Raw genomic sequence first — 62,461 nt, forward strand, 5'->3', positions numbered from 1 at the left:
ACTCACCAATTTGTAGTCAGCATAATTTATTGTAAATCCTTAAATATTGGTCGACGTTTCAACCCTCTAGGGGCCTTTGTCAAGACATCATAATCATCATCATAGGCACAGCAAACATCCATTGTGTTTGATTGATTGGCTTGTGGGCCAATCAAAACACGGGGGCGGGCTTCGCGGGTGTCTGGGGGGGCGGAGCTATGCTCCGTGTCCCGGCACGTTTTGCTATTCCATCGATGGAGGGAAACCATCTGGTTCTCTCCAGCAATGGCAAAAGTATTCGACATTGGCCATGAAACATCGATGATTTCGAATTGATAGTCGATGGCCATCCCTACTGCAGTGCCGCTGTTGGGTCCTCTCTCTCCACCGGAGGGTACGCTAGTGCGGGCGCCGCAGCATTGCCGCACTCAGACGCCCCTCTGGGTTTGTCAGCTGCCGCTGGCTGAGGAGAGGAGGACAGGTCTCTGTCGCCGCCACCCAGGCTCACCAGTCTCCACGGTGGGGGGGGTAAGGTGTGCCCTGTCTCCGCTCTCCCCGCACCTCTCTCTCGTCCGTCTGCTGCGTCTCTCCTCTGCTCTCACGTGCACCGTCCTCGCTTCTCCCGGTTCTCTTCTTCTCTTCCACGCGGCCGACCACGCTCTGTGCCGACCAGAAATTTTTAAACAAACTCTTTTTTATTTTATGTCTTACTTATTAATGTTAAATTATAATAATTATTTACATTATGTTTTTAAATGGACACAAGTTTTTCCTTCAGTACAAGCGGATGGAGATAGACACATTAAGGACTATAGACTGCAATGTACAGTAAGTTGCATCCACTGACTCTTCTGGTTGGTACATAACAGCAGGGAATGTGTACTCACAGAATAGTAATATAACATTGACCCAGTAAACAGATGAGATCTGACAGCCCAGCGATGGTGAGCCAGTGTATCGTAAGGTATCAAAAAACGTTTTGTACTTTAATTGTCCTTTAAACTCTCCAGTCGTCTTTTGTGCAGACTTACTGACAGCAGCAGCAAGCCAATTTCTCCGCCTGTGATGATCTTCTAAGAGGACGAGACAGACAACTCTTTGCTCATCAGTTCCCCACGGTGCTGTAACTAACCCTGTCCACTTAGTATTTTGTTACCTGTATGAGCGCCGAACCTTCCAGCAAGAACATCACAATGAATAAGACCGCACGGAACTTAGGAGACAGAATGAAAACTTCACAATGCATGAGTGCAGTTAATGCGTAAATGTCAGGCTGGGCTACCTAAGACAGGCATGGATTGCTAGGTTGACAGCCAAAAGGTCAATCACATGTCGACACATGAAAAAGGATGACATGCATTTAGTCAACATGGTCAAAAGGTCGACGTCGGGAAAGCTCGACATGGGGTTTTCATGTTTTCTTTGGTGTCTATGTTGACATTCACCATGTTTTGTGCACCATGTTATATTCTCCCTCTATGCCCACTGGGATGGTAAATTAAGAAAACTTTTTTTAACAAAAATCACGGAACACTTATGTCAACTTTTTTCCAATGTCAACAGTAGATCATGTTGACCTAATGCATATAAACATTCTTTGTGTGTCGACTGAATGACTGTCGAACTAATGACCACATACCCCTAAGACAGGGGATATTCTCATATCACCAATTGCCATTCCTGACTGACTCACCGACAGTTGGTGTGGCTCCCCTATTTGAATTTTGAACTGTGCGGAAGCCCCGCCCTTGCAGCCACCACTGGCAAGCATATATTTATGTAGGAAGTTATAACTTAATTAAGCAAGTTAAAATTAGTTTTGTTTCCTTTCCTATCTAAAGTACTAGCTATAGGTAAATATAAAATACTGTAAATTGTAGATATTCATTCTATTTGGTTTCAGTTGCACAGTTCCAGATTGTTGTAACATGGTAAATATGGCTACAGATAGACCGAGGTGGTGGGTTTGCATGGTCCATGCTCCAAATAGTTAATGAAATGCTCTTAGCAAAGTATTTCCCCTATATCACTTACTCTTCCTTTTGTTATAGGATTTTGCAACCTTTACGGTTAATGAGATCCAAAACAAATGCTATTTTTCTCTCATCCGAGTGAAGAAAGCTACTTGTCTCACATAATCTACCATAAAAGAGAGAGATGACCTTAAGTAAATGTCATTCATTAAGAACCGGTCTCCAGGACCAGCCCAAGCCATCCATCCCTACTACATGCAAACAGAAGGTGACCAGCCACTGCCCTGCATCATCGCAGACCTACTGTCTCCTGCTGACATAAAGCATCAAATCAATCAATCAATCCATCCATCCTTCAATCAATCAATCAATCAATCAATCAGTGCATTACAACAGGTTCTCAAACTCGGTCCTCAGGACCCCACACAGTGCATGTTTTGCAGGTCTCCTCACAGAATCACAAGTGATATAATTAGTGCCACCTCTGGATCTTTTAAAATGTGTCAATGAGTAATGAGTGCACCTGTGCACCTGCCAGGTGACCTGGAAAACATGAACTTCGTGGGGTTCCGAGGACCAAGTTTAAGAACCCCTGCACTACAAAATAGGGGTATTGATGCTTTCACCAAAGACAAGAGTAATAATACTGCTGTGACAAAATAACATAATACTCAAACATGGGATTATGGGTGCGGTATGCAGCTCCGATAGTTGGGATTCCGATGGTTTATATCCTGACATCGGAATCCTGACCACTGATACTCTGACAGGGGGGCGAGTGCAGAGAAACCCCTTGAGGGATCGCTGCGCTCGCCACAGGTCCTATTCTCCCTATATGGGGTCGTGGACCACCACAAGGGAGAATGGTCCCTGTCAGTTACAGTTGGGATTCCGATGTCGGTGTACTGACAGTGGGAATCCCGACTGTCGGGACCTCATCCAGAACCCTGGGATACATGCTACTGTAACTAACTACAATATCATAAAACATAATAATAATAATTGTAATTGCCATTTATGAATATTAATGAAAGAGTTTTTAATACTCTGTGTTCTGGGGGTGAATGTGTTCCTGCTGATGACTTACTGATGGCTCCTGGATATTAGATTGTTTGATTGTAGATTGTTACATCTGGTACGAATGATGTACTTTTATTTTATTTTATATGTAAATATATATTGTTATTAAGCAATTGGAGAATGGCACACCTCAGCCCCCTACTTGGTCCGAACATGCCTGTGTTGTCGCTACTGCATTGTCATCCCCCGGTGCTACTTAGGCTGCACGCATGTGTAGATTCCATATAATTCTATAGGCCCATAGTGGGGTGTTCTATAGAAGGGATACGGTCATTAAATCGACAGGCATTGGGTAGACACCATTAGGTCGACATGCAGAAAGGTCGAAATGAGTCTAGGTTGACATAAGCATTAGGTTGACACAAGCATTAGGTCAACATGGGCAAGGTTGCCAGTCAAAAGGTCGCCATGGGGTATTTCACTGTTTTTCGAGCCGACATGTGCCGACAGGCGGTATTACATGCCCATCCATCCACTAGGATGTGGTGGGAGAATAAAATAGTGTGGCGAGCATAGCGAGGCACCGTGCCCGAAGCATGGCGAGTGCATCGGTGCTACGTTTCAGTGTCCATGTCGACTGTGTCGACATTCGGGACAAAAGCAGTGAAAAACCCTATGTCGACATTTTGACTGTCGACCTTGCCCATGTCGACCTTATGTCATGTCTACCGAGACCCATGTCGACCTTTTTGCATGTCGACCCAATGCATGACGACCTAATGCTCGGAGACTTAATGACCATGCCCCTAGAGAAGAATGGGGGGGGGGGGCAGTTGGGAGTCCTCTCCTGTCACCCAGTGAATAGATCCTGCGCGCACAGCGTCTATTCCCGCAAGCAGAGGTGCTGGGGGCTGGCCAGCAGCTTACAGAGCTGCTAGCCATGACCCCACAGCTTTGGAAAACAGGGCGTGGACTCACAAAATGATGCGATCTATAGGCCATGCCCCCCTGTTGCAGGGCCACGCCCCCTCATTTCGACAGCGCGCCTTAGGCACGCAAGGATGTCCCTCTTTGGCTTCAGCAAAAGTTGGTAGGTATGCATACATATTCTGCAGCGTTATAGAGAATATTTAAACATTTACATTAGTCCTTGCCCCAGTGGAGCTTACAATCTATATTCCCTACCACATGTACACACACATACAAGTGAGTGGAGTACACAGTTAAGGCTATTTCTGCATGCTGTTTTTCTGGACTCATTACCCTTTATCATTTACCTTACTAATTAAAAATTTCCACTATATATATATATAAAAAAAAAACAATTACTACACAATAAAATAGAACATGGTAAACCAATATGACTGTATTATCATCTGTAGTAAAGGTGCTGTAATGTTACATTTCCACCAGGGGGAGGTGCTATGTTCACAATAATAACACATCTCTCAGACATCGTTCATAATTATTTATAGCAAGATTCCTAACTAAAGGTGAACTCTGGAAAAGTTTGACACAGAAGAAAACAGTGTTTGCATTTTATCTACTATACTTACAATACAAAGTATTATATAAATCTTCATTTTCTACTCAGATGTATCTTATATTTTCAGTTCTTTTAGTGCAAATATATTTAGGTGTGGCTGGTAATACTCAATATTCATTCTAATTTCCCACCACACCAGTGCAGATAGACCACTGTTTTCCCTCACAGCAATTAGACTGCACCTCAGATATACTGTACAGTACCCAGTGGCGTAACTATAGCTCCGCAGCCCCCGCGGTGGCGGGGGGGGGCGCAGAGAAATTGGGGGCGCCGCCGGGGGGGGGGGGCTGCGGGGCTATAGTTACCCGCGGTCTGCGTCTCGTCCGGCTCTCTGTCGGGACCTTCCTAACGTCACGGTCCCGGCCGGCTCCTGCTGCAATGAAAACTGACAATTAGAAAATGGCTGCCCCCATACTGCAGACAGTTTTCTGTCTGCAGTATGGGGGCAGCCATTTTCTAAGAGTCCGTTTTCATTGTAGCAGCAGGAGCCGGCCGGGACCGTGACGTCAGGAAGGTCCCGACAGAGAGCCGGGCGAGACGCAGACCGCGGGTAAGAAGGGGGGGCAGGTTAGATGTGTGTGTGTGTGTGGGGGGGGGGGCGCCGAATAAACATGCAGCAGGGGGGGGGGGGGGGCGCTAAATAGTTAGTTACGCTCCTGACAGTACCATCCCAACATCAGTTATACCATCCTAACTTCCCAACATGGTGGGCTGGCGGAAACGTTGTCAAACACTGAGGTGTGTTCTCTGATCAGATGTCTGCGTCTAAATGGAACATCAGCAGCCAAAATTCATTGCCAACTTGTCAAGGTACTTCTCACCACTACTTACTAGTTGAGCGCTGAATAGCGTATATAATCTCTTTAAAATTTTATTTTATTTTAAAAACACCCACATGGATAGTAATTTAAGATGTAATTTTCTGGTATCAGTGTACACACCTAAAGATAGAGATGATCTTCGCTGTGGCCGAAGATTTGGATTTGTCGCCGGGATTTGAATTTGGCTTTGTCAACCAGCTGTGAACGGCTTTGGATTTGGATTTTTTTCAAAAATGGTAAGTTCATTCAATTTAGGCCAAGGTCTTCAGCAAGTTGGCTGGTTATTAACAAACGGTATCAGTATGGTGTATTGGGGTGCGGTACACACAAACAATAAAGAAGAATTTTTTTTTTTTAAGGCGCAGCTTGTATAACGCTGCGTGTAGGCAGAACAATCACACACATAACTTCTGACAGTATACTATGGGTGCAGTACACACAAACAATGAATTAAGAAGAGAAAAATTGATTTGTATTTTTTTACTTTAATATCTTAATTTGTTTTTATTGCGCAGCTTCTATAATGCTGCGTGGACGCAGAACAATCACACACGGAACTTCTGACAGTATACTATGGGTGCAGTAAACACAAAAAATGAGTAAAGAAGAGAAAAATTGAGAGTCTTTAAGGACCCCCTTTCACACTGACCAATTTCCTGGGTTGTTGTGCGATCATGTGCAATAACCCGGGAAATATTTGACAGTGTGAAAGGGGTATAAGAGGTGGTTACCGAGAGTTGACATTAGCGACTGCTGTGCACAGGAAGCAGTCATAGCGGTGGCAGCAAATCACTGCCCTCGCAAATTCCCTTATGGTTTTCTGGATGCAATAAATAAAACATTTAATTTATGATGCAGTGCAGTAGGAGATAAGAACTTCAAACACGACTCTCCCCAGGATCAGGGAGAGTAGGCAACTCTGCATGATAATCATGATGGTGTTGACAGAGAGAATTTATTTGCAAAGAGATTGAAAATGGCTCTGATGTCTTATAACCCTCGGTCAGTCTGCGCGGGTTACTCAAAAGGTCGATGATGGACAAGCATTGGATCTGATACGCATCCGGTGGGAGTCTCAATACAAATGCTGACATCTGACAGATTTTGATACATCTCCGAATCAAGTCCTGTGTTTGGTAGAATAAAATTGACCTAATTTAGCGTATCAAAATTACTATGGTTTTGTAAAACATTTTTAATTGTTGCTTCGATTGTTTTTGAAAAACAGCAACTAAGTTATTTCAGATTTGAAACGTGGCAGAGAAGAATGACTGAGCCGGCGGCAGACGGCAGTTAGTGAAAATGCAGCCAGATAGTTATTTAAATAGAACCATCGCCAATCACACAGACAAGCTTAATTCTAATGTAATGTGTGTAATAGCCTGGGCTTTGCCTATATGTGATAATGAATTTCTCTCCCATTAACTTGTTTCATTTGTTTCTACTTAGAAATATCCTTTGGTTAACTCACTTCAATGTGATTTTCTCTCACACAAAAAAAAGGTGAACCGAGATCTATTCCTCCTGCTTTACCCAATGAAATTTTAATCATGCCTGATCCAGCAGACTAATGCATTAATGAATGTCATATGCAGAGTGAATTATTCCTGTGCTGTGACAGCAGGGAGGTGGAGAGTGAGGCATCTTTGTCTAGGAGGAGAATCTATGCAAGTTCTGAGCATCTGCCACTAGATTCTCTTACCAGAATCTTATACAAAATGATTGATATAGTCCGAATTCTAATAGCAATTGGGATGACAATATTATAGATTTTACTTATTGTTTAATGGTTCAGTGTAAGAGACAACTTTTCGCAATAAGTGTTGGTGCTCACATTGTCTATTGTCCCTAATGAATGAAAATGCCATGTGTAGACAAGGCGGCTGTAGCACTGCTACTGTGGAGTATGGGTAAAAAACGGACATGGCCCTGGAACGTCGGACCGGACATCAAACCCTGCATTCCAGAGCTTGTAGTCAGTGGTCCTGGGGGTGTCCTGTCTGGGGCGGGGGCTGCCTGTGACAGTTGGCACCAGGGAGAGGAGTAGGGAGAGAATAAAGCCTTCCTGTATGGTCTGTAGCAAAAACCAGAACAGTCTGGACCACACGGGGAGGATGTAATTTCCACTTCCCCGTTTCCCTGGTGACAGCTGTCACAGGCATCCCCCCCAACAAGACACCCCCGGACCAGACACCCCCCAGACCGGACACTACAAGCTCTGGAATGCAGAGTTTGATGTCCTGTCAGGCTTTCCAGGGTCTTTTCTAGGTCCAGTTTTTACTTATACCCCTTTCACACCAGAAAATGCAGGGACCCACCCGGGAATATGGCCCAGGGATCATGCCGGGCCATTCCCGGGTTGGCCCCTTTCACACCAGAAAAGTCCCTGCATTTTCTGGTGTGTGAAGGGGGTGGGAAGGAGGTGGGGAGGAGGCCATCAGGAGGCGTGCTGGCGGTGGGCAGGCGGCTTGAGGGCGGGGGATGGCGTCAAGCACTCACCCCTGTTGCTGGTCCTCGGTATAGGCCGGGGATCCACACAGACAGCGGGCGCAGATGACAGGTCAGACCGCGTCAGTGAGGGCGCCAGAGAGCTGCGTAATTTTCATCCGCCGTCTTTCTTGTCATTTGCGCCTGCCACATGTGTGGATCCCCGGCCTGACAGCACACCAAGGACTGGCAACCCAGGTAAGTACTGGCAACGCAGCGTAGCGAGCCCGCAAGGGGCTTAGTTGCGCTCACCATGCTGTCTGAGTCCGGCCAGTCGGGATCCCGACGTCAGGATAATGACTGTCGGGATCCAGACTGATGGACCCCTATACCACACCTTCGCGGTTTATGCTGGATGGGATAGAACACCTACAATGCACAATGGTGGCTGCGGCACATATACTATAGAGAGTCAATGCCTTGGCATCAGCAGCAGAATGCTCTGGCTCATCAGTGAATATCGCCATGGAGCTGGTGCTATGTATAGAACTTTGGGGGTTATTCAGGTTGATTCGCAAGGCTGCGAATTCGCAGCCTTGCGAGTCCACCAAACCCCGCCCGGCGAACGCACGCCCCCCCCGCCGCCCCAGCAAAGTGCGGCTTCGCCCGCACAGCAGCGAATGGATGTTTTGCATAAACATCCATTCGCTTTGCTGGGGTGTCCGCCCACATCATTCGATGGTCGGTGACCATCGGATGATGTTTAGCGTGCACGCTTATATAAGTGACTTTTGAGTTACTTACATTTGCGTGCACGCTGGCGTGATATGGGCGGGCAGCTGACATCTGGTGATGTCAGCTACCCGGCCCACACACCCGCGTCATTGCCTCATTACCATGAGAACAACCAGCGTTCTCATGGAAACGCCCATGGAACGCTGGGCATTCCCATATGGTAATGGGGCAGCCCGGCGCTCCCCGCCCATCTCCGCCCCCCCCTCGCTGCCATGGGTGCGTGCATCCGGCGACCCGAAAGGTCGCCGTGGGTGCACGCACCATGCGCCTGCACATGCGCAGAAACACGCCTGTGCATGCGCAGACGCACAACATCGGTACTGCGTGCGAATGCACGCAGTACTGATGAAATCTGAATAAGGCCCTTTATATGATGATTACATGAGAGCTGTCTTATTTCTGCCTAAATTTGTCAAAATTGCTACCTATCAGGCCAATATGAGCCTAGTGGAATATTCAAATGGTGTGGCCCTTAATGATATACATGACAATTAGTAATAATAAAAAAATACAATTTATTAAACACAATAAATGATATACCGTAAATAAAATAAATGACGAAACAACCTCCCAGGGTTTTAAGAAAAATATATAATACATATATAATGCAAATATACAAATATAATGCACAATACCATTTTAATGGGATGTTATAGAAATACTAGCAGTGTATAATGGTTCTCATATCATTATTGTGAGGATTGAGTGCAGAGAGATGATTAGCAGGTAAGTTTTTGAATGTAAAAGTGAACGCTTAAATGCTAGTCTGGTGTATCATAGTCAGTACCGAAGTATGGCCACGAATTTGCAAGTGTGCTAATATTACCTATTGGCTCCCGGTCCAAACTGTCGGTGGTTTGCGACTCCCCTGCTAGTGAAAGCTCGCACGGCTAGCGGGGTGCTACTGACCTCAGTATGTCACTCAATGCTTCAGGAGGGTCAAGCCAATTGCTGCTGTACGCTCTCTGTATCTTAATGTCAGGGCTTTAATGTCTGCAGAGGATCCCGCTGCTGGTGTTGCTTTCCAGTCCAGCTATGCAAGTTGTACTGCTGATGGACAGCCTTCGTGCAGGTGTGCCAGGGCACAAAAGGGTGGTGGGCGAGAGGTCCTAGGCAGCACTGAGATCCTTGTTATCCTGAAAAGCGTTTTCGACGCACGCAGAGCAGCTTTTACAAAAGGGCACTTGCCCTGCTAGTATTTTTATAACATCCCATTAAAGTGGTATTGTGCATATCAGCATTTATATCAGTGGCAGTTTTTTCCTATGGGCTGCAGGGCTGCAGCCCCCCCCCCAGGAAAAATCCGCCACTGTCTCTGCCTAAAGTGAAGCCAGATGCAGTGTGTGAGACTGCACTGGCTTCACTGTGACTGGCAGTGACTTCCTATTGGAAGTCTGACCTGCCAGTACATTCAAGACATGCACGGCAGCCTCCAAAATGGGCTCTTTTGCGCAGTTTCGCGGACCATACTGCGAACCTGGGAACCCGATCAAGCCTCCGGGGGCTGCTGCAAAGGCAGCCCCCAGAGGCTTGGGTCAGCGCATGCACAGTATGTATGAAAGTACTGCGCATGCGCTGACCCCGTGCAGGGGACAGGGGTGTGCGCCTGCGCGGACTTCCGGGGATGGCGGCGGTGGGTGGGGACGGCAGCGGCAGTGTAGGGGGGGCCCTCATTGCGGCAGCCCCCCTCCTTTATAATGGTAAGAGCCGCCACTGATTTATATGTATAATTATTTTATTCTATACTCCCAGGAGATTGTTTCATCATTTATTTTAACTACAGTATATCAATTATTGTGTTCAATAAATCGTATCTTTTTATTATTACCAATAGTTTCTCATGTATATCATTAAGCGCCACACTATTTGAATATTCCTGTCTGTGTCCTTTTGGAGGTTGGCATTCCTCCCTTGTACCTGTAGTGGCTGCTGAGGTATTTATCACACAACCACTTATCCTAGCACTTTAAGACATTTTTGCTACTATATGAATCTAGTGTTACAGGGCGAGATTCTCTATTATTTTAGAGAATATGCGGTCATTAGAAATGCGGTGGCCGGCGATACTGGGCTGCAGATTTTAGAGAATCCCGCCCACAGTCTTTTGTGTATGATGTCAATATAAGCATTGCATAGCTTGTGGACACTGGACACCGACCTGACACGTGTGCTGCAAGCTCAAGTGATTTTGAATTAATACCTCATATTTTCTTTTTTCCCATACATACATATGTGCAATAATAATTAGCAATGCTGACAACTATGCAGCCAGCTTTGGGTTTTGTACTGTATTGTCATGCTCTAGTGCACTAATTAGGGCAGATAACAGTAGTGATGGGACCCAGGGGCTGTACGTCACTTTATCATGTTAGAACCCTTTTGAACTGGTGTTGCCACAAGTAGGGTTGCCACCTCTCCCGGACCCTAACCTCAACCCTCAAGGAGGCTTTTCAAGTTTCCCGGATTCTGGGATTCTCCCGGAATCCGGGTTTCTGGAAAAGCCTCCAGCCCTACATTGCCGCCTCTTCCCATCCCCAGTGTCCAGCACCATTGAATGCGCTGCTGCGCCTGTCAGGTCGGCCTCCGCAGCCTGGCAGACGCTGATATGTCATCATCTTGCGAGTATTTGCCTAAGCAAAACATACATACATATATATATATATATATATATATATAACAGATAAAACTTACAGTCAAGTGCGCCCTCCACCAGCCTCGCCTCCCGTCCAGGGTCCGGTGACATCATCTGTGTGCAACTGCAGTGACGACAGGCACCTCCCCGGGGGCGTGGCTACACTGAGGCTTCTGGTAACCATTACGCCGGCTGTTGTATACAATGGATACAGTACGTACTGCCCGGCTCTGTATTGCGTGCGCATCGCTGCCGGCCGGAGCCCCATGGGAATACCTGGCTTGGTCAGAGAGCCTCTGTGAAAACATAAATGCAAAAGAGTGAACACCATAACACAATGTAATGCAGCGAAGTGTCTATGGAACACGGGGAAGGCAAGGAATGTAAATGAATGCGAGGGAGGGAAGTGCACAACTCAGTCAGCAGGAGCATTGGCAATACATGATTACAGCCTCCTGGTCGTTGCCTGGGGTAACCTAAATGCGAGGGGGCCAATAAACCTAGAGCATGGCTTGAGGCGCTTAGTTGCCATGTGAGAACACTCCCGATTAACCAGTGGACACATAATATCATAGATACTATAAATACTGAGGTGAAATGGTGCAATAAAGGAAACTCACCAATTGTATGGTTGTTCCTGTGCGTGCGACCGTGAAGGCTGATAATTTCCAAAGGACATGATAGGGGAAAAAGGGGGGGCAAGAACAGTCCTAAGTCCAAAACAAAGGAGTCCACGATCAACTAGTCAGTTTATAAGGACATTTACAGAAATGCTGTGTATGATAGCATTTCATTGAGACCCTTCGGGTGCATCGTTTGTAGGGTGTGAATCCAATATGATTCCCTTTGGAGTAGGGTTCTTCCTCGGTCTCCACCTCTTCTGCTGGCCGGTATACGATCAATCATCTTCATTTTGATATTAGTGATGCTGTGGTGAGCGTCCCTCCAGTGACGGGCTACTGGGTGGTCTGCTGGTTTACCTTCTAAGGCTGCTTTAATGTGGGACCTACTGTATGCATCGCTAATCTTTCTTTTATTTGCCTTGTGGTCTTGCCAATATAGAGCATGCCACAGAGACATTTGATCTGATAGACCCCAAACTGACTGGAGCATGTTAAGGGGAATTTGATCGAGTACAGTTTGCCTGTGAGTGGGTGACTAAATTTGTCCACTATCTCCATGGTACTGCATGTGGCGCATCCTGTGCATCGATAGTTCCCTAGTTTGCGGGTTAGGAAGTGACTGAGTTTGTTGAGGCCCATGTTGGTAACATCATTGTGTAGTGTACTACGATGTCCTTTTTGTTCTTGCTTCTGCAATACGATGGAAGTATTCTAGTGCCTTTCAGTGACGGTAAGGAATTATCTTCAGTAATAATCGGCCAGATAGCCTTGGCTTGGCACATTAGGGTCGTGCTTGCAGTGGTATATTCTTGTGTCCATATGATGGTATTAAGTTCAGATGATGGGCTTTTTTCAACTAATGCTTCTTCTCGAGTCATCTGTAATGCCTTTATTTTGGCTTTCTGCAAGGTTTTGTGATGATAACCTCTTCAGAGAAATTTTAAGAGCATTAGGCCCATTTGTCTGCTGCCATCATCCGGGTCACTGCAAATTCTCCTCACTCTGAGGAATTGGGAGAAAGGTAACGATTTTTTTAGGGGCTCAGGATGGTGGCTTCTACCTTGAAGACAGGTGTTCCTGACGGTCGGTTTATAAAACATGGTGCTGGATAGGTGGCCAATTTCATCTTGGCAGATGATAAAAAAAGTGGGAGTCACAGGTAAGTTGGGACTCCCCCTTTTTTTAAGTGAAGCCTGTGGAACCGTTCTGCAGTCTTGCACTTGGATCCCAACAACTCTGGGGGATGAGAATCGACCCTTTGACAGCAAAGAGGTTCATATATATTTTTTGAAATAAGCATATTTCATGCTATTAGGATTTGCACATCTCATTTTATACACTTTTATAAATAAAAGTTTTTTTAAAGACAAAGATACCTTGATGAACGTTTCTCTCCGCGAATAATTGTGAGTACCGGTAAGCCAACCAAAGAAACCGTTTTATTGTGTTTTCATGTAAGTGAGGTACGCCTGACAACAGAAACCTCTTACCTAATTGAATATTAAAGAAACCCAGATAGGATTAACCTCGCTACACAATTGTGTAAGTGAGGTAGGAATCTCCTTACATCTGGGACAAGAATAATCTTTATCTTATAGGAAAATAAAATCTAATATTTTTCCTTGCAAACTTCTTGTTTTCACATACCCCATGAGGATACACGCATAGCATACAGAATAATGACAAGAGCGACAGAAGCAAGAAATTGGAAGCTAACTATACAAGATCTTGTGTTTAAGCTGGTGCAGCGCCATCATAATCACTAATCCCCCTTTTTTCCAAATGAAAAAAATAAAGATTGAAAAGTTGACTGACAGCGTGCCTGTGTATTGTACCCCACTACACTGACTGACAGTCTGTGCCCTCTGCACACTGATACAGCCTGCCTAACACACGACAACACCCCTCTGCACTGCACAAAACCCCTCTGCACAGCCCAACACCCCTCTGCTGCACAACACCCCTCTGCTGCACAACACCCCTCAGACCCCTGCTAGTAACACCCCAGACTACACTACAAAGCTGTGCGCAGCTTGTGGAAGCGTGTGACAAATGGCGCAGAATTCTCCACAGTCAATCACTACTAAGTGACACTGACAGTCTGTCTGGTAGGCATGGCTGCTGAGAGGGGGGTACTAAATAATGGGTGGTCTGGTCTGACCTCCCCTCCCTCCCAGGCGGGGGCAGCAGAAGCAGCGGTACTTATGTATTATCTGGGCTCCCATGTTAAATGCACCCCATTTTTTCATACCCCTACTATCCAACTACGCATGATTTTATATAGTGTGGCGAGCGCAGCGAGCCACCGTGCCCGAAGCGTGGCGAGGGGACGCGCTCTCATAAGAAAAACGGGAGCCCAGATATTACATAAGTACCGAAGCAGCAGCATGAGCTCTCATCGTATGAGAAGCTCATGCTGTCAGCACAGCACACATGCTGTATTGTGCTGTGCTGCAGAAATGCTGCTGAGGGTGATCACACTGTCCCCCAGATCGGCATCTGGTCGGAACCCGCTGCACATTGCCAGTGCAATGCAAAGGGAGCTCTTAACAAAAGAGCTGTCCTTTGCAATAATTATCATATACAGTATGTTAGTGCATATGTGATAATTATCTCTACGGTAGCCGGCGATGTGCACCGAAATGGGGGGCACTGATGTTAGTGCATCCCACCCTGATTCTCCTCGGACTACAACGTTACCACCTCCACTCACTAGGTCACGCTGTGCAGCTCTGCTACTGACTGTAAATAATGCTCTTCTGCTCTTCTCACACTGGCAGCAATAACAGACCCACACTGACCCTGTGCTAGTGCTTTTGTTACTGAGTCCTCTACTGGTTTCTTATAATCCGGTTGTAGATCATTTGGGCCTTGTGTGACTGAAGAATCCTTACACATTAACAGTGCGTGCCATCTAGCATACCCAAAGCACACTCTACACCTGGTACTTCGGTTTGAATGTGGACCCCATGGATGTTGCCCATAGCAACCAATCAGAAACCAATCAGATTCTACTTATTAATTATTTAGCACCTTCTAGAACAGTGATTTCAACCTTTTTACCTTGCGGTACACTAAATAAGATTTTAAAATTGCCAAGGCACGTCTATAGATCTTCTTCGGTTGCTGTATAACTGTACACGAATGTATGTTATGTATGTTATGTATGTTTTTTGGGATGGGGTTTGTTCAATGCCTTTTCAAATGTAACTTTAAAAAAAAAAACTTCAATAAAGATGAATTAAAAAAAAAAAAATGCCAAGGCACACCATGAGATCCCCAAAGGGCAAAACACATTGCCCCCCATCGGTAAAAAAAAAAAAAGAAGACCTTTGACCATATGAAAACCAATCACACTGGTCCCCACAGGTAACAAAAATAAAATACATTGGCCCTTTACATGAAAAGAAGAGACCAGTAAATAACAGTTGAACTGGTGGTGGCTGTAAACTGGTTTGGGCATCTCTAGATCTGGTGGCACACTTGAGAACAGCTCAAGGCATACTAGTGTACCACGGCGGTTGATAATAGATAGAATCTGATTGGTTCAATTGAACTCCCATCTTGGTAAAGTTACCCCATAGATTCACAATACCTTAGCTGTACAGATCTATGGCTAAGCAGCAGATGACATGAAGGCTTGGCAGTGGTTGGCAGAAAATGGCACAATAAACGAATATCAGTCACCTGGCAGTATGATCACTGGGCGAACCTGAACATTTTCATATCAGATCAGATTGCTGTGGGCCACGTGTACCGATTTTGAAGCATTTGTCTCCATCGTTAGCTTTTGAGCATAGAGCACTTACAAAAGAAAAACCTAATTAATGATCATTAGGTATCATTTGTCTGGAGGAAAGGTTCGGGCGATCAGCGCCTATTGTGTGCTGTCATGTATTACACGGCCTCTTTTAGGATTATGACCTTATCACCCGAACAAATCATTAATACAAAGGAATCCACCAAATATATTGCTTCTCCAAACCGTTTCAGAACTTTAATTAAGGTCACTGCAAATGATCTTGATTTACTCTCAATCTCCATTGATGGCTTTAAAGAACTCGTCAATATGGAGATAATGCGATTTCATTTGTTGAGCTTGGTAGTTTAGCACCAGAGCTGAGTTTTTCAACAAACAACATGAACATCTTGTTTGGCACATTATGCTTATTTGCTTACAGCTATACAAACATAGTTTTTTATAGATTTAACACAGATCATTTAAAGCACTGAGTTTGCAGTACTTGTGAATGGACAGACACCGTGTACAAATTCCCAGTTCCAGGCTCGTGGGAGCTGATTACATGAAAATGTGTGAGATATTATTTTATTCACACAAGCTCAGCATTTATTAACATAAACTACAATAAAGGGAAGTCGTACTGCTTGGAAATAAGAATAATCTTTTCAATATAAAAAAAAAAATGTTTGATTTGGTTAATTTAAAAAGAGAATGTTAAGAATTTATTCCCCAATTTCCCTCCAGAGAGGATGAGCTTTGGGTAAGTTTATTGTTCATAGAAAAGTGTGTGTTGCTGACTGGCGTTATTGCCAACTAGGGTCATGATAAGATATTATGGGCCAGATGTATCAAGCTTTCAAAAGTGATACAATGGAGAGTGATAAACAACCAGCCAATAGTGAGCGACTTAAGCAAATTAGCAGCCCAGCAATCAGGTCTGAATTACCCACAGAGACTCTTTGCCAACAGGCACCATGTTGACATCCTCGGAATCCCAACGTTTAGGCTTAGGTGCCGTCGGGAGGGTTAGAAACCAGATTCAACATGGATAGGGTAAGGCACTAGAAGGAAGGGTAGGGAATAGGGGCAAAATACTGGAATGCCGCTCCTTCATAACTCTGCACATATTACTGCTGGCCACACGTAGACTTGCTTCATTTCAGCATTCATCGTAACATACCGCACCCTGTTCCAGCACCTGTAACCTTACCTAAGTGATGTAATGATTGCACTGGTAAATCAGCGCCTGTTAATGTAGCTTTTTCACCTCTTACCCATGTTGTGTAGAGCAGAAAGACGCTTAATTACAACTAACGGAGGCTAGTTTAAAGATTATTAACGGAGGTTTCAGGTACTGAGGAATGTAATTTGTCTTACGCTATTCCACAGAGCTAAGTAAGACAGTATTCTCTTCTAGAACGCACATTGTTTGTTCTCGTACTTCATTTCCCCATCTACTGCTTCTCTCCTGGCAAAAGAATTATTATAAACATTACGTGCCTTTATGGTATAACATAAATGAAAACAGCCTGGCTAATTTAATTCAGATTTCTCTTTTATCATACATTGATTTATTTAGTACCATTAACAACATCACATTGTGGAATGCTTTTTCTTGCACAGGGAAAAGCAACAGTAATTAATCATTTTTATCATGCTCACATTAGAAATGTGTTTGCATTGAAATGTGCTCTTTACAATATGTTCGCTGTGCAGATACTCATCATTATCGTTCTCTCTCCCAGTCGGGTAATCCCCCAAAAGTGAGTTACTGAGCGCCTCCTGCATTCCTGTACTTTATTGTGCTGCTATGTGATTTACATTTTGTTACATTCAAAGACTGATTAAAGATCGCATTGGCCAGCAACTGATACCGGTTACGGTTTTACGTGATCATTGGTTGGTACCAACAGCTCCAAACCTTGCTACAGTATTAATACCTTTATTTGGACCGCTTATTGTTGTGTTTATACTACAGATTAAGCGGTCTATGTAGCCTATGTACAAAGCCTTGGGAGGAGATAACGAGGATGGAGATAAAAGACCAACCAACGAACAATTTTCAGCCTGTAACATGGCAATTAGAAGCTGATTGGCTGGTTCTTTCAAACATTTTGTACATAGACCCCTATGTTTGGATTTCGTAATGAAAGGAATGTAATAGGTGCATGATGATAAAGTGTGGATCATTAGGGGTCATTTGCCAAGGGAGAAGACAATGGTTGGGTAGGGCAAGAATGTAACGGCAAGTTTTGAGTCAACATTGAAGGATTAGAAGTTGTTGGAGGAGCTGGTTGGGATAAGTGCAGCAGTGGGATAAGTGGCAGCAGTTTTTGAAGCAGATGAGAGGCAAAGGGCAGAGGCAGAGGTAATGCTGGAGTGTTTCATAGAATGAGTTCCAAGTTGTGGGATCAATTGAAGGTGGGTAGGTGTAGGTGGAACTGACGAGAGTTTCCATGATGACAATGGGGTCATTTAATAGGTTGGAGGATAGGGATCTGAACTTGATTGCCAATAGGAAGAACAAAATAACTGGAATCCAGGCTTTATTTAAAGTGAATGTAGTCAGCTTCAGAGTGTGATTTTCAATATTGATGATCAGCAAAGCAGGAGTAGTTCTGTAAGTAACCAGTCAGTGTTGGGTACCAGGTTTGGGGTATGAAGTTGCTGTGGCTACTTTTTTAAAGGCTGCCATGAGTTTGGAATTATTATATACTGTATAATAACCAGCAACTTGCAGGCATCTGTGAGGTTCCAGCAAGTCTGCCCCATTTATTAAAGTGACAGTCATTTAAAAGGCAATGCCAACCTTAATCATAGCAACTATAAAACACTTGGCAGGCTAGCCAGAATCTCACCGATGCCTGTAAGTCCAATGTTACAGTATTATATATGCCCATAGATTGGGAAGCAGCATCAGAGTAGGACACGTAGGAGATATGAATGGGAGAAGCCCTCTGTAGTGGCTCATCAGTCTTCTAAAGGAGTAAACCCAGATTAAGTGCTGGATCTACACCAATAGCACCACCCCTCAATGTTATATCAGTATGAATCTCTCTGCAACCACTGGGCATGTGCAAGATTTTCCTTTTCTGGAAAATTCCATCCAAATTCTCTGTAGTCTTTTAAAAACCTTCCAGGACCCACACATGGAGAAAGCTGTAAGCTACAGACCTTTCAATCCCATCCTAGTGAAGAAAAAAGCTGACTTCGGAAATATATGCCAAGGTTCAATAAGCAGACATAAATTAGTGCTAATCACACATGTTAACTAAACAGAAACAGCAGTTAACTCAAAAATTAAGATGCTAATTATATGTAGAAATAATTTTAATTATAAAATGATTAACAGGAAGAATGTAGTTAGAAGATATGTGTAATTTATAATTAGTAAGTATTTAGCTACTGTAACCTTGTTAATTGACTACAATTTCAAGAATTCCTAATTTGTATTTATTTTATTCATTTTCTTAAATTTCCAAAAATGATCTTTCTCGTAGTCTCATAATACTGTAACAGGCTGCAATTAAGCAGAAATTCTGTCTCAGTCAGTGTCAGTAATTGGTATGTTCAGTACAAAAACTGTCAAGTACAGTATTTGAATATTGATCATTTTATGATTTGCAGTGTTTTTATCATTTTGTATTGCATTTTTGATATTAAAAAAAATTGTTTTGCAGAATGATATGGCATACACATTTACAAAACCTGGATACTGACAGAGTAATACAATCTACTCAAAAAGGATTTCTGTATATTTTTAATTGATGAACCCTATTCCATTGTTTACAGTTTTGACTGAAGGGTTTACTGGCGCTTGTTCATGGTTTATGGAATTTTGGGCTTAGGTATCCCCCATTTTAAGGATCGTTTTCCTCGACTTCTGGAGAACGCTCTCATAATACAATGTCAAATTTGCAATTCTTTAGTGAATATCTACTGTTTCATTACCTTGAAACTGAACACAAAAATAAAGTGCTTATCCTAAAATATTTACTTATTGAGCGTGCTTTCAAAGTACTTACAGTATACATGTGATGAATGCATACATACTGGTTTTGAACTTAGCTGTCCTCAGCTTTTCAATGTATTTTCAATGTCTTTGCTTATGGGTGACTCTTAATAAAATTCCATTATATGTTTAAAGAAAAACAATACAATCATCTTTTTGATTATAGTCATTTACTCCCACTGTAGCCTTGTACCCAGTATGTACGATCAAGCACGTTTAGTAAATAATGGATATGTTATGCAGCTAGATAATCTTTGTTCCCCTAAGTATTTGCCTATCTTGCCTACATAATTTATATAATTAGTATATACTATATATATATATATATATATATATATATATATATATATATATATATATATATATATATATATATATATATATACCACTCCAAGAAATGATTGGCACTCAGGAGGCAATTTCAGCAGAATAAAACGGATGTGTATTAGGCTAAGCTTTCGGGGTTTGACCCCCTTCGTCAGAGCACAATCCTACGTTTTATTCTGCTGAAATTGCCTCCTGAGTGCCAATCATTTCTTGGAGTGGTATATGATTGCTGTTGGGGCACCGGGGCCCGTTGTTTGCATTTACTCTTTCGAGTGCCGGCAGGTTTGGAACTTTATATATATATATATATACAAATACAGGGACTCAACACTCTCCATAATGAACTAACTCACCTTAGTATACAGGTATATATATTATATATATTAGAGAGAGAGAGAGAGAACAGGGGAACGGCACTCACAGGATTGCAGTTCTTAGGGGATCACATGCCCACATATTGGAGGTCATTCTGCTCTGTTCTCATTGTTGCAAATTTGCAATATACGCTTATGCGCATGTGCAGCCCATCTGTGCGAGCGGATGCGGCAACTTGTATAGTTGCTGGTCCTTTTGCACGGATCAGTGCGGGCGGGGGGTGTGGGGCAGCGGACATTGGTTGCCCCCATGGGAACACCCAGCATTTCATGGACATTCACATGAAAACTCTGGGCGTTCCCATGGTAATTGAAGACAAAAACTCCTTAAAAATGGCTGCTGCATCCCATTAAAATAATGAGAAATAGAGGTAAAATAGTTCTATTTTAATATATAGGCAAGTTGACTACACCAGTGCTTCTCATATGCTGCTATTTGCTGGCGTGACATTTGGACCGCGGCCATGGGGGTGCGGGCAGTGGCGGAACTCCCGGAGGCAATTGAGTCATGTGCCGCCGGGCGCCAGCCTCAAAGGGGGCACTGGCTCCATTGCCTCCGAGTCCCAATGTTCCGCTGATCAGCCCTTGATTTAGTGGTGCTGGTGGGGATGCCCCCCACCCCTTGTTGTATGCAGTCAGTGGCCGCGAAGCGGCACCGCGCAGCGCCCCCCTCCCCTGATCCACCCTGTCACCTGTGATGTCGCTGGCTGCTCACTGCTCCGTGGAAGGGCCTGACATCCGCCTGAGCTAGTGAGAGCCAGCGAAAAGCGACGATGAGCCAGGAGGGAGGCAGGCCACAGCCAGCGCGGGTGAGCGAGCCACTGATGCAGCAGTAAGCCAGGACCTGGGAGCCGGGTAAGAGACGCTGCAGTGGCAGCCAGTGAGCCGAGGTTTAGACACATATTTTATATAGCGTCTCTCTCACCTGCCGGGTCACCGCTGGACTCTCCCTTCACCAGGCATCCATAGAGTGCACCTGGCTCCCCCCTTCTGCCAGGACCACGCTGGCTCCCCCCTTGCCGGGCGTCAACATTTTGTGCACCTGGCTTTCCCCTGCTCTTGTTTGGTCCCCGCTGGCTCTCCCCCCCCCCCCTCGCCGGGCGTCTTCATGTACTGCGCCCGGCTCTTGCCTGCTACCACCGACTTTCCCCTTCCCTTCTGCTGCACTGGATACTCTCGCAGGGCGTCCGCAGGCAAGATGAATGCTAGCGCCCCTCCAAGCCCCATACGTGTATGTATATGTATAAAAATATGTTGGGAGTTTTGGGGGGGGGGGGGGGCACCAGCATTCATCTTGCCTCCGGGCCCCTGGGATGAACTTACGCCACTGGGTGCGGGTGTGAGTGCAGCTCTGTTTGGTGTCACACCACTAACACCCGGGTGTGGCCCACACCCCCTTTATGATGTCACTGGTGCCCGCATAGGGCCCAGCAGGTTCCAAAGGGCCCCATAAACATATCCTGGCCATCTAAAACGTTCCCATAGGAGCATTGTACAACTACAATGTGCCATCACGAAATCACCTGCCCACACTCCCAAAGTCTGATGTTCTTTAATCGGATAAAAAAATGTTTAGACACACAAAATGGCTTCAATCGCTGTATGTGGGTAGTCAGGTATTAAGCCTACTTCCAAAAGCCCTAGAGCCTATTTCAGATTTGTACGCAATGATGATGTTCATGTAACTGAGCATTTACCAGTAGGCTGTGCATGCACTATAGTGATATGGATTGTTGGAGCGGAGCCCCAAACTGGTATCTTGCAAAGGCCCCTAGGACCCCATGCCTAAACCCACCTCTGCTCTTGACTCCAACTCCCCTTTGCCCCCCATGTCCAATCCCTGGCTTAATCCTGTTGGTTACAGCTCTGCAACATCGCTCACATCAGGCCGTTTCTCTCTGAAGCGTGACTAAACTTATTATTCACTTATTAGTAATCCTACGGTTTAATTACTGGCCTCCCATGCTACCCGCTTGCTCACCTGTGTCAGAAACCGCGGTGTGCGTTCGCATCTGCGACCGCATTCCTTACCCGTACGCTGGTGCATCCTGCGACGCAGGTCCTTGTCCTGCGCTGTCCCTGGGTATTCTCCATAGCAGGATCTGTGTGACATAACTCTGGAGTCTGCATGGGCGCCGCCATGACACTTGCAGTCACATGACTTTGTCCTCCAGTGGATTGCCTGTGACCTTGTTGCTCTGACCTGTGCACTGACTCATGTGACCAAAGGTGTGCACAGGTACTTCCTGGACTTAATTGCTGCTGCAGCTTGCAGCCAATCACAGACCAGCTGGGGGGATATAGGTAAGGCCTCTGGCCCATTACCCCTGCCTTGAACAACTAGTCTTAATCCTGTGTGCTACCAGGAGTCAGCGTTCTAGGCTCCAGATTCCCTTGTTCCTGAGTACCTGTGTTCCTGAGTAATCTGCTACAGCTGCTGTTGATTCCTGAAAGCTCCCTGGACACCCTTCACCTGCCAGGTCATCTTCCAGCAACTGCCAGCAAGTTTGCATTGCCCTTAAAGGGCCATCACCACTTTCAACACCCAAGTCGACACAGGTGTCAACACTTCATACAAATCCAGCAGTTCCCTGACTGCCGACTTCCAAGCAGTTCCCAGACTGTCGACATTCCAGCAGTTTCCAGGCCATTCATCGGTTACGATTCTCCACGACCAGAGACACTCACAGTCCATCTCCTGTGCTAGGCTAGTCAGGTGTGGGAACTCAGGTCAGAGGGTCGCGACCTCACCACCGAACGCAGCGGAGTCCAAACCCCCTTGCGGGGGTCCCGGGTGAAGACCGTCGGTGGTGTTAGACTCCGCGCCTCTTATCAGAGTCACGTCAATTCCCCACCTGGCTGCGTCCGCAGTTCCCATGCCCTAAGAACCCTCCATACCTCAAACCACCTGCATTCCAGTACCCAGCATCCTCCACTGGCTCACTGCTGCCACAGCCGGGTACACCAGTGACCCGAGGCCTGACAACCTGCAGTCAGTACTCAACTCTGCAAGTCAACTTTAGACTTATGTTCCTCTCCCTCTTCTTCCAAGCCCCTTTAAGAAAATCTACAGAATCCTCTTCAAACTCCTCACCCTCACATACAAGGCTCTCTCTAACTCAGGGGTGGGCAATTATTTCAGCTGGGGGGCCACTCAACAATTCCAGTAAATATTTGAGGGCGGCACACAAAATATCTTTTATATACAATACCAATCGCAAAAAAAAATAAAAAGCTGTAATATTGTTATCAAGAATATTTTTTTAAACATTTTACAAGACAAACAGAATAAGAAAATTAACAACAACAACAATATATAAACAATAAATGTCTATAATGAGCCATTACGTTACACATTATGCCACATGGAAGGAGACAAAATTCATATTACGTCACATGGAATTAGCCAAAATTCCTATTATGCCACAAGGTATGAGCCCAGATTCCGATTACGCCACACCGAATGACGCAAAATTCTGTTATGGGATGGGAGGGGGAAGGGGGTATTTTTCCAATTGTAACTTCATCCCAGTTGCTGCCTGAGTTTTGTGCACCCTGCTATGTGGCTCAGCTGTCACTCAGTTGACAGCTGTCACTCAGGGAAGCAGGGAGCCAGGTGCGCAGTGCCACAGATCAGATCCATAATAAAGATCAGAACTGTGGCAGCAGGGGGCCCTGTCAGACGCAAAAGTTATGCGGCGCCGCTGAGGAAATCCCACCTGGCTGCCCCCCTGTGGAGTACAAATCATGTCCTCAGCGGTGCCGCGGGCCAGGCAAGATCGGGTCGCGGGCTTTATGTTGCCTACCCCTACTCTAACTCCACTGCTCCCTACATCTCCAACCTCAGTTCCCTACACTTCTTTTCAGACTTTTTCAGTTTGCTAATGATCATTGCCTCTCCTCTACTCTAGTGACTGCATCCCATTGAGGTACCCATCTACATAATCCAGTACCTAGGCCGCACTCCCTACCTCCCGCCTCATGTCCTGGCTATCCCTGCCATGCTCATTTCTTGCCTTAAGGCCTCTTTGCCAGCACCTCATATTGCCTGTCTGTCTTCCTCTAGACCAGTGGTTCCCAAACTTTTTGAATCACGGCACCCTACAGTATCAGAATATTTTTCACGTCACCCCTAGGCAAAAAAGTTTGTTACTGAGAGTTTCAGAAAAAAAAATATTAAATTAAATAAACTGGGAATACATTTTATCCTTAGGTTCATTTATGTGGCGAGGAACATGATTCACTTCTGTTTGCCCACATATTTTATAACTGGAAGCCACAAGCTTCCAGTTATAAAATGTAATAATAATAATTATAATAATAATAATAATAATAATAATAATAATAATTCCTCTTTAGAATTCCTGCTTTTTGCCTCCTACCTCCATTAAGAACAAGAGAAAAAAATAAATGTAAGGAAAAATGCATATAAATATTGCATGAAACAGTGAATATAAAAATATTCTCACGTGGGTAAATGATGTATTAATTTACCCATGTGAGAATAATTACAAATAATGAGTATTTAGGTGAATTATCTGATATTTAGTTATTTGTACCCATGACAGTGTATGTCTATCAGGAAAGTTATTATGAATGAATATCATGCCTAATAGTGTATCGCTGATCCCACAGCATTGCACTATGGGACTCAACTAATCATTAGCTCACTAAGTTTAGAAGAAAATATGTTTGCAGCATATAAAGTGCACTAATTGCGTGCCAGAAGCATGAAATTAACATTTTGCTTAATGACTGATTCATGTAAGTTGCATTTACTGTAGATATTTGGGCCTCATTCCGGGATACTGTAGCAGCAAATAAAAAAAAATAAAGGAGCAAACAAGGAGAATTTGTGTTTACACTGAAATTTCAAATGAAACTAAAGCATGTACCTTCCCATTTCTAAATCTCTGCATGTTACATCTGCCCCACCTGCAGCACAGCATAGTTTTACTCAGGTGCAATATGCTCATTTTTTCCCCCTCCTTATTTGATTTGCTCCAAATCAGCATCCTTGGGGGCTGCAGTGCAAACCAAAATAACCAGAGGGGTGCCTGATAAAACAAAAACCTAACTGTACCTGCATATATTTATATTTTTTTAATATCAGGGGCCATCAGTTTTCGCGTAAGCTCCCCAGGGAACAGCACCATGTATAACAGCAGCATCAGATGAGACAGAGCAATCAGCACCTCCCTCCTGTATCTGCTCTCCCCCAGACTCCCATTGGCTAGTTACACAGGAGGAGGGGTGGTGTTGTCTTAAAGGAGAGAGGCGCTAATTGCGGGTTATGTTTTATCCGTCGCCCCACTGCTTAATTAGGTTTGTGTGGCAGCTCCGGTGCTGATCCTAATTCTGAATCAGGACTATTAGTAATTTAGACATTCAAGGGTTAACATGAGCCTTATACTTAGAAATGGAAAAAAAGATAATTTTGTCATAAAATGTATAAATATATATAAAAATGCAAATTACATTCTGTCATCATAGAGGAGGGTAAATGCATAGCTTTTCTATAAAGGGGTACGTATGTGCAGTACATCTGGGTTCCTAAGTACTGGTGCAGTCAGGGGCATAACCAGAACTTTGTGGGCCTCTGTCCCAATGATGCTTGAAAGATACCTCACCTCAGCAGTTATTAATGCATACCTCCCACAATTTGTATAATCCACCGGTGGGCCGTTTGCGAAATTTGTCAAGGGGGGCCTACATATTGCATAGTCCTGTGAGGCCAAGCCCCCATTTTGCCTCTTTGGGGACATGGCCAGAGGCTCTGTGAGCTTCTAGCCATGCCCCGAGCCCCTCTGGCTGTGGGAATAGATGCTGATGAGGGGTGATAAGGGGTGACAAGGAACTCCCCCCCCCCCACCCCCCACCTGGACACTGCCGCCCCCGGGAGGTATGATTAATGTAATCACCCATAGTAGTGCTCTAGTAAATGTAATGCCCAAAAGTAGTGAACTTGTCTATTTTATGAACTATCATAGTTCCCTAGTTTACACTATTTCATATTGTAGGTCTGCCAGCACACATTATGCCACACAGTACCCACAATAACCATTTTGACTTGCAGAATTCCCAGATCAAGTTATGCCACCTTACAGTCCCCCAGTTGATATTATGCCACATTAGTGTCTCCATTTTTTTTAAATACATTTTTTATTCTACTGAAGCATTAAAATATAACATTACAATTGAAGTAAATGTAACATGTCAATCATTGTCCAAAAGTCAAGGCAGAGGTTGTTTTTTGAAGAGCCTATCTCAGAGTCAGGCATCGGAAGTACCTAAGGGGTTCAAAATTGGGAATGGCTGTAATGGGTGATTAGATTGAGTGTATCTATATACTGTATATAAAAGGCTAACGACTCCTCACCTCTATGAGGTAAAGTACCGCCATTGACCACTAGAGGCCACTCGATGGACCAAATTACTCCTTTGTTTGCTAAAAGATGTCATAACAGAAAGTGAAAGCAATTTTTGCAATGATACTGATCTGTTTCAAACTTGATGGTATGGAGAGACGAAGCTGTGAAGACTGAGTTTGGAGGTAGGAGCAGAAATGGGGGTGGAGAGTTTGGGGGCTAAAACTGTCACAGCTCAAAGGGAAAGTAAAAACGGTCACAGCTCAAAGGAAAGCACATTGCACACGCCGTCATTTTGACAGGCTTTTAACTAGTACTTATTATCAGCCATGCTACCAGTTTCTTCAATCATGCTAGATTTTCCTGGAATAATTTAATTGTTCATAGTTTTCCAAATTAAATTTGAGAATAAGAATTATTTTTCTTTCAATGGGAATATTGTACAAGGTTAGCAACTGGATAAGCTCTTTTAAAGAAAATTAATGCGGAAAACAATATTTATATGAATTTCCATTTGATTAAAGGGCAACGCTCCAGTCACACATGCATCCCATGCATACATTAGCTAATGTTGGGCTCCCCCTAATCCAAGAGAAGGCTTAAGCTTAATTGTGACAAGAGCACTACAGGCCATCAATAACTCTTCTGCTCTACAGAGTCCTCCAGCTCCGAGTCCTGCAAAAGGGATTTAATGTTAATTTGGTTGCACTAATAGTAATTGTTCTTCTAATGTTTATTATTAAATCCAATTCACCCTCTCAGGTGGCCCCTTAAGGTATATTCTGAAATCCTCACTTATAAAAGAAAAAAAGTTTAAAGTATTACATACAAATGTAAAAATTGTCTTAACTATTGTGTTAACTGGTTAAGTTCAGGACCAGGGGCTCCCCCTGCCCCTGGTCCCGAAGTTTTAGGTGATGCAAGGGCTAGCTGGTAACAGAGGCAAATCAGGATTTGAAAAGGGGGTTCCAGGTAATATATATATATATATATATATATATATATATATATATAAAAACAAGGGGAATACCCCAATCTGCGCCCAATTGACCTGAAGCAGCAACTCTGACGGATCCCCTGTTTGGCGGGACCCAGGGTTTTTAGAGATGAAGAAAAAGAAAAGTTCAGAGTGCGCTATAAGAGACTAATAAACATATAATAAAATATTTTTATTTATAAAAGGTTTACCCTTTGGGAATAATATTGTATATATACAAAGTAAAAAGCAAGTATACAATTCAATACAATTCAATACAATACAGGGTACTTGTGTACTTTCATGGCGCCAGTGTACTTTCACGGCGCCAGTGTACTTTCACGGCGCCAGTCCCTTTGTGTCTCTGTCCCCTTGCGGGGCTTGCTGCGCTCGCCCATGCTATGGGCTCGGTGGCTCGCCGCGCTAATCAACTCCATGCCAACGTGGATAGTGGGGGTACGAACTATCCACGTTGGCATGGAGTTTACAGCCCCGCAGCTGGACACAGACGCACGCCATGCTGGCGCCGTGAAACTACCCAAGTACCCAATACAGTTTTGTGTGTGGTTCTTTCACAGTATATGATCAAGCATTTGTGTCAGGCCCAATGCGTTTCGTCAACATGGTGACTTCATCAGGGGTGTATAACAATTTGAAATGAATGATACATAAAGTGGTAGAAGGAAGTGTCTCCTTTTTAAGAGTTTTTATGAGACAGAGGTCCAATAGAGAATCCAATTTAACCGAAGATCCTCGGGAAAAATGAATTCACAAAAACAGGAAACTGATACTCAGCTCAATGCAAATGTTCGCAGGTATTCAGATATCAGCAGACAAATAGTAGCTCTGTGGGGATGTGTGAAGCTGGGATCCAAAGCTGGAACGATCTGGGAATTTTTTCATTATAGCAGGAGCTGAGCCAGGAGGAGCGTGGGGACCGTTCACCGGCGACAAGTAGCAGCGGCGGCAAGCGGCAACAGGGGTAAGGAAGGGGGGCGCCAAAAATTCCCAGCAGGGGGCGCTGTATTTGTGGTAACTGGAACTAAATATGTGCAAGAAAATGATTGCTTGGTATTTAAATTCAGTATCTGAGATAGTACACAAACTTTGTTTCATGTCTTGAAACCTTGTTTTGTGCACAAATAAAATATATGTGTGTGTATTCCATGTGTTTGATGTGTTTGTGCAACATAAATACAAGATACCTCAAGATACATCATTGAAATATAAAAATATTCTGAAATATGGAATAATCTGTTATCCAAAATTCTTCTGGTCCTGAGCATTTTGGATAAGGGATACTCATCCTGTATATATAAAGTGCCTCATAATAGTACCCTTAGTAATGCCCCCTTAGTAGTTGTACATTCAGTAGTTCCCCCTTAGTATAGATTCCATCACAGTAATTGTGCCCTGGCAGCTCATTAGTTCCCCCTAAGTAGACATACCCTTTCGTTTTCTGCAGCCCCATAAAATTAGACAGCCTGTTCGTTCCCCCTTTAGTTTGTCCATACCTCCCAACTGTCCCGCTTATCGCAGGAACGTCCCAGTATTTTGGTACGTTCCCGTGTCCCTCCCGTGTCCGGCGGTGTCCCGCGGTGGGGGGGGGGCAGTTGGGAGTCCCCCCCTGTAGTCTGTGAATAGACGCTGTGTGCATGCGCACAGCGTCTATTCTTTCAGGCAGAGAGGCTGGGGGCTGGCCAGCAGCTTACAGAGCTGCTGGGCATGCCCCCACAGTGGTGGAAAATGGAGGTGTGGTCTCACAGCAGCGACGCACATATAGACCACACCCCCTTTTCAACAGGCCATGCCCCTCAAAATTCACCAAGTTCTGTCCCGCCCCAGTCTCCTCCAATGTTGGCAGGTATGGTTTGTCCACACCCTGCAGCCCCTATAGCTCATCCCTCTGTAGTTTGTCCTTCTCCCCTCTCTGCAGACAGCACGGACACATCCCTGCTGTCTGACTTTCACATGCCGAATAAAGATGGCGCCGGAGCTGGAACTTATATAGAGATCCGGTCTCGCGAGAATCCGACATGGGATGATGACGTTTTGGACTCGGAAAAATGGTGGGACCCATTAAACTCCTCGGATCCGGCCCCGCTCATCTCTACTTATTATAATGCCCACATACATTGGGGTTAAGAAATAACTGCTTGCCAGCAAGATTGGAACAAGACCACAGCATATACAGCAGACCGACATAGATGGACCAGGGGGAGACACTGCCGCTTAGCTGCAGTCCAAGGACTTCAGACCGAGTGCTCTCACCGCCACGTCAGGAGTCAGCTGGAGGATTGCTGGAGCGAGCATCAAATGCTTTCTTCTCCGTGCCGCCACATGCGAGTGGATGTGTGTGCGAGATCATCCACTCACCTGCTAGTGCAGGGATTCGTTCAGCAGGGGGAGCATTCTGCGGGGCTCACTAGGCAGAGAACGTACGCAGCCTAGCAAACAGGTCTGAATCAGGCCCTACGTGCACTGCCACAAGTCTGGTACCAAGTTGTGCCTGTGTATGGCCTCACTAGCGCAATCTGTGCATGGTTCTGTTTAAAAAAGGGTGTACAAGTAAAAAATAAAAACCGCGTGAAGTCCCCCCTCTCGAGCATAACCAGCCCCAGGCTCACTGAGTTCCTGGTTCCTCAAATACAGGGAAAAAAATTATGGAGTTCCCCTGCATTTAATAAATCAGCCCTGACCTCTTGGACCGGTCCTGGTTCCAAAAATATAGAACATAGGGGTCTCCCGTATTTTGGAACCAGCACCATCTCCCTGCGCTTGCCATGCTTCAGGCACGGTGCCCGCTGCATTTAGCACACTATTATATTCTCCCTTTATGCCCACTGGGATCGCCGCTCTAGGCTGCCAATCCATTTTAATAAAAGTCAGTTGGGGCGGATACGTCATGAAGCTCCCGAACCTTTGCCTGCCCCAGGCCTGGGACTTTGCGCTAAGAGAGAGACTTCTGCAGCAGATGAGGTGGGCGGAATGGTTGTGACATCACGCCGGGCAGAGGAAACGCCGGGTCACAGTGAGTATGCGGCGCAGGGAGGAAGACACAATCTTCCTATCGAACATTTGGAACAGTACCTGATTGTTTACGTTTTCAAACAAAATGTTAAATAATTGTTAATTATCAATGTCATTCTACTGCTTGCCAATTGTATGTTGATTTTTAAAGTTCAAAATTCCTTTTTTTATTATTTAATGTAGCATAATTTAACACTTTTCATGCATATTTCAAGCTTTTTATGTTGAATATAATCCTGTCTAGTAATAATAATAATAATAATAATAATAATGACAATAATAGTAAAAATAATAGTAATAATTATAATAAAAAAAAACTCTGTACATGAGAAAATATTAAAGTAGTGTGGAAGAAAATATGAAAGGAGTGTATTAGTTTGGGAATAGTAGAATACTCCTCATTATGCATAATGGTGATGCAGGCAGTGCATGCCAAATGGTCCCATCTAATGTAGCATACAGTTTCATTAAGGCAGCGCAAAATGAATCTTTCCTCTCCCACCAGGAGGTTTAAACAAAACCAATAGGGAAGAAGACGCACGTAAAAAAACCAGCAGTTCATTAATGAAATGAAGACAAGTAAAATAATTAGGCTTATAACAATAAATTCTGAGAATACATTAACTCCTTCAGGTACCTGTGTTGTTATTCCAGCGACCAAATTAAAACCTTAAATGCCATCGTAACACAATATTAAATGCCGTGACATCTGACTGCGTTTCTTGGGTGTAAAAAACATGTTTCAATTAAAATATTATAATGCGTTGTTATTGAAACTATTTGTATTGTAGCAGCATTCTAAACGGAGAACCCGCATGAAATGTGATGATAAATAAGGGTAATATCAATAGCGAATTCTATTGTGTGCTGGATTGTAGGGCAGGAAAAAAAGTTAATATGGAACCGTGCTAGGAATATCTATCTCTAAGGAGCTCATTTAAAGCTCCAGTGACATTAGTATTTCCTATGCATGCACAATGATGGCAGTAATAGAGAGACGGAGGATGTGTACCTGCAGTGTTCCTGAAAAAAAGAGATCACATTAAGAGAAATAGTCATTAAAAGTAGCTTTTAAATACAATCGTATCATTTGTCTGTGTGAGTAATAAACTAATATTTTGTGATAAAAAATGTCCCCATTGTTGCAAAAAACCCTGCAAATAATATATAGCCTGATCAGCTGAGACTGGGATTGTGATTTCCAAAGTCCATCATTATAATTATTCATAACCTAGTATAGTATACAGTATAATATAGTATTTATAATGGTTGCACATGGCCCCACACCGCACACCTACCCATTTTTTAAAATAATTACTCTCGGGAGTCTATTGACAGCAGTAGCGCTGTGGATATCGACGCAAAAAAACCCGACTGCGCCATTTTTCCAGAGATCTGCACATGCCCATGGTGGCGTTGAGGGAGGGGGGGGGGGGGGGGGGGCTGCTCCTCCGTTGCAGGGATCCAGGCAGTGGAGAGAGAGAGAACAGTCTGTTGCCGCAGCACAGCCTCTCTCCTCAGCTCAGTACATGCTGCTAAATGCCGTGTGCTGAGCTGGAGAGAGAGACAACTGCAGTGGCAGCCTGCCCTCTCTCTCCCGAGGTGTTAGGACAATGATTTTCCGGGGTATTAGGAAAATGGCATTCCGGGGTGTTAGGACAATGGCTTTCCGGAGTCTTAGTACAATGGCTTTTCAGGGTGTTATGACAATGGCTTTCTGGGGTGTTAGGACAATGGCTTTCTGGGGTTTTAGTACAATGGCTTTCCAGAGTGTTAGAACAATGGCTTTCTGGGGTGTTAGGACAATGCCTTTCCGGGGTATTAGGAAAATGGCTTTCCAGGGTTTTAGGACAATGGCTTTCTGGGGTGTTAGTACAATGGCTTTCCAGGGTGTTAGGACAATGGCTTTCCAGGGTGCTAGGACAATGGCTTTCCAGGGTGCTAGGACAAGGGCTTTCCAGGGTGTTAGAACAATGGCTTTTCGGGGTATTCGAAAAATGGCTTTCCGGGGTGTTAGGACAATGGCTTTCCGGGGTTTTAGTACAATGGCTTTCCGGGGTTTTAGTACAATGGCTTTCCATGGTGTTAGGATAATGGCTTTCTGGGGTTTTAGTACAATGGCTTTCCAGGGTGTTAAGACAATGGCTTTCCAGGGTGTTAGGATAATGGCTTTCTGGGATGTTAGTACAATGGCTTTCCAGGGTGTTAGGACAATGGCTTTCCGAGGTGTTAGGACAATTGCTTTCCGGGGTTTTAGTACAATGGCTTTCCAGGGTGTTAGGATAATGGCTTTCTGGGATGTTAGTACAATGGCTTTCCAGGGTGTTAGGACAATGGCTTTCCGAGGTGTTAGGACAATTGCTTTCCGGGGTTTTAGTACAATGGCTTTCCAGGGTGTTAAGACAATGGCTTTCCAGGGTGTTAGGATAATGGCTTTCTGGGATGATAGTACAATGGCTTTCCAGGGTGTTAGGACAATGGCTTTCCGAGGTGTTAGGACAATGGCTTTCCGAGGTATTAGGAACATGGGTTTCTGAGGTGCTAGGACAATGGCTTTCCGGGTGTTAGGACAATGGCTTTTCAAGGTGCTAGGACAAGGGCTTTTCAGGGTGAGAGTACAACTGCTTTCCGGGGTATTAGTACAACAACATTCTGGAGTGTCAGTACAATAGCTTTCCGGGGTGTTAGGACAATGGCTCCTCAGGGTGTTAGGACAATGGCTTTCCTGGGTGTTGGGACAATGGCTTCTCGGGGTGTTAGGAAAATGTATTTCTGGTATGTTATGACAATGACTACATGGGATGTTAGAACAATGACTTTTTGGGGTGTAAGGATAATGTTTTTCCAGGGTGTTAGAACAATGGCTTTCCGGGGTGAATTATGCCCCTTAAATGGATAAGGAATTGTAATTGCATCATTATTCAACTTGCTTAAAAAAATCAAAATTACCAAAAATGACCATATGTGTGCACCAGACATAGGCAGAGTATTTTTAGACGATTCAGGAAACCATAACGTGCCTTTTAATGTTCCCTTATTTGTAGTACAGGGCAGAGGCATAAGTCCTAGACCTAGAGGCACTGAAGATGCCTATCTCTGGGCTCATAGCTCTAAAGAGGCAACTTCAGGTATGGCAGCACCTGTGTGGTTCACGCATTTTGCGTACTGGGTTATTCTCCATAGTGAAATCGCATCGCCTCACATGCCGTGTTATAGTAGCATGTGATGCGATGACCATAGAAAGTGTAGAGGACTACTTATACAATGAAATATCGTATCTAATCTTATCCCATCAGAGTAGACTACTTATACAATGAAATATTGTATCTAATCTTATCCCATCAGAGTACACTGAGTGCACCAAATGTGATGCAATGCGATACGATATTTCATTGTACAAGCACAGTGATGGGTGCTTACAATGTGATGTGATGGGTGCTTGTAATTTTAATCACCTATGCCATATTTGAGTGTCATCCCCATTATCTATGCCACTCCGAAGCGTGGCGAGCGGCGGCGGAATGCGTCCTCCGACCTTTTCATACCCCCACTATCCACGTCGGCGTGGAATTGATCTTATAAAGTGTGGCGAGCACAGCGAGCCCCTGAGCCCGAAGCGTGGCGAGCGGACGCGGAATACATGTAATGTAATCCGCCTCGGCTCGCCACACTAGATAAAATCAACTCTACGCCGACGTGGATAGTGGGGGTATGAAAAGGTCGGAAGACGCGTTCCACTGCCCCTCGCGGGGCTTGCTGCGCTCGCCTTGCTTCGGGATGATGTGGATAATGGGGGTGGGTTCTGGACACATTCACACCAGCGAAATCATTCATCTGACACAGTAATGACAACGTGTGTTAACGATTAACTGGTCTAATTTAGTAAAGAATTAATGATCAATAATAACAATCGATAATGACAATAATCTAAAAGATAAATGACAATGATATCAGTCAATAAGAACAAGAACAATAGGAGTAAAATAACAAGAGTAAAAGAACAGTCAATTTGCCTTTGGCAGCAGCGTCAGGCCATGTAACATTCTTTCAAATGGCTTCTCTGCCGCCAAACATTTGCGCCATATAAACTCTTGTAAATAAGAGTCTAAATGATGGCGTGCTGTTCCGCCATTTTGCGGACCCCCAAAGACGTTCTATTGTTTGTGTGTGCACACCACTTTCGGGGTCAACGAAATTATATTTATGGTTTACACGGGCATGATGGTATCCTGCCCGCTCCAACTCCTCCGTGCTATATGCCAACCAAAAATGCCCACTCTAAATGGTGGTTCCGGGCTCGATAAAACTGTTAATAGCAGCCATAAGAGTGCTGGCGTCCCTACTTGGGACAGCGGTGATGAAGCACTGGCCACTTTCACATGCGATGCCTCCAAACACCCATTGCTGCTGTAAAACGCGCCAAACATTACTTTGTCTTTTCACAAAGAGACTTTCATCTACCTCAACGATCTGTCCCAGTCCACTAATACGGCACTGCGGCTGTGCCATTAAGTCCATGGTACAGTCCTCCCACATCCATGCGTTGTACAGCACCACAGTCTTATTGGACATCTTCAGCTCACACTGGCAATACTCTATTGAGGTCAGCTCCTCTGCCCAGGAATAAATAAACCTCACAAGAGTCAGGATTGACAAGCGGCACCCCGGGAAGAAATGGGCCGATCTCAGGCTCACCTTTTGTCGGCATGCTTTTATGTGGCACCTCCACATACACTTCTTGATGGACAAGTGCATGGGGTGCCCATTCGTGGAAGTCATCATCACTGGCAGCAGGTGATGCTCCTGGAAAAAATGAACAGCATCCTCCTCAGTCTGAGGGAGCATGAATAGGCTCATTGATGATGCTGCCATCTCACCAAAAAAAAGGAAGGGTAAAATCGCATTGCATCGCATCGCATGGTACTATGTAATGCGTTTTCACTAAGTTATGTACGTAACAAAACTGGGCGCTGTGATAATACGCAAGTACCCAGGACAGCTCTCATCTGGTTCTGCTTTTCTTTGAAGGCTGATGCTCCACTTCTCCACTTGGGTTAAAGAAGAAAATTCAAGAAAAATAAATGAAAACCATAGGATGCATGCAGTAAGAGTGAGAATGCAATTACCGATAGATGGAGTTGGAGATACATACTTCACGGCAAATATCAAAAAAGATCTCCAGAATCCAAATCTGCAGGGCACTGGTAACATTGGGATGTTCCATAGCTTCCGTTACACTCAGACATAACTGAGCACAAAGCTTTATGCACAATCCTAGAATAATTGGGTGTGAAAATGTGATAATGGCAAAACTTAATGAATATGATCAGATGACCAACTGTCTGCCCTACACAACTGCTCTACAGAGGCCCCATGCCACACTGTCTAGGAAGCACTGACTGACCTGGTTGAATGAGCAACATTTCTGTCGCTAGATGACAGGAACCAAAATAAACTTGTTGAATGGTGGACCTGACCCATCTTGTTATAGTCTGTTTGTATGCTGGCCAACTGTTACGACTCTGGGAGGACCCCTAGCAAGGTTACCAGTAAGAACAGGCCACAATCCCAACCCTGACTCTGTTAATCCCTCCAGAGATTATAGGCACCTGCAGAGCTAAGACTTCACCTATAATAGCCATGTTTGAAGGGGCAAATTAGGTCCGTCCCAACTCCGTTTCCACCAGGCCTTGCAGGGAGACAAGGTGCCCAACACCTCCAGAGCAGGCAAGAGGAAGACTAACTAAAACCCATAAATATGGGAAACAAAACAAAAATGTGGCACAGCTGACCTGGGAGACTCCTCCAGCAGTCCAACGTACACGTATACTAGCAGGTGACCCCTAAGCAGGTCTATTTAGGAAGGTAGTGAAGTAGGAAATAGTGATACAGTTTCCTACCAAACTACTGTTAATGCAACAATGCATGAAGGTGTTAAACATATGCACAATACTTTTAGAGCTTGACCCAAAGATGCAACAATGCAAGAAGATATTAATAAGAGAAAACTACAGTACCTATGCAGTGCAAATGATAACCTGAAGGTGTGCAAGGGAGACAATATAACTTCACACAGATATACACTGCATAAGAGACAACAGAGAAAATGCTAAAGATGGTAAAGAGCACTTATCTCTTGTTCAGACAGGGGCTGGGGGAAACCAGGAGTCCAGACCAAGAAGCAGGACTCGAACAGCAACCCCGGCATCAGGGCCAGTGGCGGACAACAGGGGACCAGGGACACAGGCTGGAGAGGCTGCATGAGACCGGAGTCTGGACTACAGACACACGGTTAGGAACTCAGGCTGGAAACAGAATCCAAAGAAATACACAGTGAGAAGCACATGCTCCCTTCACTGAGGAACTGAACAGGAAGTATAACCAGCAAGGAGCAGCTGGTCAGAATCCCTTATGAAGGGTAACCAGCTAATGAGAAATTCAGTGCAGGTGTGCTTGCTGCACAGAAAACCCAGTCCAGGTTGCTTAGAAACAGCTTCATAACAAAACCAGCAGCAGCACACCTAACACCAACATCTTGTATTCATGTCATAGAGTAGCAGTAAACATTCAGGTTTGCTTGGACCCTGTGCAGTGGTGGGTCCAAAATCCAAATAGGGGAGCCACACTGGCTGCCACCCCAAACACTGCCAAATATCACTGTCTGGGACTCACTGGCATTTGGCCGGGTTCCTCTATTTGAATTTTGGTCTGTGCTGCAGCCCCACCTGTACCCTATTGATTTTCAATGCTCCAACTGCATCCAACTGCCCTTGTTCTGTGCAATATTCCATTTCCTTCAATGAAAAATATTTTTCTTTATTAAGTAAAAAATATGACACTAGCTGCCAATGAAAAAAGGAAATTGTACATTATTATTATCTTTTATTTATACAATGCAATAAAGGCTCCGCAGTACCGTATAACAAGCATAAGCAGAAACAGTTCAAGCATAGCAAGAAAAAATGACAGTACAGGACAAAACATTGGAGAACACGGAATTCAAGCTAACTAAACAGTCCTCTATATGAAGTAAAAATAACCAGAAAAGCAGGGTTGGCTGAAACCAAAGGTATATAGCACATCCTTGTTGTTGTTAAAAGGGAGAAAAGGAAAATTGTAGTACAAAGCCTCCTCTTCTGAGATGTGATGAGCTAGCGCAAAACCAAAAAGGACAGGCACATTCCAAGCCATACATTGTGAAAAACTTTTTTTGAGAGGCTTAAATAGTGAAAGTTGCAAGGAAGCTAGTACTAGCTATAGTACAGTGGGGGTAGATACAATGCTCTAGGAGGAACATTGAAAGGCTGTATTTGAAGATGTCTTTACATGAAGGTCTGGCCCAGAATTATCTGCAACTTTCTTTAAAAAATAAAGACCACAATCTAAAAACTCAATTGAAGGTAGGATAAAAGAAAAGTAAAAAAAAAAAAAAAAAATCACCTTTGGAGTGTAAAAATGTACAGAATTAGATTCCAAACAATACAATATGACATTAGCCAATATAACATCACAATATAACATACAGTTAAAATCTATATAATATTTAGCTTTGCATAAGCTGCAAACCTTTATAGCGTCCTTTCTAGATTAGCACTAGAATGTCCGGCTGCCATTATTGTAGCTGTGTCTCAAAAGTTAATATTATGTTGCCTATAATGTGCACAGGCCACTTTTGGTGTTTTGCATCTGGATCTCCGGCTGTGTTTTGGATCTAGATGTGTTTTGAAACACCACTCTTCTGTGTTTTTTTTTGTTTTGGATCTGTATTTTTTGGGAAAAATATCATAAAAAACGCTAAAATCACAGAATTTGTACACACTATTTAGCTACACTATTAATAACCTAAATAATTTATATGGACTGGACTTATAGGGCAGCACCACAGGACTAGTCTTATACGACTGTACAACTGAAATGGACATAGCAGCACCAATGGACTTATGGCAGCACATGACAACAGCACCAGGCAGCACAACACCATAGGACTGGACTTATACAGCAGCACAAATGGACTTATGGCAGCACAGGACAACAGCACTAGGCAGCACAGCAGCACAGGACTTGATTTATACAGCAGCACCACAACTTATGGAAGCACATGACACCGCCACTAACCAGGGCCAGGTCGCCACCCCACGCGCTCAACATCCCACCAGAGACATGGAGACCCTTCCTCCCACTACCCTCTCCAATGCTTGAGTGAAGATGGCGCCTGGTAGAGGGGACTAATATCGAGTCCGGGTCTCGCGAGATCTGATGGTGGGATGATGAAGTTTTGCTAAAACCAATTTGATTTCGCAGTGTAAATGATTTCCGCTTTAAAAAACTGGGGATTTGTTACCAAATCTCTCACTTTTTGATTCTCTCACCCTATTACATTTCACCCATAGTGTTCTATGGACTGACATACAGCATATGGTCAGTATCTTATTACCAGCGATAATATACCACTGCTAATAGGTTTGCCCGAGTCTATCCAATTGGCCTTGATAACCGGCACATACAGTATTGGGGATTATGCTTCTGGTGGATGACTTGATGCTAAACATATAAGTGACACCGGTGAATCCCTCTAAATAGTAGAGATTTTAGGCAGTTGTCTCATCCAGATTCCAAATGATTGTTTTGTGCTTGTAGTGTGACCGTGGGAAAACATTACATAAACCACAGCTGTTTGACTCAATTGGCCATTTCAGCTTAATAGTAAATGACTGGTTAATCATTACAATGCATTGTAAAAAGCTCCAGAAGGAAGGATTGAGTGTGGATCATTTGTTTGTAGCTGAATAAATGACAGTATTAGTGTTTTTACCCAATTGTTTTTAAGTAAACTTATTTTTTACCAAATGTATTGATACCAAGTTAATGAGGAAAACAAAAGACATGAGTTTCAGCATACGGCACACCGCATATCCAGGCAAGATACATCTGGCCACACACATGGAAGGACAAATTATGTATAAATCATAGGTAGCCTACGTTATGGATCACTACTGCCACAGACACGCATGCCAGTGCAGTCATTGCTGATCAGCCTTTTCAGATTAATTAAAACTGAATTAAAGTTTAAGCGGTATATTCAATGCATGTCGAAACTGCCGCCTTGCCGAAAAGATGGCAGTTTTCGACATGAATAGACCTAGATGATCTATTCAATGCTATCTGCTTTTTTTCCGGCAGGTAGAAATGTTTTGACCTGCTGAAAACCAGGTGGATTGACAGAATAGCCGCTAGTCCACCTTCTTTTGACAGAAAACCGCCTAAACTGAAAGTTTTTGGCTGTGTTTCCGTCAATCTCAATCTGACATACTGTAAAAAAGATGCTGGATTGAGGCAGGAAGGATGGCGCCGGGTGAGCAGCAGCAGCTTATACAGCGCCGTCCTCCTGGGGGAGATTCTCTAAGAATCTCCGCCCCCCTTCGCCTCTCTTCGCAATTATAATTATTGCATATGTTCTAACATATGCGATAATTTTAGCAAAGGACAGCTCTTGCGTTAAGAGCTGTCCTTTGCGGTGAGAGTCGCCAGGTCCCAGCAGGTCCCGGCGGCTCCCCCCTCCCTCCCACACCCGGCGCTGCTGCTGCTGCGCCGGGCTCTCCTCCTCCCTGCACCCGGAAGAGGATCAGTGCAGGGAGGAGGTCAAAAGTCCGGGCAGCACAGCTCTGTGCTGCCCGGACACAGGTGAGGGGGCGATGCGGGGCGGCGGGGGTCCATGCGGGGCGGCGGTGGGATGCGGTAGAAGCCCATTGGCTTCTATGGGACATCGCCAGATTTTTCTGCCGATGCCCCCCACCGCGGTAACCCGGCGGGGGATGCTTACAGCATCCCAAAATGCGGTAAAAACCCTGATAACGGGGTTTTTACCGCATTTTTAGCTTAGAGAATCTACCCCCCTGTCTGCCGCCGCCCACACCCCCTGCTGACTCCCGTTCTCACCGCCGCCATGCCAGGTGAGAGCAGCTCACCTGGCCCCGTCCCGCTCCCCCTGCTTTCCGCCGCTACGCTCACCTGGTCCCCGCACCGGCTGGGTGAGCATCAATCAGTGGCCAAATCCGACTGCGGATTTGGCTGCTGCATTGAATAATGGATGCCGGATCCATTCCAGCAAAAGAATTTCGGAATGGATCCAGCATCAATTAATTATATACCTAAGTTGATCCTTTGGCAGCTATCCAAATGCCAATAATTTGCTGAAAATAATAAAGTTGGATCCCAATGACACCCTAAAATTTCACACCCCTCTAGACTATAACCTACAGTAAATTAATTCCCCAGACTCTGCCCATCACACTGGCCTCTCAGCTATTTGTCCAGTTCACCAAATAATCTGTCAGTCTTCCTATCACTAAAGGAATATGGATGTACGGCGCTTGGGTTAAACTGAAGAATCTACACTACCATTGATAAAAATAATGATCTGACATTTATTAATTCATCAGAATATATGTTATACAATTTAATGAGAATTCTCATAATAAAACAATGATATAATGTTAAAAACAATTCATGAACTAACACCCGCCGCCTGACTCCTCCAACTACTGCATGCTTACTAATCGCTTATGCACTAGCATATGTGATTAGTAATGCAAAGGACAACACTTGCAATAAGAGCTGTCCCTTGCAATGCCGCACCGTCTCGGGACTTCTGGTTCTGAGACCCGGATATCCCTCTGCACATGCGTAGAGTCACGACCCGCCCACGGGGCATGCTGGGAGGGAACCGTGACGGATCCCTCACACAGCGCTGCGGAGAGAAGCCCATAGGCTTCTATACGGTATCAGATCCGGATTTAGACCAATTGGGACTCTAGGCAAGAAGCCCCCTGCTCAAACAATCCGAAACAATACATTTTTGTTGATGATTCACACAAACGGCCATTGCCCTCCTTGTACGCCGAGTTCCCCCACATACGTGTCCTGGGAGGAAATCATTTGATGGTCGTGGTCTCTGTTGTCTTACATCTGACATCCTCCGACATCAGCTGCCCACCCCCCCCCATTCCCCTCGCCCTCGTACCCACGTCACAGGCGCATTTACATAGGAATGCCCAACGTTTTCATGGGGACACCCATGAAACACTGGGTGTTCCCATGGGCGCACCTGTAACTGCCGCCCACCGCCCGCACTGCTAGGTGCGAATGGGATGGCGAACAAGCAGTTTGCCGTGCCCACTTGCACCAAGCGGCTGCACATTCGCATAAATGATTATGCGCATGAGCAGTCGCTAAATATCTCTCCCCCGTGCAAACGCGCAAGGAGCAAGCTAACTAAAATAACCTCCATTATGCCACACAACGTAATGCCCTTTACACAATATTCCCCACACAGTCATATCTCTTACACATTATCGCAATCACCGTAATGCCCCTTACACATTATGCCACCCACCATAATGCCCCTTACACATTATGCCACCCACCCATCTTAATTCCCCATACACATGCCACCCACCGTAATGCCCCTTAGATGTTATGCCACACACCGTAAATGCCCTTACACAATATGCCACCGACCGTAATGCTCCTTACACACTATGCCATCCACAGTAATGCCCCTTACACATTATGGCCACTCACCGTATTACCACTGGCCATATTACTCACCATATTACCACTGGCTGTATGCTCCCACCCTGCTCTCCTCCCCCAGGGGTAGATGTATGAAGCAGTGATAAGGGAGGAGAAGTGAACCAGTGGAGAAGTGGCCCATGGCAACCAATCAGCACTGAAGTAACATCTATTTGCATAATATAAAATTATACAGAGCAGCTGATTGGTTGCCATGGGCCACTTTTCATCTTTTACACTTCTCCCTTATAACTGCTTCATACATCTATCCCTCAGTGCCTTCCATCCTCTCTGGGCCTGGGGTTACTTTACCCAAGTACTCTCTGTCACTCTCCCCAGTACCTGTCAGCAAGAGTGGATCCAGTTTGACAAGTCCACATTTGGCACCTGCTCCCCTGTCACTGTAATGTATTGTAAACACCAGAACGACCATGATCATGCGATGATCGTGAAACGATTTCCTGAAATCATACTATGGTCACACAATTTGATTGGAGGACATGATCTGCACACAATCTGCACATGATCTGTACCCAATCCAATGTAGATGACGAATCTTTAGTGCAGCAGGTTAAATCTCCAAAGCGACCAAACGACCGGCGGGGACAAGCGATTGGTTGTCAGACGAGCCTAAATTGGGGGAATTGAGCCCAAATCGTTTTGGTGCATACCCAGCATAACCATGCAGCTCTGGCTCTCTCCCGCAGCTTTAATTTCCTATGTGTGAGTATTACTGCCCGTTGTTTCATGCTGCGGGGCAGGAACTCCAGAAAGAGGGAGTTGGTTTTATCCGCGGCTGCATGCTGCGGGAGCCACTGCCTTTAACATAATAAAATATTTTTGGTTGCAGAATGACGAATAGTCACATTACAAGCTATTGTCCACACATATTTCCCACATTGCATTTCTTGTATAGCTTAATTAGTTACCATTTTGTGCGCATAATCATTATCTTGGGAAAACATTGTTAATTAAAAAGAATAAACAATTTCAGGACAACCATTCAATTATTTTTATAGGCATCAGCAGAATGAGATTGTAAATTATTGGATTGTGTTTGCCACATTGGTGCCAATTTCCCAGCAGGACACAGGTAGCTCAATGTCTTCTACAATTTATGTCTTTTCTTAAGCAAAACAGTACCAAATTGAAAATATAAAATCACAACAGTAATAATATATTATACATAATCATGTCACATCTTTTTGTCTCAAGTTTATTTGCTATTTGGTGCGCACAACAATAATAATTACAATCAAATAAATCACTTTAAAATTTGATTGTGTTAAGGATTAGTGTTATTGCACCTCTTTTTGGTCACTTTTGACCTTCTAAGAGTACCTGAGTTCCTAGTCCCAAGTCAAAGCAGCAATTAGAGGTAATTACTCAACTATATTTATTTATTTATTTATTACCAGTTTCTTATATAGCGCACACATATTCCGCAGCGCTTTACAGAGTATAGTTGAACGTTCACATCAGTCCCTGCCCCAGTGGAGCTTACAATCTCTATTCCCTACCACATTTACATGCGCACACACACAGACATTCTAGGGTTCATTTTGTTGGAAGCCAATTGACCTACCAGTACATTTTTGGATTGTGGGAGGAAACCAGAGCTCCCGGAGTAAACCCCCTCAAGCACGGGGAAACTATAAAAACTCAGCAAAGTTAGGGCCATGGTGTGTATCGAATCCATGTCCTCTGCACTGTGAGGCAGTAATGCTAACCATTACACCATCTGTGTAATATAATATAACTATAGCAATGGGACATCGAAGCATAACAGCAATTTAACATCAACAAATTTCCATTGATGGTAGGGGGGGAAAAAACAGGGCTCTCATCATCAATCGCAAAGACTCATAGGGTATTGATCACCGGAGCAGTAACTAGGGTGGTGAGAAGTGTGCCATGCAGGTGGTGCTGCTGTATACCCAGTGGTGCATGCAGGGGGGGTTTCTGAGTACACATAAATCCCCCCAGGAGTCTAAGGGCCCTAGGCTGAAAGCTGAGGGTCCCCTCTTTCCATGGGTTCAAGAATTTTTAAAATCGTCCCTTGGGAACCAGACATCTCTGACTTCAAAACAGTGGTCCCCATCCAAGCCTGTTAATTGCTCTTCCCAGTCAGATATTTCAGGTTCTGTCTGACTTACTTTTTCTGAGGGTATATTCCAAAAGCTGGGACTCTCCCCCTTTGATGGACACTAGTAGTTTGTCTCTACTGTTCCCAGAACCAGAGATATCAGCCATCCAGCAGCTGGTTACTGCTCCAGCTCCACACACTTGGTATGTAGTTTTATATTCTCGGCAGATTGCTCTGCCTCCTGAAGTCTAATCCCCTAGTCCCCAATACCATTTGGTAGGTGGGAATCTCTAGTTTTTAATTCCATTAAAATCTAAGAAATCTATTTCCGGGAACTGGAGATATCTTCAGTCAAGCAAGCTGTCCTCCCACCAGAAAATTATGAATAATAAGCCCACTCCACTATACACCCCTCCTCTGCATATTAAACATCCTCTACCACCCTGGAAGTTATGTATCAGGGCCCCTTCATTCAGTCCAATGCCCCCTTCTCCCACCCCATCTCCCACCATCTGTGCAGTAAAGGGGTAATTAGAGGAAATTACTGATGCAGGCCCTACATGCTGAGCGGTTGATATAATACCCCTTACCACCCGCGGGACATCAAAGCTTTCCCCACCCCTACCGCTGGAGGATTGGTAGGGGCCCCAATACATTGCTATGCCCAGGGGTCTACACTGCTGTTGACGCCCGTGTATGTATATATATATATATATATATATATATATGCATGTATATGTATGTATATATATATATATATATATATATATATATTTTTTTTTTTTTTAATTATTATTATTTATATACATTTGGTCTATCTATAATATTTTAACTGACCCGGCATATAATGGGTCACCTAAGTGTCCATCTCCGTGCTTTGCTCCGCCCCTCTGGAAACCCCCTTCTGAAAATTCTGCGTTTGCCCCGGATATAGCACCTGCCAATGTTCCTAAGCACTTTTAGTCACATATTCCTTTATTCAAGGCACACATTTCAAGATACTCTTACAGTTCTCAAATTGGGGAAAGTAACTACATGAGTAAGGTGTCTGACCGATATGGAAGGCCATGGGCTTGAATTCTGGATATGCTTGATAAAGAATATGCGATATAAAATAAAGGATAATGTAACAAATAGACAAAGAGCTCTCAAAGGGGGAGATTCTCTAAGAATCTCCGCCCCCCTTCGCCGCCCATCGCATATTTAATTATCGCATATGCTGTAACATATGCGATAATTAAGGCAAAGGACAGCTCTTGCGTTAAGAGCTGTCCTTTGCGGTGAGAGTCGCCGGGTCCCAGCAGGTCCCGGCGGCTCTCCCCTCCCTCCCACACCCGGCGCTGCTGCTGCGCCGGGCTCTCCTCCTCCCTGCACCCGGAAGAGGATCAGTGCAGGGAGGAGGTCACAGGTCCGGGCAGCACTGCGCTGTGCTGCCCGGACACAGGTGAGGGGGGAGGGGGCAATGCGGGGCGGCGGGGGGTCGGCGCAGGGCGGCGGAGGATTGCGGTAGAAGCCCATTGGCTTCTATAGGGCATCGCCAGATTTTTCTGGCGATGCCCCCCACCGCGGTAACCCGGCGGAGGATGCTTACAGCATCCCAAAATGCGGTAAAAACCCAGATAACGGGGTTTTTACCGCATTTTTAGCTTAGAGAATCTCCCCCCTGGTATGTAAATTAATGTTTAAAAGGAGGGCACTACTGTATTCCAGATTACAGTAAGAAACTAACATACATTTAGGCACAAAGGGCCTTATTCTAGTTCACTCGTTCTGACAAAATCCTTCTTAGATGGACAAAACCATCTGCACTGCAGGTGGGGCAAATTTTACTTGTACAGAGAGAGCTAGATTTGGGTGGGGTTTTACTTCAAAGTGAGATCTATATTGCAGTGTAAAAATAAAGCAGTCAGTATTTTCCCTGCACAGAAACAAAATAACTCACACAAATCTAAAGGGCCCCTTACACTTGTGAGATTTTGTGAGATTTGATCCAATTCAGGTGGATTGAGTCAATTTATCTGACTAGATCTGATGCGCCTGTCTGACAGAATCTTATGTGCCTGATGTGTAGGACACAATCCACAATCCTGTGCCATTGGGTATAACCAAGAGATTGGAAGAGATTGATCCTCCTGCACATAGGATAAATCTCGAGTCAATCAGGTTCAATTTGTTGATCAATAAGTTGAACAAGTGTAAGGGGGCCTTTATTCTCTCTGCACATTTTACATCTGCCCCACCTGCAGTGCACATGGTTTTGTCAGAAAGAGTGAACTAGAATAAGGCCCAAAGCCACCAATAATGGAAAAGTATTAACCCATACCTCTCAACATTTGATTGTAGCTCTGAGGGACAGTTTTTCTTTGGGGCGTGGCCTAGCGTAATGGGGCATGGCCTGCAGTTGCGACGATGCTGCGAGGCCATGTCCCATTTTCACCGCTGTGGGGGCATGCCCTCCAGCTGCAGGAATAGACGCTAACAGAGTCTATTCACGGATGATAGGGGGGGATTCCCACTCCTCCCCCCCCCGCCGTGGGACACTGCTGGCTCCAGGTGGGACTCGGGAATGTCCCAAAAAGCTGAGACGTTCCAGCCAAAAGCGGGACAGTTGGGAGGTATGATTAACCTATCAGCACTGATCGCAAAACCGACAGTCAGCAACCTCAATGTATCAATGTTTCCTAAACAATCCCGATGTCCCATTCTGTACCCTAATATTCCTGTGATTACGCCTGTGACTGGGCCATTGCTGTGATGTCAGAATATAAGAAAGGGAATAGAGGCAATAGGTGAACAGAGACTAAATGTTGTGATTATGTATGAAATCAATAACAAATTATTAGCTTTCCTATCATTTTCTGTGATGTCTCATATGTGCATCTTATTTATATGTTTACTGTTTGTCTATAGAAAGTTATGATATTTGATTTTAGCAAAGAAGATCCCAGGAAATGCCTTGAGCACAAGATAACAGTTTATGGCCCGTGCAGAGCAGATAACCAGGAAGTCTTTACAAAGATACAGGAATCAGATTGCCAGTTATGAATGGTTGTAAAAGATTGTGATTGAAGATCTGAGGGTTCTCAGATCCTAAAATTGTGTGTTTGAGGCATCTGGCAGGAAAAATACCAATATCTCCCTATTGATAACATCCAGCGTTTCTGTGCATTGAGTTAGGTGACGCCTATAAAACCCCTCCCATACACCAAGGATGGATCAGAGATTGCTTGCATCTTCAAAGAAGTTTGTGTAGTAGAGTGGGTACATTTACATTGGCAAAGAAAAGCATGGAAATGACAGGGAGACTGTCACAGCCCAGTTTCAGAATATAGTGCGTTGACATCCGGAATTCATTCTAAGAAGGAACATGTTGGATCGCTTCAACTAATTTCTGTTGATCGCCTCATGGAAGCTCACATGGTATCTGGTGTAGGGGATCTGTTTGAACTCTTTCTTCAATTTTATTTCATAGGAACTCTGCATAAATCTGTGCGCCATTTTTTTCATTCAATATTTTTCAGATATCTGTTGATGCATTGAGATTAAACTTTCTTAAATTAAACTTTCTTTTAAAAAGATTGTTGATTGTTAATTGGATCCTAAAGGCCCCCACCAACTATGTGACTTGTCCATGGTGAGACGTCCCATACTATCTCCCTTGAACCGCCCCGGAGCTTGATGGATGGCAGGATCGCATACGATACATACGATGCATACGATAAATCTTGATTGCATCCACGGCGATCTTTGGCTTTGATCCAATGCACACGGGAATGCACATTGGATCGGAATCGAAGCTGAAACATATGTGATTTAATTCGGTTATTTTAGAATATCAGATGAATCAGATGAAAATTGCCCAAATCGCATCAGAGTATGGGCACCTATAGTTTGTGATTGGCATGTACATGCTACGAAGTTTTCAATGTATTTCATGAATGGGAACTGATGCTGTGGAAGTGCAATCAGTGCTAGACAACGAGGTTGTTTTGATTAACTTTGTATCAGATCCATGTCACTCAGACTTAAGTGAGTGCTGATTTGTCAAATGTCACTGACAGCGGTTACAGATTGAAGTATCTGGGAACAGGCTGGTCGTGGTAATATATAAAATAGTGAAAGCATTGGGGTCCCTGAATAGAACAGAATAATAACGTGAGGCTTCTTTTCAAAAAGAGGCAGAATAATATGGGCCTCTATCACAACTCTTTTTCAAACCACATTTACAACTTATTTCTTGAATTTGTTTCTTGGATTTAGTTATTGGCTTTGAGCGTGGTTCCTTCCTTTATATTGTGTCATACTGGGGCATAACAGGCCCACTGAGAGTATGTAGTGGTAGGGGCCCATGTGTATGGGTGTGGCCAGTCTTCAGAGAGGGGGTGTGTCCTACCACCACAGAGGCTTGGCTAAACATTAGAGAGTGTAAAGGCCTCCATACACCGGATCGATATTGGGCCCAACCACACAATCTTGACGGATCAAGTGCACATCGCGCACAATGTCTTTACGGTACGCGGTCATGCGGGTTAAGAGGTCGCCCATCAGATCAGACATGCTGCACTTCTGATCCATTGGCTTTCATTGCGATTGTAAGCAGATTGTATGTGTTTTTTGAAGGATCAGGTTGTATGTATGCATAATACGTACCAGATTAATAACAACAATGCAACATAGTCCTGTGCAGTATAATATAACATATGTATAATTTAAATGTACAGTCTGATACCTGATCCCTCAGGCAGTGGGGCTCACTGGGGGTTTCCCCTGTTACCCTATAGGCCAGTCCAACAATGGTTATATTCAGAGCACTTACTGACAATACAGCAGTAAATGCCTTGATACATACCAGTGACCAACAATCAAAGGCGCTAACTAGGAACATGTTTTTACTTCCTTGCAGTTCTTTCTTCCTTCCAGGTTTTCTGCACCCACCCTCTCCTTACTTTCACGTCTCAAGTGCTGGTCTTATTGGCTACTCTTATTGAGTCCTCTAATGACTGACACTACAATGGTAAGTGACAATGGCATGCGATGGAGTATAGTCCGCAAAGCAGATAAACTTAACCAGGGTTGATGTATAAATTGATAGAAGCAGGTAAAGGTCAACATGATGTTAAAGATGCAGCGTGTAGTGTGAAAGGTGCCAACCTGGGAAAATCCCTCATCGCCACTGCAGTGTAAAAGGGGTGAATCCTGGGTCTGACCTGGATTGGAACCTTGTTCCAAATACCTGGGGTTTTGTTGTAAAAGCGGCATTAATAACCTTAGACAATGGAAAGAAAGAAAAAACACTGTTTGAGTCTAAAGGTGCATACACACTGTACATTTTTTTTTAACCAATTTGGTTCAAGGACATTTCCATTGAATCCAGTGTCCTGGACGAAAGATGTTGACGAAACAAACGACGAATGATGATGCGCATACACGCCAGTTGTTCATCAAGATTGTTTGTCAACTGTGCATGCAGCTCAATATGGAGATCTTTCAAAAAGAGCCTATAAACTGTAGCTAGATCTTTCGTCTTTCGTCTGTTGTCAATATCTTTTGTCAACATCTTTTGTCCAGGACACTGGGTTCAATGGAAATGTCTGTCAACCAAATTGGTCAAAAAAATTGTAATGTGTGTATGCACTTTACGGTGACTTTGGAGTCTCTGATTAATTGGCGGAAGCTCAGTCACAGGGATAGTCACTAAACAATTAGTACATGTATAATATTCTATTGCAACTACAGTTTTCATGCTTTGAACCCTGATACTGATATTTACTCCTCTCTTGCCAAGCGGGGGAATCATGTGACAGTGACAGACAGGTGAACTGATATTCCCAACTCACACCTCATTAGTTCTGCATTTCACTCCAACAAAAAAGTTGTATTGATAGATTTAACACAAAGAGACCTACTGAGCCAATGACTCCAATTAATTAGCAAAATGAAATGCAGGACGTTTCAAAGGAGCATCTTACTCACTGAGCGCAGTGGATCTTGATTCTATATCTATGCTTCTCTGTCTGCAGGGGGCCACATATACAGTGTCATTTGCATTCACAATGTTCTTAATCATTTTCAGTTTCCATAATTAATACCTTCAGTGAGATGCCAGCTCTTATACAAAGAAAGATCCTTCTGGGTGCTTTATTGCTTCCTCAAAGCACAGATCAAATCATTTCTACTAGATTGCTTCAAGCGACAGGAACCCAAAAAATTGGAATGGCATTGGAATACTGGCAGTGGAATCTCGTTGCTCAAAATGTTGACAGACCCTGGTCAGAATTTTAACCCTGACCCTATCCCTACCACTATGCTACCCCTCCTGCACTCCAACCCTAACCATACCCTTCTGCAGCGTAACCCTAACCACTCACCCCACCACACGCACACACCAGGGGCAAACGCAGGATTTTCTGAAGGGGGTTTCCAGAGGGGCGGAGCAAAGCACGGAGATAGACACTTAAGTGATTCAGTATATGCCGGGTCAGTTAAAGTATTATAGATAGACCAAATGTATATAAATAATAATAATAATAATAAAAATATATATATATAAAAAAAAAAAAAATATATATATATATATACACATACATATACATGCATATATATATATATATATATATATATATATATATACATACACGGGCGTCAACAGCAGTAGACCCCTGGGCATAGCAATGTATTGGGGCCCCTACCGATCCTCCAGTGGTAGGGGTGGGGGAAGCTTTGATGTCCGGCGGGTGGTAGGGGGTATTATATCAACCGCTCAGCATGTAGGGCCTGGATCAGTAATTTCCACTAATTACCCCTTTACTGCACAGATGGTGGGAGAAGGGGTGGGAGAAGGGGGCATTGGGCTGAATGAAGGGGTCCTGATACATAACTTCCAGAGTGGTAGAGGATGTTTAATATGCAGAGGAGGGGTGTATAGTGGAGTGGGCTTATTATTCATAATTTTCTGGTGGGAGGACAGCTTGTTTGACTGCAGATATCTCCAGTTCCCGTAAATAGATTTCTTAGAAAAAACTAGAGAATCCCACCTACCAAATGGTACTGAGGACTAGGGGATCAGATTTCAGGAGGCAGAGCAATCTGCCAATGAGAATATAAAACTACGTACCAGGTGTGTGGAGCTGGAGAAGTAACCAGCTGCTGGAAGGCTGATATCTCTGGTTCTGGGAAAAGTAGAGACAAGCTGCTAAAGCCCTTCAAAGGGGGGAGTCCCAGCTTTTGGAATATACCCTCAGAAAAACTCTAAGTCAGACAGAACCTGAAATATCTGACTGGGAAGAGCAATTAACAGGCTTGGATGGGGACCACTGTTTTGAAGTCAGATATCTCCGGTTCCCAAGGGCCGATTTTTAAAATTCTTGTACTCATGGAAAGAGAGGACCCTCAGCTTTCAGCCTGGGGTCCTTAGACTCCTGGGGGGGGTTCTGGGTACTCAAAAACCCCCCCTGCGTGCGCTACTGCGCACACACACACACACAAGTAAAAACAAAGCCCCATACACACAGAAAGGGCTTTGCGAACAATATTGCCTAGTGTGTATACTCCATATCGTTAACAATGCGCACTCCTATGCATCGTTACAGACCCCCTCCTTCTCCCAAACACGAGGGAGTACTCATTAATGGCGGTCATGCCGTCTATCCCCCCGCCGTCGCCCCTCCTCACGCCTGGCATCAGCAAGTGTGTATGCCGGCACCCTGCTGCCAATATCGGCAATGTTAAGTGTGTAAGGGGTTTAAGTATTTGTGGGCTATATACAAAAGCAGCCAGTATTTAACCTGCACAGAAAAAATATAGCTCAGCCAAATCTAAAGGCCCATACACACTAGAAGATTATCTTTCCAATCTGGCTGGTTGGAATGAAAATCTGGAAATTTTTGGGAGCAAATGACAATTGACCATTTACTCCTAAACATGGAAACAGACACATATTGGTCCTACAGACAAATCAGTCAATTCAAGGCCCCTACACACTAGAAGATATGAAAGACTAAAGAGATTGGTGAACAATTTCCCTTGAGCTGATCATGAAAGATATTGTGCATCCACACTGAACTATGGGTGCAAACGGCATGAGCAATATTGGCAGATTGACCTGCTTGTCCGGAAGATGTGCATTGATAAGATATTAGGCATACACACTAGAAGATGTTGCCATCAGTATCGTTCAGAAGCCCCTTTCTGAACTAGATTAATGCCAATATCTTCTAGTGTGTGTGGGCCTTTATGCAGATGACTGCTTTTGTCCATTTTCCAGCGTTGGGAGCAAACGGTTCATTGTATTTGTTCCAAGAAATTTCCAGATTTTCAATCCAACCAGCCAGATTAAAAAGATAATCTTCTAGTGTGTATGGGCGTTAACTCTCTTTGCACGTTGCATCAGTCCCTCATGGTTTTGACCAGTTTCTTGCTTTTTTTTTGCTTTACTTCCAAACATGAATTAGGCCCATAAATTGGTTCTTGTCCGGAGACAATATCTATGTATGTAGCTCTCCTCTGCTAGGTAATGCACTAAAGGGTAATGCTACAAAATGATTTCCTATGACATATACACAGCAAATGTTCCATTTTCCTCCATTTAGGACTAAGTAACAAATCCCAGTGTCTGTGTAAGCCAATGCTTGTGTCATTGGCGAAGGGTTTAGCTATAACATAATTCAGTCGGATAATAGTGCTTATCCTCGACTCATTTGTCAATTACTGTGCTGTAGTAACAAGGCTTTAGCGCCTTACCTTGTTATATTCATATGCTGCCTTCAGAAGTGATCTAACACATTCACCGTAACCACAAATCCTCAGATCTTTTGGTACAGTACATACAGCACCTGGTCTTTGTGTCATGTTGGCTGGAAACAAATAATATAAATAATTACAATCATGCAAAAGAAAAAAACAGAGGCTGCAACACTCTAATCCAGAAACAAAAATTCTATTTATAAACATAGTTTTGCACGTTTTATAATCAGGGGCATGCGGCGTAAGTGAGATCCAACGTAATGTAAAATGATGGTGCCATTAATCCTGCACCATTAATGACACTCAGCCCCCTCTGCTATTATTGATAACAATTCCATTGTCTCTGACTCCCCAGTTCATCAGTATGCAAAGGGAGTGTCACAGTGATAGGTGGTGACTTGGTTGGATGCACTTTCTACAGTTCTGGCAAATGAGTATAATTATTTTCAGAGCTGCAGGCAACTCATGCATGTTTTATCCTCCATCTGGAGCTGCACGGTACACAATAGTGATAAAAGATGATATCCCCTTTTTGAAAGCGTGCAGTGATGAAATGCTGGTGTATCCCTCAGCACTTTTACATGTGCCTCAGCTTGACTTTGCATTAATTTCCCAAAAGTGCAAAAACAAAATCAGTTCAAATATAAACCGGCCGCCTGCAAATACAGTTATGTTTTTAAAGCAATTCTTGCCATTAGCATAATGGAGTCATTTCTAAATCGACAAATTAAGAGTGCAGAAATTGTGCAAAGAGAAATGTTATGGTCGGCGGTGAAACGAAATAAAAGCAAAATTAATTTGAATTACCTTGCACCTTACAGGCCCTTATTCTGGTTTACTCGTAAAGGCAAATTCCTTCACTAATGGACAAAACCGTGTGCACTGCAGGTGTGGCAGATGTTAGTTGTGCAGAGAGAATTAGATTTGAGTGGGGTTTTACTTCAAAGTGAGATCTATATTGCAGTGTAAAAATAAAGCAGTCAGTATTTTCCCTGCACAGAAACAAAATAACTCACCGAAATCTAATTCTATCTGCACATGTTACATCTGCCCCACCTGCAGTGCACATGGTTTTGTCCATTTGAGAAGGAATTTGCCTTTGTGAGTGAACCAGAATAAGGGTCACAGTCTGATGTAATAGCTGCGATGGCATCCTCTCATTCCAGTAAAATATATAAAAGTGATAGAGTGATAGAAATGATGAGTGTCAGTTTTCGCTATATATATAAAAATCATGCAAATTCGGTTTGCAGGCATTACCGTCACTAGACAATGTACAATATCAGAACAATTTACTAAAATGGGAATTTTATTTCAGATGGGATGTTGCTATGGGCAACCAATCAGAATCTACTTCTCATTTATTTAGCACCTTTTGGAAGATAATAGATAGAATCTGATTGGTTACCCATAGCAACATCTCATCTTAAATAGAACTTCCATCTTAGTATATATAAACCCCCTGGGTGAGATTTAATAGGATGAGAGATTCAAAAAGTGAGAGATTTGGTAAGAAATCTCCAGTTTTTTTAAAGCGGCAATCATTTACACTGCAAAACCAGGTTGATTTTGCAGAGTAAATGATTGCCGCTTTAAAAAAACTGGAGATTTCTTCCCAAATCTCTCACTTTCTGAATCTCTCATCCTATTAAATCTCACCCCCTATGTGAGGTATTTATCATAGCATGGAGAGAGATAAAATGGAGAGAGTGGTCAGTGCTTTATCTCTCCCCATACTTTGATAAATACCCCTGAAATATTACAACATCGCACTTTATCAAGGCTTATCTTTGGAAAATATTCACTTCAGCAGAGAACAATACAGTTGACACCCAAATAACTGAACATTCTATGAATAGGAACATTAAACCTGATTATAGAATTATTCGTTAAGAATATAGGTCTATATACTAAGGGCCAGATGTATCATTCATCAAAAACATCCAGCCAATCAGCTCATAACTATCATGTTGTGATAACAAATACCCCCCGAAGTGATTAATGCGTATGTGCGCATATGTAAGTGGCGGGGGGCGTGGCCTACGCTGCCCGCCACAGCTGATTGCCTTCGGAGGGGAGTGTATCCCACGTCTCTCCTTCCCCTCCCTATGTCACTGTGACTGGGCTCAGGCTGTCGCCTGTCAGCCAATCAGAGCTCGCGGGATGGCAGCCAATCAGGAGCCAGCCCGCAAGATATGATTGGCTGGCTCTGGGTCAGTCAGTGAAGCCGGGGCAGGAGAGCCGCTAGATGCGCTCCCCTCCCCAGGCAAGCAGAAGCAGGCAGCGGTGACGGCGGGGGACTGGAGGGGGGAGAGGACCGGACCGGACATAGCCAGCACTGCAGGAGGGTGAGTTGTGCTGCTTACTTCTGGAACTGTGGGGGCATTTATATGTACGTAAGTAAGTTAGTAAGTTTTATTTATATAGCGCACTTTCTCCAACAGGACTCAAAGCGCTTTACAGACATTAAAAATAGCAATGCACATACTGCAATACAAAGGGTTATCAGTACAAGGAAAAGGCAACAATGGCAGTACAGATATACACACGTACAGATACTGTATGCACAAAACGCATTCTAATAAGGGACATGGACATGGGGAACATATAATTACCGAGCTGTGCAGCACCCAGGCAGCCATTCAGTGGCGCCACATGTGGCACTGTGGGGGGCATATCTGGCACTGGGGTCATATGTGTGGCACTGTGGGGGCATATATGGCACTGGGGGCATATGTGTGGGCGTATGATATCTGGCACTGGGGGCATATGTGTGGCACCGTGGGGGCATATATGGCACTGGGGGCATATGTGTGGCACTGTGGGGGCATATATGGCACTGGGGGCATATGTGTGGCACTGTGGGGGCATATCTGGCACTGGGGGCATATGTGTGGCACTGTGGGGGTATATGATATCTGGCACTGGCAGCATATGTGTGGCACTGTGGGGGATATATATGGCACTGGGGGCATATGTGTGGCACTGTGGGGGATATATATGGCACTGGGGGCATATGTGTGGCACTGTGTGGGCATATTAGTAATGGGCATCAGTTGTGCGGTGCAATGAGCATTATGGTGTGGGGCATAATGTGTAACGGGTATTATGGCATGGGTCATATGTATTGGGTGTGTGACGCGTAACAGGCATTACTGTGAACATTTTGGCCGTGTGCCTTTGGCGTGCAATATTCCAGCCACTCCCCCTAGTATCATATGACCACGCCCCTGACCACACCCATCATATGACCCACTAAGTTGTTTTTTTCTGCACCACTGTGGACTGGGTTTGAAAAATGAAAGTCGGAGCAGAGTGGCCTAATGATTATCACTCTACATTTTATCAGTTTGAAGCTTGATACATCTGGCCCTTAATCTTTGAGAGTGATAAAGTACCAATCCATCAACTCCTAACGGTAATGTTAAAGGCTGTGTTTGAAAAAATGGAGATGGTTGGATGGTACTTTATCTACATCCACTTATTTCTCTGCAGAGCTTAGTACATAAATGCCATAGGCATCCATATTTATGTTTTTGTGTTAAACATTGTATTCATTTCTTTTTACCTTTGATGCACTATGGTATCTACATATACAACAATATAATAATAATAATAATAATAATTCTTCTTTTTCTTCTTCTTCTTCTTATTATTATTAGTAGTAGTAGTAGTAGTAGTAGTAGTAGTAGTAGTAGTAGTAGTATATTTATCCTAAGTCTAATGCTCAGTACTTAATAAAGATGAACGTCTGTATCCTATTTTATAAAAGGGAAGAGTTGCATGCTGTTTATTCTCCTGTATTTTTGCTGCCCTCATCACATCTGTGTGATGACTTGCGCTTGGCACACTACCTTGCTGCAGGCGTGAAATTATTTGCACATTCACCATGGTGATATATGACATCCCTTCATAATATTCCTCTCATCTAACCTATTCCAGCTCTTGCTTTCATTCTGCACCCATGCGTGCAGTATAATCACACACTCTCATATTCCATGCACTGCCTTTCTCTTCGTACCGAATGGTTTGTACCATGCTACGGGGGCTTACCAAACATCAGACACTCTTTATCAGCGGTTGTGCCAGGGTCTCCATGGCAACAGTATAATAGATTTGCCCTTATTCAATCCCAAAGGCCACATTGAAGAGCGATGCGAAATTTGCTGAAGCCTGAATTCCTTTCAAGCCCCACTGTAGTAGCTCATGTGTCAGGTAACTAGTCAAGACACAGACAGCAGTAAACATTAACATGCAAAGGGACCTTAATTCTGCAGCAGGGCTTGTTCCCAATGACATTCAGAGGCCGGGATTCTTCCACATCATGTCATATCGGCTGTGCTTTACTTGTTGTGAAGTCAACATCTAGGACACGGACGGATTTCTCGCTAGAGATGTTGCTGGATGGGGGTTGCACGAAAGAAAAAAAGAAATGGACGCATTTCAAAATCTGAAAGCCGAGGATGTATTTCTCATTTTAAAGCTGAATTTAGATCCGTGACAAAACTGTAACGCAGAGCACCTGCTCTAGAGAACTCAGCCGCTGCAATTACACAGCGAGCCCAGAAACGAGAGCCTTATGGAAGCCACAAAAGGCCTCTCCTTGCACAATTGTTGCTGAACGTCAGGCTGGAGTTGTGCCTGAACTCATTACCCCACAGCAATTCAGTAGGAAATTCCATTACGTGTTTATCACCCAGCCTGGAACTGTAATTCCACAGTAAAAACCGTACTGCTGTTTTTATTTTTTCTTTATTGTTTGTTTGTTTTTTTTTTAGTTAAGGAGGTTCTTCAGGATTATTATAATTTTTTTGGCTACATTGGTTTATTTATTGATTTTAGCCATCATTGCCAAAGTGAAGCTGTTCCCTAGGTAGAATGCTATCATTGTTGAATGTTAAATAAGCCTTATCTTTTAAAAAGTGTGTGTGTTTGTGTGTATATATATATATATATATATATATATATATATATATACACACACACATATATATATATATATGCCAATGGGAAGGAATGCGTCACTCCGGGGCTGTGTGAAAATTACTTTAATGTAGCGTGCCTACCCCGTTTCGGGAATACTCCCCTCTTCAGGACAAGTGTCCTGAAGAGGGGAGTATTCCCAAAATGGGGTAGACACGCTACATTAAAGTAATTTTCACACAGCCCTGGAGTGACGCCTTCCTTCCCATTGGCATGTACATAGGGGATTAACACTCCCCAGGCTGGCACCCGGGCCAAGTACCAAAGCCATCCCCTGTTGGCATAGGAGTGCCAGGCTTCCGTACCGCATATATATATATATATATATATATATATATATACAGAAACGGGGTGGCACTCCAATAGATACAATAAACCAAAAAACTTTTTAGTTTTTAATGGTGCAGGTGATGGCAACGTTTCGGGGCTGCGCCCCTTTCTCAAGCCGGAAAAAACAACAAGATCTTGTTGTTTTTTCCGGCTTGAGAAAGGGGCGCAGCCCCGAAACGTTGCCATCACCTGCACCATTAAAAACTAAAAAGTTTTTTTTTTATTGTATCTATTGGAGTGCCGCCCCGTTTCTGTATATAATATTGGGCAGGAGTCATCCTACACCAGAGGAAGGCACCCTAAAGAATCATTCATCAGCAACACGGAGTGCCGGACACCAGAGATTGAGATATATATATATATATATATATATATATATAGACTTTCTGCGGGGCTGGGCACTCCTCCTAGAAACGAATTTCTGCGTTGTGTGCCTTCAACAGGTAAAATATAGACTTGTAGAATGAAGCGGCACTCCAATCAATGTAGCGGTGAAAGAAAAGCTCTTTTATTAGCAACGTTTCAATACGTGTGTATTATCTTCAGGCTCGAAGATAATACACACGTATTGAAACGTTGCTAATAAAAGAGCTTTTCTTTCACCGCTACATTGATTGGAGTGCCGCTTCATTCTACAAGTCTATATATATATATATATATATATATATATATATATATATATATATAAACTCCACTGCTGGTTGGCACTCGTTTGTAGAAATAATTCCAGGTGCACTCCGCATCAATCAGTAAATATCCAAAGAAGGAGGCACTCCAGTATGAATAAACAAAAACGGCTGTATTATAGCACCAAGCGCTTTCGGGGATGAAAGCCCCTTCCTCAGGGCACAACAGCAACAACCGAGAGTACAAACACACCGCAAATAAATACCTTTACCTGTACAGCAGCCGCCCATTCGCATTCAGCGCCGGCGTCCGGCCCGCCGGAAGTCGTCATCCTGGTACTTCCGGTGGTACGCACTGTCAGCCAACGGGGAGCGTTCATGCGTTCCACCCGTCTCTGGCTTGCGTTCCACCATTCTCCCGGAAACCCTCTCTACGGCCAGGTCCGTTGCCAAGCGCCCTTTGTATACAAATGATGGGGCTATTACTGAACAGGAAATGTGCAACCAAATCAACATAACATACAATATATTACAAAAAAAGTGAATGAAAATACACAAAATATACAAGAAATACAAACACAGTAATCAATGGCCAGAGTCTCAGATGAATATCAGAAATACATGCATATGAACATAAATAAACATGACCATAGTGTAAATGGACCGCAGGGACGGAAAAACCACAATGATGATCTGGAATACACAATGGGACAGCCTGAGTTAAAACTAAGTCAGGCTGTTCCAGTTAATTTTTTCATTGAGACCGCCGGGGTTTGTAGTCCCCAATCTCATGATCCACTGTGATTCTTTAATAAGCAAAGTTTTAGCCCTGTCTTCTCCCCTTAATGATGCTGGAACATGGTCTATCATAAAGTAGCGGAGGGATTCCAGGGGATGATTTAATGCTTTAAAATGACGGGCCACGGGTTGGTCTATATTACGGCCCCTAATTGCTAGACTGATAGAAGATCTATGACCCCCCATGCGTTCTTTAAATTTGCATGTGGTTTGGCCTACATAATATAGTCCACAAGGACATATTATTATGTAGACCACGTGAGTAGAATTGCATCCCAACACAAATCTGATGTCATAATTCTTGTCATTGTGTGGATGTTTGAAATTTTTACAGGAAATCAGTAATTTACAAGTGGCACAGTCGCTACATTTGTAGCACCCCGGTGCTTTAAAGTAGGTATTAGGGCATCTTTTTTTGCCCATACCGGTGATGTCCGTGCGCGCTAATCGATCCCTGAGATTGCTACCACTAGAAAATGCCACAATGGGTCTCATATTTTTGAATCCTGGGAGGTCTCTATCAGTACTTACAATAGGCCATAAGGCCTTGGTGGCCCGTTGAAACACAGGATTTGAAGTAGAGTATTTGCAGACCAACGGGATTTTGTTTTCATCAGCCCTGGGCTTGGGAGTAAGTAGATCACTGCGATTCATTCTCAGAAACTGTTTCTTAGTTTCCTCAAGTAAACCTTTTTGATACCCCCTGTTCTCAAACTTTTGTATCACCTGATCCAAACTTTGATCACGTCAGTAACCACAGCAGTTGTCATGTTTTCGTGGTCCACCAGGAATAATTATTTTACATAATTATACAGGCCTTATTCTCTTGCACACTGGCCTCCATTCTCTCCTATCGCTAAGCTCTCATGCCCTACACATGCAGTCTCTCTCAACAACCCCACCCTCAACTTCGCCATTGACTACATTGCCTAGGCTTTTACCCTAAACCTAAAGTCTCTGTTGGTCTAAAACCCACCACTGTCCTGCACTCAAAGCATTCATGATTCTTTCAGAAATACTCACATACTACTGAACACTACCATAAGAAATTCCACTCCAATGTTGTTTCCTGTACAAATTAATTATCTTTATTTATTTGGTTGTGCTAATAGACATGCTATTTTAAATCTGTAATATACCCTAATCCCCTTCACCTTCTACTCTCTCTCTCTCCTTCTCGTACCAAATACTCCCCTACCATCCTCAATCTTTATTGTGGGCATCTCCACTTAGTTCATTTTTAAGATTTGCACTGCCTGTAGGGACATTTCATCCAGATGACCTCCTTCTACTACTCCCCTCCCACCTTAAACTCCTTCTCCCTCACCACTGGAGATTACATCCATGTCCTCCTCTAGTCATCTCACCTCTTCATGTTCTCCAACCTATTTCAATCACTCTCTCCTGAAGACTGCTCACACCTTCTCAATGACTTCGACCTGTCCCTCTCATTCTGCACCGTCCCCTCCCTCAAACACTCCCTTTTCTTATCCATCCTTAAAAAATGCTCATTTAACCCTATCTGTCCAAAAATAACTCAATATCTCTCACCACCTTTGCCTCCAAAATCCTTGAGAAGAAAGCCTGTCTCCAACGGACCAAATTCTTCTCTCCCCACTCCCCTCTTTACCGGATTCAATCTGGTTTCTGTCCTTTCCATTCCACATAAATCACCTTGACTAATTAAGAATCTTCAAAGTCGGTGGTTATTCTCAGCCCACTGATGTTGATCAACTGCTTTTCCTTCAAACTCTCCTTTCCATTGGTTTATATAAGTCTGTCTGCTTCTGGTCTACCTCTTACTTCACAAACCTTTCTTTTCTATCTCTACCCCTTTTGTCAACCTACCCAGTACCTACCCAAGGTACTATTCTGTGGATCCTTTCTAGCCTATGTGTGTGTGTGTGTGTCTGTCTATGTAATTCTATGAATCAACATAGCTGACCCAAGGTAGACCCCCTGCCCCACATTATATTTATATATATATATATATGTATATATATATATATAGATATAGATATATATAGATATATCTATATGTAGATATATCTATATATATCTATATATCTCCTATATATTTGGCTACATCTGTCACTCAAAGTGGCTGTCTGTGTCTATAACGCTCTGTTCCTGGACTTTCCTCTTAATGTGTGATTTCCTTCATCTGTGCTGAACACCTTTCTGAGAAATTAACCTGTTTAAAACAGGTGATGGCAATCATACATTAAGGGGAAGTCTAGAAACAGAGCATTGTGTCCCTCCTGGAGAGGGTCATGTTGGGAGGTATGTGACAGAGAACCAGCCCAGTGAGCCCACAGACAGTGCCAGACACCCACTGCCTTCCCATGTTGCCCAGCACTGCTACTCCACAGCCACCAGGTGAGCGCCCCCCTCCCGCGATTTGCGGCAAAACCTCCCCCCCCCCGCGCCCCCCCTCCCGCGATTCGCGGCAAAAACACCCGCTCCCCCGCGACCCCCCCTACTGCGATTCGCAGCAAAAACACCCCCGCGACCCCCCCTCCCGCGATTCGCTGCAAAAAGAACCCCCCCACGACCCCTCCCGCAATTCGCGGCATAACCACCACCCCGCGACCCCCCCTCCCGCGAATCGCGGCAAACCCTCCCCCGTGACCCCCCCCCCCGATTCGCGGAAAAAACACCCCCCCGGGACCTCCCTCCA

General features: G+C 44.0%; 1 long non-coding RNA gene across 2 annotated transcripts; it reads right to left on the reverse strand.

Moving 5' to 3' along the window:
• Positions 1-5,895: 5,895 nt before the first annotated feature.
• On the reverse strand, positions 5,896-57,713 carry LOC146031911 (uncharacterized). 2 transcript variants are annotated; one of them, XR_014457368.1, is made up of 4 exons: positions 57,309-57,713; positions 53,042-53,154; positions 11,253-11,489; positions 5,896-6,466 (listed from the first exon to the last, which is right to left on the reverse strand). It is a non-coding gene; the product is annotated as an uncharacterized LOC146031911 (long non-coding RNA). The 2 variants fall into 2 exon arrangements; XR_014457374.1 differs by having other exon boundaries at positions 57,098-57,713.
• Positions 57,714-62,461: the final 4,748 nt, after the last annotated feature.

Source organism: Crinia signifera, chromosome 1 (genome assembly GCF_055691185.1).
Source record: "Crinia signifera chromosome 1, ASM5569118v1, whole genome shotgun sequence".
In the NCBI taxonomy this organism is placed as follows: Eukaryota; Metazoa; Chordata; class Amphibia; order Anura; family Myobatrachidae; genus Crinia; species Crinia signifera.